The sequence below is a fragment of the Trachurus trachurus genome (assembly GCF_905171665.1).
Source record: "Trachurus trachurus genome assembly, chromosome: 22".
Lineage (NCBI taxonomy): Eukaryota > Metazoa > Chordata > Actinopteri > Carangiformes > Carangidae > Trachurus > Trachurus trachurus.
Genome location: NC_139907.1, coordinates 893,853 through 965,941, shown reverse-complemented (window position 1 = coordinate 965,941; position 72,089 = coordinate 893,853). Strand labels below are relative to the sequence as shown.

At 45.3% G+C, this 72,089-nt stretch overlaps 4 protein-coding genes across 4 annotated transcripts in view; 1 reads left to right on the top strand and 3 right to left on the bottom strand.

Moving 5' to 3' along the window:
* Positions 1 to 570, top strand: part of cfl2 (cofilin 2 (muscle)) — a 9,324-nt gene extending 8,754 nt beyond the window's left edge. Inside the window, exon 4 of the mRNA XM_083998384.1 lies at positions 1 to 570. This exon is cut by the window's left edge and continues 556 nt beyond it. The gene's annotated coding sequence lies outside the window, so the exon portion shown is untranslated.
* A 9,998-nt stretch (positions 571 to 10,568) lies between these two features.
* fbxo34 (F-box protein 34) lies at positions 10,569 to 21,188 on the bottom strand. Its single transcript, XM_083998811.1, has 3 exons — positions 21,004 to 21,188; positions 15,492 to 15,570; positions 10,569 to 12,998 (listed from the first exon to the last, which is right to left on the bottom strand). The coding sequence occupies exon 3, from the start codon at positions 12,992 to 12,994 to the stop codon at positions 11,120 to 11,122; it is 1,875 nt and encodes a 624-aa protein (XP_083854937.1). The 5' UTR covers positions 12,995 to 12,998; positions 15,492 to 15,570; positions 21,004 to 21,188; the 3' UTR covers positions 10,569 to 11,119.
* Positions 21,189 to 23,598: 2,410 nt separating this feature from the next.
* lgals3b (lectin, galactoside binding soluble 3b) lies at positions 23,599 to 32,967 on the bottom strand. Its single transcript, XM_083998842.1, has 7 exons — positions 32,907 to 32,967; positions 32,246 to 32,269; positions 29,780 to 29,891; positions 28,571 to 28,815; positions 25,619 to 25,707; positions 25,332 to 25,500; positions 23,599 to 24,011 (listed from the first exon to the last, which is right to left on the bottom strand). Exons 2-7 carry the CDS (start codon positions 32,249 to 32,251, stop codon positions 23,853 to 23,855), a joined length of 780 nt encoding a protein of 259 aa, XP_083854968.1. The 5' UTR covers positions 32,252 to 32,269; positions 32,907 to 32,967; the 3' UTR covers positions 23,599 to 23,852.
* A 25,920-nt stretch (positions 32,968 to 58,887) lies between these two features.
* Positions 58,888 to 68,982, bottom strand: dact1 (dishevelled-binding antagonist of beta-catenin 1; the record flags this gene model as incomplete). The annotated part of the gene is made up of 5 exons (XM_083998492.1): positions 58,888 to 59,529; positions 59,614 to 60,817; positions 62,876 to 62,986; positions 64,223 to 64,349; positions 68,746 to 68,982. 5 exons carry the CDS (start codon positions 68,980 to 68,982, stop codon positions 58,896 to 58,898), a joined length of 2,313 nt encoding a protein of 770 aa, XP_083854618.1. The 3' UTR covers positions 58,888 to 58,895.
* Positions 68,983 to 72,089: the final 3,107 nt, after the last annotated feature.

The following is a 72,089-nucleotide window of genomic DNA, read 5'->3' as shown; positions in this document are numbered from 1 at the left end:
TCCGCCCCCCACAGCGAAGCTCCGCCTCCCGCAGCACACGGGTTTTTTTTTACATATGACTTTATTTATTATTGTAAAAAAGTGTTGTTTCTTCTCCGGTATGTTCAACCCACCCAGGCAGACTCATTGTTCGACTATGCATTGAGAAGAGAAGAGAAGACGTTTATTTAGCCAGCAGCACTTTGTGTTGAAACACTACAGGTTCGAGTCCCTCCCTGCGTTCCGTTCCCGTCACGTCACGTCACGCGCGCTAACGTTCGTTTACCTCAGTTTCATTCCTGTCGGACTCACCGTCATTCTGTTTGGTCGTCGCCTTACTTTCAGTCTGAATGTAACCGTCACACCAGAGTTAGTTAGACTGCACTTTTATTTTGTAAAGAAACAGAAACACTACAGGAAGCAGATCTGAACCCAGCAGTGAGAGACGACCGCACCACAACAACAACAACTACAACTACAACAAAACAAAACAACGACGACAACAACGACAACACGACATCTGGAGCCTTAAAGTGGAACGTTGTTTCTGAGATCACAGGAAGCCACTTTGCAATAAAAGCCTGTGGCAGATCAACGCCTCCCGCCTCGTCTCTGCTTCCACCAATCACAGAGCACGGTTCAACCAACCAATCACAGAGCAGCTCCTGTTCTGCTTCCTGTCTGGACGGCTCCTCTGGTCTTACATGGGTTTTATTAGAGCTCTGTAAAAGAGAGTAATGACAGCATTGGTCCAATGGAAGCGCCTCCTGGTGGAGGAATATGGGTTTTGCAAAAGAATTGTTGGTGAATGAGCAAGTGTGGTGTTTTCAATAATTTAAAGCAGAAGTAAGCGATCCGGTGGTTTTGGGTAATGCTGCGTTCCAGGCAGGCTTTTGAAACCGTAAATTACAGCTTCAAGTCACAACTTACGACTTTGTAGCGTTCCAGGCAACCCACTCGTGTTTCTCCGACCTGGTATACCTGTGAAAGTCACTATAACGGCCACTCGTAACTTCTGACCCGTGAACTCGTACCAGATCAAACTGGTACCACTTCACAGGTCGGAAAAACACGAGTTACGGGTTGCCTTGAACGCACCATAACGTCTTGTCAGCAGATGGAGTTAGCAGCCCCCGCCCTCGTCATGGATCTATTGGTCCTCGCCCCTACGTCACCACATTCAGGCGCATCCCTTGGCTGCACACACAGAGAGGACTGCCCCTTTATGCCGTTCTCTCTCCTCATTGGATAAAGGTTGTAGGATACAAGGAAAGTTTTCTCCTGGGCTCAGAGCAGAGCAGAGTGACTGACAGACCCGTGTTTCAGACCAAACACTCTATAGAAGTGATTGCTGTCGGAAGATACAACTATTTAAGACTTAGATTAACACAAACATTCACCTTACTTCTGCTTTAAGGACATTTCTAGATCACCCACGTTAATAGCATCATTGAGGACCCTTTACAGATAAACATTAACACATAGGCGAGTAAAAAAAAAACTAAAAAAACTGTTGTCTACATTAATGTTTCAATCTACATTTTATAATAAATAAATTCTAAGTATAATCTGATATGACCAAGACACCTAAAAACAAAAACACGGCCGTTTTCATCAATTTACCAGCAAGTGGGCAACACACATACATTGGAGTGAATGGGTTTTCTGGGCGCTTTTGCAATACCCATATCCTGCCACTAGGAGCGCAAAACCCTTAAACCCTTAAACCCTTAAACCCTTAAACCCTTAAACCCTTAAACCCTTACCACGGAGTCAATGGAGGTGTCTTTACTCTCTTTTCCAGTGCTCTAGGTTTTATGCTGAAACCGTGGGCCTCATTTATCAACCTTGCATATACGCACAGATGTGTGTGTAATGAGTGCGTAAGAACATTTCCCACGCAAAGTATGGAATTTATCAACTTGTACTTGTGCTTAGGAACGTGTGTGTAGTGGCAAACGTAGATTTTAATTCCAAAACCACTCGATTTATTAGCAGTAGGCTGGTACAGCTGGCTCGACTCGTATGTTACCGTCTTGTGTTCCTTAACTACTCACAAACCAGCGGAGAGTCAGGTCGTAGTTTCGTTGTTTTATTTCTCGTTGCAGAATCCAGGTATTTCCATTAAAACACACCATTCCAAGCTTCTCTTGGTTTTCACAACGGTCCACAACATCTTAACGTAACGGTAACATCTGAAAGTGACGGTCAAAAAACCTTTTTTCCCTGTAGCTACCTATTACCACTCTGCTAATCCACGTCTTGTACTTTGCACAAGTTCTTCAAAACAAAACAATGCGCATGTGCAGCGCCTAACGCAGTACGCATGAGCAGCGCCTACTTCAGGTGCTGTGGTAAATTTGACATCTATGCAATAAAAGGCAATAACGTCATAACACAACCAAAACCAATATAAAACACGCTGTAATCTACAGTAAAACTCTCAACTTTCTTTAACATAATATTGACTCCTACAGTGTGTAAATTGAAGCACAACTCTGACCATGTTTAGCTTACACACAAAATCTAGTGGTGGAACAGTGAAACTACAAACAGAACCCAGTGGAGGAGTCACAGTTTTTTTTTTAAATTCTCAATTAGTAATTTAGCAGACATTTTGAATGATTGGTGTGACGAGCTATAAAAGTATGCAGGTAGATTTGAGTCGTTATTATTCAATCAAAAACAAAAGGTTGCTTCAATCAAAAAATATATTTTCAAAAAAAAAACTTTTTTTCTTTGAAGAGTTTTTTGATTGAAGTGAAGGTTTTTTTTATTGAAACTATATTTTTTGATTGAAGAATAAAGACACTAATCTACCTTCATATAAAAGACAGCTTTTTTATTTCTCAGTGATCTTTCCTCTGACCCAACAGAATTAACAGCAGTTGTTACTTTCTCCTACGCAGCATTTTTTCTTTTGTTGGTCACACCTGCAGCATTTAGTGTCCAAACTGTATTTTTTGGTTTGATTCAACTTCTCCTACAAGTACCTCAATCTCTGTATCAGAGAAATTCCTCTTCTCCGCCCTCTTGGCCATGATTTTGCTGTGGGGGAAAAAAATCCATTCATGCATTATTAAAGGGATTGTTGCTACCATATATGGTCAATTGGAGGCGTTTCTGAATGCAAACGACCCAAACCATGGTAGTTAGGAACAGGTGGAGGATTTAGGTCTAACAGAAGGAATCTGAAGGTTTTCAGTTTAGTGTCTCCTGTTTTGCGGTAGTTGTGTCTGTCCCCACATCGCCACGGCAGCGATGAATGGGAGCAGATTGAAGTTCTGCTGCTTAGGCTGTTTCCATCCCTCAAAGCCACAGACAGCGTCAGATGGAGACTCAAACATGCAGCCAGAAGTTTATTTACTTCAACAAGCCGACATGTTTGTAAAACTAGATCTAATTCAAAGTCTGGCGGAGTCGAGACCCAAGTTGACGCTCGGTGTGTTCAGGTGCAGTGGGAAGCTCCCGTTTGTGTCAGAAACACAGGAATATCAACTCTGGACTTGCTTCAAGTAAATAAACTTCTGGCTGCATGTTTGAGTCTCCATCTGACGCTGTCTGTGGCTTTGAGGGATGGAAACAGCCTAAGCAGCAGAACTTCAATCCGCTCCCATTCATCGCTGCCGTGGCGATGTGGGGACAGACACAACTACCGCAAAACAGGAGACATTAAACTGAAAACCTTCAGATTCCTAGCCTATAAATCTATCTGCCCCCTAGCAGCATTAATCTATTTGCTCCGTAGGTGGGTCTAGAAACGAGCCATAGGAACTTTTTGAGTCTGGAACACCGTTTGTGTTGACCAATCACAGCGCTCTATCTGTTTAGAGAGTCGTTGGGCGGCTTAACGCCATGACGACATACATTTTAATTGGCTTGACAGGCTAACGTCATCCTGCTCTTTGCTCTGATTGGTCGTAGTGCTACCCTATTGGTGCAGAGGCAGTTTGAAAGACAGCCTTCATCCCGCCCCCTGGATTGAGCCGAGGTCTACCGCTCGTTGACACACTAGACATGTTCATGATGTAGTCTGGTGCGTCAGGCTACAACACAGGAGCAACTAAACTGAAAATCTTCAGATTCCTTCTTTTAGACCTGAAACGTTAGGAACATACAGCCCTAAGGTGAATTTGCCCGGTCTGATAATAATCATTCTGCTTCGGCATTCGGGTCCATTTTTATCTCAACTAGCCGGAGCTTTAGTGAGTCCAGGTTGAGGAGAGGAAGCCTGTGGAAGCTGAACTTCATCCAGCTGCTCATTTTGTTCTGACAAGTCAGAAACACGCAGAAACCAACCGTAGCATTAGCGGTAGCAACAAGCTCAGAGATGACATCATCCAGGTCAGAGGTCAGTAGGTCAACCTACAGACCCCGGATGTTGATAACAGCTAACCCCGGACTCAGAGGGGAATAGCACTAGCCTATCAGAACTAAATCTTGGTGAAATGAAGGAGTTTCTCTGCAGATAATGTGTTATTTAGAGGCTGCATTCTGCTGCCCTGTAGACTCCATTATACGGATATACGCGCCTCTCGGCTGGAGCTCATTTCATCACAACCACTTGGAATGACACCAAAGTTATCTGGGGGAGGAAATGATCGGATTTTAGGATAGAAATAAGGTCCAGGTTGTAAAAAACGGTAAATTATCCTTTGAGTAAAGTTACTTGAAGCAAGTCCAGAGTTGATATTCCTGTGTTTATGACACAAACGGGAGCTTCCCACTGCACCTGAACACACCGAGCGTCAACTTGGGTCTCGACTCCGCCAGACTTTGAATTAGATCTAGTTTTACAAACATGTCGGCTTGTTGAAGTAAATAAACTTCTGGTGCATGTTTGAGTCTCCATCTGACGCTGTCTGTGGCACCAAAGTTATCTGGGGGAGGAAATGATCGCATTTTATGATAGAAATAAGGTCCAGGTTGTAAAAAAAAAACGGTAATTGTCCTTTAACGGTCTGCTGGACCTCAGGTTCAACTGGTTCTGGACTGTCAGACGGGTCCAGAACCAATCGGTCCGGTTCAGTTCAGTACTCAGTCTCAGTCCAGACCTCCTGAGTCCAGCAGCTCCAGGACTCGGTGGAAACTGAATTCCTGCCCATAAAAGGTGAGAAGCTGTGACAGCGTCCAGGGAGTCCAGAGTGAGTCGGACCGGGACCAGGACCAGGTCCAGGACCGGTACCAGGACCAGGACCAGGACCAGGTCTGAGTCCGGGTCAGGTTGAGCAGCTGCTGGTTCCACTGCGTTAACGTAGAACGAGTAGAAACAGACATGAAGCTGCTGATGGAACCTGATCTGATGCTATTTCTGGAGCAGCTCAGAAAGGACACAACTACACACAGACACACTGCAGACACACAACTACACAACAGACACAACTACAGGCTGCAGCTACACAACTACACAGCAGACACACAACTACAGGCTGCAGCTACACAACAGACACACAGTTGCACAACATACAATATGTTGACAAGTTAACCAACATTTACACAATACACTATACTCAAAAAGTTAGAGATGTTTGGCTTTTGGATTAAATGTCAGAATGCACCTTTAATGCACTATAACCTTTAACTTATGAACTTATTAATTGAACCTTCTCTAAACATTTGAATGAATGAATGTATACACAACAGGAACACAACTAGACTCAGAAACTTCAGCAGTTTACTGGGGCTTTTATTTTGAAGGGCCACAGACATTGAGTTGAACGACAGAAACTTCCTGTTTCATCAGAACATCTGGAGAAGTTTGACTGATTATTGGTTATTGATCCACTTCCTGTCTGAGAGCAACATGGAGGACGTGGAGGAGAAGAACAAACTGTCTGAGTCCAACTCATCTTCACACACACACTCTAAGTTGTTTTATTGTGAAATTCCCTCAAACAGGAAGTTCTGCTGAGCTGCAGCTGTGACTGAGATGAGGAGAGGACTTGATGAGGCTCTACGGGCCAAAACCAAAACGTTTTGAGGTTATCCCATGATTTTATTCTTGACTCTAAACAATAATTAACCAATGAAAACTGTTCATGGACGGACAACAAGCCGGTCGTTATGGTGTCAAGCATAGGAACATTAAATGCAAACAGTTTCTCTTTGTCTCTAAATACTCTGAATGTTCTATGAAATAACATCTCAGGAAGAATATATATGATGATGAAATCACACAAGTGAATAGTGGAGTTGATAAAAAGGAATGAAAATCCTATAACTGACATTTCTAAGCACATAGAAGCATCAAAAAGTAGTACGTTTGAGAACAATATAGTCCTGTTGTCCACTGATTAAATTAAATTAAAATTCAGTTTTCTTTTCTTTTTTTTCACCACTTAAACACTTAATTTATGTAAAAACTGAATTGAATCAAAACAACATTTTCCTCATGTGTATGATCGCCTTACACAGGAGAACGTCGCCACCTGCTGGAGAACTCCTGGTATTACACCTGTGGACAGGTTACTGTGCTGCATTCAAGGTCCAGTTCAGTTAAAGGGACAGTCCAACATTTAGTCATATCCTCCTCTCACCATAACCACTATAGTCACAGCAGCAGGTTCATCACCTTTAATTATCGGTGCATGTTGTTTTGAGATGGGCGGGGCAGAGACGTGAGCTGCTCAGTGAACGGTACCGGTCCCCTGTCCCTCATCAAACTCATCAAATACACAATCCAACAACTCCACAACGCTCTGGTGGACAAGTTGTGAGCTGCCAGAGGTGTGGACTTGGACTAGAGACTTGAGACTTGACTTGGACTCGAGTCCCGATTTTGATGACTTAAGACTTGCTTGATCAAATCAAAAAAAGACTTGGACTCGCTTGGGACTTGATGCCAAAGACTTGAGACTCTACTTGGACTTGAGAGCAAAGACTTGAGACTCTACTTGGACTTAACCCTCTTGACTTGAGTCAAGTCACAAGCAGCTAGCACAAATATTAAAATCTATTTAAAAAAGTGTCACATCAATGTTATACTGCAGCAGCCAGCCAGAGACATTCCTATAGAACCCAGTCCTGTTATCAGTCTTGGCTGTATAATTAATGCCAACACACTAATGCCTACCACACATAAAAATAATCTGGCTGATTTTGCCCCGATTTTCCCCCTTCCGACCAAAGACAAAAATCGCCCGATTATCTTGGCTCTTAAGAGTATTTTATGAGATTCTCCTGTGGTGTGTTGTGTTTTAAGATTTAAATTATCTGAACAATCGGCTCGTAAAACGGTCGGCGGCGACAATCGTAAATATTAAAGCAGATATCAGCTTCACGGCCGTTTCGGCTAATGCTGCGTTCAAGGCAGGCTTTTGAAACCGTAAGTTACAGCTTCAAGTCACAACTACGACTTGGTAGCGTTCCAGGTAACCCGTAGCTCGTGTTTTTACCATCCTGTTGTCTGTGAAAGTTCCCTATAACGGCCACTCGTAACTTCCGACCCGTGAACTCGTACCAGATCGAACTGGTATGACTTCACAGGAAGGAAAAACACAAAGTACGAGTTTCTTTGAACGCACCATGAGTTAGCAGCCCCCGCCCTTGTCAGGCATCAATTGGTCCTCGTGCTACATCACCACATTCACGCGCATCCCTTGGCTGCACACACAGCCCTTCATGCCGTTCTCTCTCCTCATTGGATAACACTTGTATCCCACAAGGAAAATTTTCTCCTCGGGTTACAGCAGAGCAGAGTGACGGAGAGACTCGTGTTTAGGCTGAAATACTTCATGTAAGTGATTGCTGACGGAAAATAGGACTATTTAGGACTTATATTAACTAAAACATTCCACTGATATCTGCTTTAAACATGTTCAGTATTTACGATTGTTGGTCCCAACAATCGTGACCGTTTGGATCAAAAATCGGCTTGTGTGTGTGGGGGAAGCCGACCATCTCGAGTCACCGGCTCTGCTTCTTTATGTAACCAATAAAGAAGCGAGCTGACTGCAGCACACGTAGCATAACAAACCAGTGTGGCTAACGGCTCCATGGCATGGATCTATATAATACATCCATGCACCATGGCTACCATCAACAGACTACGTCAGATCACGTTTGATCACAAGATTTCTGACGTGTTACTGTACGTCAATTTTAAATAGCTTTATTGGCATGAGAAGGCAGCGCTTATATTGACAAAGCATATCACAATAGAATATTAATAGAAATAAACAGATGAATAAGTGGCAGAACATTAACAATAAAATATAAACAACTTAACAATTGAGGCGTGGTCATGATCTTTACTTATCATTAATTATAATCGATTTGTTTGGGACTCGAAACAAAAATCTTAGGACTTGGTTGGGACTTGAAAAAAAATCTTAGGACTTGGTTGGGACTTGAAAAAAAATCTTAGGACTTGGTTGGGACTCGAAACAAAAATCTTAGGACTTGGACTTGACTTGGGACTTGAGAGCAAAGACTTGAGACTCTACTCGAGACTTGAGAGCAAAGACTTGAGACTCTACTTGGACTTGCAACATAGGGACTTTCTCCCACCTCTGTGAGCTGCACATTCACCACGCTATGAGATAATAACACAACGTTACCACACAGAGTTGTTTTAGAGGGAAATTCATGCAAAACCGCTGATGCACGTTGCCTTCAGGGACAGTTTTTCATCAACAGTCTCTGTATTTCCCTCTAAAACAACTCTGTGTGGTAACGTTGTGTTATTATCTCATAGCGTGGTGAATGTGCAGCTCACAACTTGTCCACCAGAGCGTTGTGGAGTTGTTGGATTGTGTATTTGATGAGTTTGATGAGGGAAACCAAGAAATCCCATAATGAGCCTCCGTAGCCTCCTCCTCCTCCTCTCTCCTCCCTCCACTAGAGAGTGAAAAGTGAAACGTCGCCTCGTCTCGTATCAAAAAAACATTTTTCCGCGCAAATTGTTTAAGAAGAGTGCACGGCGGAGAGAGAGCGCGGCAAGGATGAAGAAGGGAAGAAATGGAGATGGAGGAGAAGAAGAGGAGGAAGGAAAGAATGAAAAGAGGAAAGAAGGAAGCTCACATCTCTGCCCTGTCGATCTCAAAACAACATGCACCGATAATTAAAGGCGATGATGAACCTACTGCTGTGACTATGGGGTTATGGTGAGAGGAGGATCTGACAAAATGTTGAACTATCCCCTTAAAACCCAGAGGTTATATTAAAGTGATACGCCAACATTTTTGTTGTTTCCGTGTCTTGCCTCGAGTCCATGACCAGCAGATAGACACCATCCTTTCCACTGTGCGTGCAGTAACCATGGAGATAGAGCCGTATCGCCGTAATTAGCTTAGCTCAAACACTGAAGTGTATAGGTAGTGTTAGCCTTCCTCCACCTAAAGTCTCTAATTAGCTTAGCTCAAACACTGGAAGTGTATAGGTAGTGTTAGCCTTCCTCCACCTAAAGTCTCTAATTAGCTTAGCTCAAACACTGAAGTGTATAGGTAGTGTTAGCCTGCCTCCACCTAAAGTCTCTAATTAGCTTAGCTCAAACACTGAAGTGTATAGGTAGTGTTAGCCTTCCTCCACCTAAAGTCTCTAATTAGCTTAGCTCAAACACTGGAAGTGTATGGGTAGTGTTAGCCTGCCTCCACCTAAAGTCTCTAATTAGCTTAGCTCAAACACTGGAAGTGTATGGGTAGTGTTAGCCTGCCTCCACCTGACCTCATCAGAGAAACTCTTCAGCAACTCTAAACGGAAACCGGCGGCCGATCTTCGTCTCAGAGCTGACAAAACTCTCCGGTAAGGCATCTTGAGCGGTCAAATGCCGCTAACGGGACGAGATCGGTCAAAACGGAGGGTTCAAGCAAAGACGCTTTATTTTGGTTCAAGCTAGCTACATCGAGGGTAGGTTAGCTTCCTGTTTCAAAGTAAAAGCACAAATTCTATCGTCATGGTTTTCTGTATGTAAAGGGCAACGGGTGTTTTATTTTGTGAAAGTAACCGGAAGTGCGTTGGTCACAACGGCTAGCTTGAGTAGCGCCAAATTCGTCCCAACAAAATTGTAAACAGCTGGTATTTAGACAAATTAACGACACACTGCTGATCTAAACGGCTACTTTCTCACCTAAACATGTTTGAAATGTGGATAAAGTGATATATTTACAGAGTTTAGAGCTAAAATGAAATCAGCTTCTGGCTGCTGATTTCAGCTCGGGTAGGAGGCAGGCTAACACTACCCATACACTTCCAGTGTTTGAGCTAAGCTAATTAGCTACTTTAGGTGGAGGCAGGCTAACACTACCTATACACTTCCAGTGTTTGAGCTAAGCTAATTAGTGACTTTAGGTGGAGGCAGGCTAACACTACCCATACACTTCCAGTGTTTGAGCTAAGCTAATTAGTGACTTTAGGTGGAGGCAGGCTAACACTACCTGTACACTTCCAGCGTTTGAGCTAAGCTAATTACGGCGATACGGCTCTATCTCCATGGTTACTGCAGTGCACGCAGTCGAAAGGATGATGTCTATCTGCTGGTCATGGACCCCTTTAACAAAATAAACTGCGTACCAGAGGAGTAGTGTGTCTGTTGTGTGTTGGTGTGTAACACTAGAGGTGAATAACAACAGGTGAGTCGTGCGGTGGTTTGGACCATTGAGAAAAGCACTTTATTAAAGCAAAACATCTTTTAACAGCAGGAAGCAGAAGCAACACACACCGACACGGTCCCAGTTTCACCCTCACACTTCGCTCTTTTTTTCTAGAAGCTCTGAAGTCCAGGTTCATATTATTGCATCATCATCGTCGTCGTCTCGGAGACGTCAAGGCCACGCCCCCTCCTCTCACCCCCTCTCCCCCCTCCCCCCTTCCTGAAAACATCTGGAATAAAACATCAACCGGTTCACGTTCAGGACCGAGAAACAAAACAGAAAAAAACTCATAAACTCTGATTTTTATGTACAATTGTAAACACAAACAAGGTGCAGAGAAGCCCCGCCCCCTCAGAGCAGCAGCCAATCAGAGCAGCTGAACGCAACGACCTCGTCACCGTCTTCAGCTCACCAACTGACCACGATCTGTGATGTCACGAGCCAAGAGGAGGAGGAGGGGGAGGAGTCTTGTCCGAGGCTCCGCCCCCTCCGGCCTCTGGCCCCGCCCACATTTAAAGCTGCAGTCTGCGTCGTCGTCGTGGTCGCTCAGCTCAGTCGTCGTCATGGCTGCGCCTGTAGATCGGCACGTTGATGCTGTGGAACGCCGGCACCCAGCGGTTGTCGTGGAGACCGACGTTGCAGCCGGGCGTGTCCCTGCTGGCGCCGTGGCAACACATCCAGTAGCCGGGGCCGTAGGGCAGCGCCTGGCAGAACGGCTTGTGGTGCCAGCGGCACAGCGACACGTCGCCGCGGCCGTAGCGCCGCTTGCACTGCTTGCAGGGGTCGTCGCGGTAACGGGGGTCGGACACCCAGAGCGAGTCGGCGGGCCGCACGCCGTAGTCCTCGATGACGCAGCGGAAGTAGCGGCAGCTGCACTTGAGCGCGGCGAGGCTCCGCGTGGGCAGGAGGCGCAGCACGGCGAGGAGGAGGTGCAGCGGCAGCAGAGAGAGGAAGGGGCGGGGCTCCAAGAGCTGCTGCAGCCGCCGCCGCCGCCACAGGAAGTCAGCCGACGCCGACGCCGACGCCGACGGCGAAGCTGATGCAGACGGACGGCGCGACACCGACACTGAAACAACCGCTGCCAACGCCGCATCCGCCGCCGCCTCGGGACTCTTACCGCTCCTCCTCTTCTCTGATTGGCCGTCCAGCAGGTCGGGGGCGGGGCTAACGGGCAGCGAGGGGGCGGGGCTAACGGGCAGCGAGGGGGCGGGGCGCAGGTGGAGCGTCGTTCTGTGGCGAAGGGGGCGGAGCTCCGACAGGAACAACAGGCCGGGGACAGGCTCCGCCTCCTCGCGCTGAGGGGGCGTTGCCACGACAACGACCTCGACCTCATCGCCCGAGGACGAGGACGATTCTAAGCAGCTGATTGGCTCCCGGCCCGGACTCTCAAACGCCTCAGACGTCACTGACGATGTCACAGGTGATGAAGTCACTGGTGATGATGTCACCGGTGATGTCAGTGCGGCGCTGCAGTCGGTTGCCGTGGCGGCGGCGAGCAGCACGCGTCCGACCGACCGCCTCAGGCTGCTGCTCCGGGACAGAGGGTTCGGCGTTAACCCGTCGGGCCGCCGCCGTAGCCCCGCCCCCTCGCTGCCCGTTAGCCCCGCCCCCTCCAGCCGCGCCACCATGTCCGACACGCGGACGCCGTCGGGCTCGTGGAGAGCGAGCGACGGTTTACAGTCCAGCTGCTGCTCGCTCGCCCGCTGCTCCAGGAACGCCACCATCTCCACCACCGACACCGACTGCTCCGACTCCGACGACTCAGACTCCTCTGCCGCCACCGGCGCCGCGGCAACAACCGGCGCCGCCACGGCAACCGCCACCGGCCGGGGGGCGGAGTCAGAGCGCCGCAGCCGGCCGTCGTGTTGCTGCTGCTGGTTCTGGTTGTTTCCTCCAGAGCGGCGGCGGCGTTTAGCTCGGCTCGTCTCGTCCCAGCTGCCTTTGGCCTTGGCGGCGCGGCCGAGCGCCGACGCGGCGGTGGCGGCGTTGGTTGCCGGCGGCGACGCAGCTTCGTCCTCTGAAGCGAACATGGCGATCTTCTCGCGGACGTGTCCCGGTCTGATGACGGTCCAGACGTCCGGCGGCGCGTCCACGTCCTCGGCGGCGGTCTGGTAGAACCGCAGGTCGTTCTCGCAGCGCGACAGCGTTGGCGTTGCCGTTGGCGGCGGTTGTTGTTGTTGTGGGCGGAGCTTCAGGGCGACTCTGGACGTCTTCAGCCGCAGCGACGTCGTCACGGCGCTGTTCGTCGTCGTGCCGCCGCCGGCGCTGCAGCGAAGCGTGTTGGTGGAGATGACGCTGAAGGGGAGGCGGCTGCTGCTGACGTTGCCATGGTTACCGCCGCAGCTCTTCAACAGACCGCCGCTCCGCTGGGATGGCGTCGGGACACCGGCGGCGTCCAACCGTAACTCAGAGCGAACGAGCTTCATGATGCTGAGAGAGAGAGAGAGGGGGGGGGGGGGGGGGGGGGTTATCATCAATGATGTTCAGTTATGGGATGTTTTGTCCTAACCCCCCCTCCTCTCTATCTAGTGACCAGTTGTTGTAGTGGTGTCTGAATGTTTAGTGATTATTAATGTTCACTATCTAGTGACTGAATCTATCCCACAATTCACCGCCAAATGTAGTGAACATCTGATGGTCACTAACCGGAGCAAGATATCCCATCATGCATTGCAGTCACGGATCGTCGTTACCACAGCGACCCAGAGCGACCGGTGTAGCTACCAAATAAATGAAGTAGTGACCGGTGTAGCTACCAAATAAATGAAGTAGTGACCGGTGTAGCTACCAAATAAATGAAGTAGCAACCGGTGTAGCTACCAAATAAATGCAGTAGTGACCGGTGTAGCTACCAAATAAATCAAGTAGTGACCGGTGTAGCTACCAAATAAATGCAGTAGTGACCGGTGTAGCTACCAAATAAATGAAGTAGCAACCGGTGTAGCTACCAAATAAATTAAGTAGTGACCGGTATACAAATAAATGCAGTAGTGACCGGTGTAGCTACCAAATAAATGCAGTAGTGACCGGTGTACAAATAAATGCAAGTAGCGACCGGTGTAGCTACCAAATAAATTAAGTAGTGACCGGTATACAAATAAATGAAGTAGCAACCGGTGTAGCTACCAAATAAATTAAGTAGTGACCGGTATACAAATAAATGCAGTAGTGACCGGTGTAGCTACCAAATAAATGCAGTAGTGACCGGTGTACAAATAAATGCAAGTAGTGACCGGTGTAGCTACCAAATAAATGCAAGTAGTGACCGGTGTAGCTACCAAATAAATGCAGTAGTGACCGGTGTAGCTACCAAATAAATGCAGTAGCAACCGGTGTAGCTACCAAATAAATGCAAGTAGTGACCGGTGTAGCTACCAAATAAATGCAGTAGCAACCGGTGTAGCTACCAAATAAATTAAGTAGTGACCGGTATACAAATAAATGCAGTAGTGACCGGTGTAGCTACCAAATAAATGCAGTAGTGACCGGTATACAAATAAATGCAAGTAGTGACCGGTGTAGCTACCAAATAAATGAAGTAGTGACCGGTGTAGCTACCAAATAAATGCAAGTAGTGACCGGTGTAGCTACCAAATAAATGCAGTAGTGACCGGTGTAGCTACCAAATAAATGCAGTAGTGCCCGGTGTAGTTACCAAATAAATGCAGTAGTGACCGGTGTAGCTACCAAATAAATGAAGTAGTGACCGGTGTAGCTACCAAATAAATGAAGTAGTGACCATAGACTGTAAAAAGAATGGACGTAGCGTCCGTGACGTCACCCATTGGTTTTGGGGAGTCGTTTTTGTGACTCAAATATGGCGGCCTGGACAGCGCCATGTTGGATTGGCCGGCCGAGAACCCGCCCACTGGCCTCGAAGCAGCTGTCCACGGAGCTGCTCGGGCCTGTCACTCAACATTTCCGCGCCCTAATTGGCCAGAGTTTTAACCTAATAACAGTAAAACGGTAGAGTTTAAAAAAAATTCACCCCCCTCAGAGTGTGTGCGGGGGTAGAAACTATCGATTGAGAAAAAAAAACGTTCTGACACCAGGCTTTTAACATGTTTACTGAGGATGTAAAATCGGCGATTTTAACATGGGGGTCTATGGGGAATGCTCCCTTCTGACACCAGCCCCCAGAGGAAGCCGGGGGGATTGCAGTTTTTTGAACGCGGAAGTGAGCTTCACTTCTCAGATCCACAACTGCCCCCTTGGTAGTGACCGGTGTAGCTACCAAATAAATGCAGTAGTGACCGGTGTAGCTACCAAATAAATGCAGTAGTGCCCGGTGTAGTTACCAAATAAATGCAGTAGTGACCGGTGTAGCTACCAAATAAATGCAGTAGTGACCGATGTAGTTACCAAATAAATGCAATTTATGCATTTCCTAACAAGCGTTATAAACTGACCACAGACTCTGGATAGCGATGCTAATTTCTGTTAGCCCGTCTATGAGATTTTACATTATACGTTAGCATTAAGCTAGCGGACTTTATATTGCTTAGTTGTGACACTGGCTGTGTGTTTTGAATGTTGTTTCAAACTATGTGGGTTTGATTGAACATCTTTGATGCTTAAATATATATATTACCGCTTAATATATTGCTTTACTCCTCTTTTTATGTTGGTACCTACACCCATCGGCCGTTACGATCGCGGTAATACGTCATTAACTGTGCGGCGGAGTAGTGTCCGAAAGTGTTTTTCATTTGACCAGTGAGTCACTATATTGAATTCACTATGTAGTGAGTAGGGAGGAGGGAATGAGGGAGGGGTTTCAGACACAACCCAACTGTTAACTAGCAGGTGATTCACTCAGTACCCAGAAGCCCCAGCTGCTGCTGCCGTTGCCGTGGAGACATAGTGACCTGATCTAACGGGGACATGGAGCTCTGTGATTGGCTGTCTGTCAGTTCACCTCACCTCCAGGCTGCGTGCTGATTGGCTGGTGCTGCTCCTCTGGTCCCTCAGCTTCACATCGCTCACACCTTCAGTCGGACCCCTGCACACACACATACACAATCATCATCATCATCATCATCAGGGCTGCACGATTAGAATATTTTATTATCAGCTTTCAATTCAACAAGATAAACATGAAACAGAAAAGTCAAGGCAGACAACAGGAAGCAGTGACAGCAAAGAGCTCTTCATCTCCAACCGTCCATCAATGAGGCTGACACATCTCTGTACAAGTATGACAGTCTTTCCTGAGTGAATATGTCATTTTTTCTCAAGAGGAACACAGCTATTCATGTCTGAAACCCGTCTTCCTATAGAAAGTTAGGAGTCAGACTTCCATGTGATGCCGATGCACTTCCTCCTGGCAACACACAAGGCCAATGAGAGAAACTTCTTTTGAGCTTTTCTTAAAGGTATAATGTGTATGAATTCCCCTCATCTAGCGGTGTGGTTGCATATCTGAACGTATTCTTGATGTTGCATTCAGGTGAAATGGGGCAGACGTCAGACAGACAACAGACGCTGCATGTAACAGGATAAACAAGCCTCTATGTAAACAAGTGGTCTGACAACATGTTGTCATGGTGATGTGGTATTGTTTTAGTAAAATGACATCCGGTCGGTTTGCCGACGGCCGTCTGCCTGACTGCACCTGAATGCAACACCGGTGCCTCCGTCCTTCCTCACACTACACAGTGGTGACAGTTTTAACAGGCCGTTTCCGTGGTTACCTACGGTCACGATGCAACATGGCCGCCTCGGTTCGGTTTCCGTGGTTACCTACGGTCACGATGCAACATGGCCGCCTCGGTTCGGTTTCCGTGGTTACCTACGGTCACGATGCAACATGGCCGCCTCGGTTCGGTTTCCGTGGTTACCTACGGTCACGATGCAACATGGCCGCCTCGGTTCGGTGCGTCGCCCACTTATGTATTTGTAACGACTTGTAACAACTCATTCTAAGGAACCAGAAAGCTTTCATTTGTAGCAGCTGTGATTCACCTTCAGTCAAATACGGATTTATGAAAGACATGTTTGATTTTTGATCAGAAAAAGACAAATAAGTTACAGACTGGGACTTTAAAGATGAGTTATGTCGTCATGACGATACTGAACAGTGTCAATGCACATTCTGCTGATATGGTACAGGACTCTGTGTGTGTGTGTGTGTGTGTGTGTGTGTGTGTGTGTGTGTAAGTGACACCAAACAGCTGCTGTCACACTCTGCTCTGCTTACACTAAGTGTGTGTCTGTCTGAGCCAATCAGCAGCCAGGATTCTCCCCCTGTGTCTATATAAGGCAGCGGCTGATCAATATGTCTGGAATGTACACACACACACACACACACACACACACACACACACACACACACACACACACACACACACACACACACACACACACACACACACACACACACACACACACACACACACACACACACACACACACACACACACACACACACACACACACACACACACACACCTGATCGGTGGGCTTGGACCCGGCACCTGTCAATCACAGCTGCTGAGTCATGTGACCGTTCCCCGGCCTCTGATTGGTCGGAGCTCAGTCTCAGTTCCTCTGTGATTTAGAGAAATAAAACTCATCTGAAACTGTTTCATCCTGTTCACACACACACACAACCACACAACCACACACGCAACCACACCCTGAGTGTGTGTGTGTGTGTGTGTGTGTGTGTGTGTGTGTGTGTGTGTGGTTGTTCAGACCAACCAAACAGGTTTTTTATGCTTTGTCTCACACACCAAGGAAGCTGAAACTCTGTGGTTGAAATTTATCTTGAAAACTGTTTGACTCAACAACAAGTCTGAACAGGACACACACACATAAACACACACACACACACACACACACACACACACACACACACACACACACACACACACACACACACACACACACAGTCTCATCTGCTCCAACAGTGTCTCTATGGGCAAATGTTTAAGCCCAACTCCATAAGGAAAACAAAAGAAACACAGAGGATTAAAGGGATATTCTGTAACTTCTCCTGTTATCTCTTCAGGAAAATCGATTATTTGGTTCAAAAGTCTGTTTTTCATTAAGCAGTAATATCTCCTATCCCCTGTCTCCTACCTCCTTATCTCTTGTCTCCTATAGGTAAATACAGAGACAGTTGATGAAAAACTGTCCCTGAAGGCAACGCGCATCAGCGGTTTTGCACGAATTTCCCTCTAAAACAACTCTGTGTGGTAACGTTGTGTTATTATCTCATAGCGTGGTGAATGTGCAGCTCACAACTTGTCCACCAGAGCGTTGTGGAGTTGTTGGATTGTGTATTTGATGAGTTTGATGAGGGAAACCAAGAAATCCCATAATGAGCCTCCGTAGCGTAGCTCTGAGCAGCTCACGGCTCTGCTCCGCCGTTCTAAAAACAGCTTGCACCGACAATTAAAGGTAACAAACCTACTGCTATGACTATAGGGATTATGGTGATGGGCCAGTTTGACTAAATGTTGAACTATCCCTTTAAAAGGGATGCGCCAACATATTTTTTTCCCGTGTCTTGCCTCACTCCCGAGTCCATGACCAGCAGATAGACACCATACGGCTCGGCTCGGTTGTGTTTCCATTATAACTGAGTATCACTAGTACCGCCGTGACGTCATTTACACGGCGCCGAGCAACGCTCTAAACTCTGTTAGTATATAACTTTAGCAACATCTGAAACATTTTCAGGCGAGAAAGTAGTCGTTTAGATCCCCAACGTGTTGAAAATCTGACTAAATACCAGCTGTTTACAATTTTGTTTCAACGAAGTCGGCGTTACTAAAGCTAGCCGTAGTGAGCAACGCACTTCCTGTTATCTTCACAAAATAAAATACCCGTTGCCTTTTATCATAAGGAAAGCCATTACGATAGAATTGGTGCTTTTACTTTGTAAACAGGAAGTGAACCTACCCTCGCTGTAGCTAGCTTTAAACCGCCGTTTTGACTGCTCTCGTCCCGTTAACGGCATTTAACCGTTCAATATGCCTTACCGGAGAGTCTTGCCAGCTCTGAGATCGGCCTGGTTCATTGTAAAACATTTATTTATTGATGTAAATGTGGTGTTTTCTGTGCGTTCAGACCCCAAGGCAGTGCTGCTCTTCTGTCTAACCACAAACAAACTGCTGATACAGCCACAATTGTTAGATTTCATCAATGAGACCAAGTTTAACCAGCCGGTGGTAAACCTCTAAAAGCCATCGGGGAAGTTAATTAGCGGTCGTTTTCTCCCCGGGGTGACGGTGGTAGGCTGGCCGGCGGAGCACGTCAGGAGCCAGGCTGCTGCCTCTATGATGTCGCGGTCGCTGCTCGGACCTGGAGCTTCACTTCTCCCACAAACATCGGGGCAAACTTCTAAACCGCCGTCGTTTGGATAAACTAACCGCACATGGGGATCTAAACAGTTACTTTCTCGCATGAAAAAATATTAAAACTTAAAGGGATAGTTCAACATTTTTGAAAATTGGCCCATCGCCATGATCCCCCTAGTAATAGCAGTAGGTTCGTTACCTTTAATTGTTGGTCCAAGCTGCTTTTAGATCGGGGGAGAAGAATACCGAGCGGCGCAGCTACACTACGGAGGCTAATGGAATTTCTTGGTTTTGCTCATCAAACTCAGCAAATACACAACCAAAAAACTCAAAAACGCTGTGGTGGACAAGTTGTGACCTGCACATTCACCACGCTATGAGATAATAGCGGAAAGTTGCGAGATGGAGTTGTTTTAGAGGCAAAGTCGGACTTTACACTCTAGACGGCTGCTCGGCGGAGTGATTTCAAAAGCGCCTGTTTACTGCAGATACGTCCGTATACTACGGCACTGGCTGAGGTGCGCACACTGTGTCCCTCCGACCAGTGGTTCACTGAAGAAAGTAGTTCTGAGTATTTGCTTCACTTCTCTTAACTTTCCGCTATTATCTCATAGCGTGGTGAATGTGCAGGTCACAACTTGTCCACCACAGCGTTTTTGAGTTTTTTGGTTGTGTATTTGCTGAGTTTGATGAGCAAAACCAAGAAATTCCATTAGCCTCCGTAGTGTAGCTGCGCCGCTCTGTATTCTTCTCCCCCGATCTAAAAGCAGCTTGGACCAACAATTAAAGGTAACGAACCTACTGCTATTACTAGGGGGATCATGGCGATGGGCCAATTTTCAAAAATGTTGAACTATCCCTTTAATAAAGTCACGTAGGTAATAACAGGCTTCAGCAGGAACATTTCTGTTGTCGGTCGTCGCTTCCAGTGACGACACTCATCGGCCAATCAGTGGAAGGCAGTCGGCTGACGTCATGTTTTATTAACGCTTCGGCTGCTTGGAACCAGGGCTGAGGTGATACCAGAAGTACCTGGTTGCAGGTACTGCTGCTAGTGGAAACACGCCATTACACTACCTATACACTTCCAGTGTTTGAGCTAAGCTAATTACGGGCGATACGGCTCTATCTCCATGGTTACTCACACACAGTGGAAAGGATGGTGTCTATCTGCTGGTCATGGACTCAGGAGTGAGGCAAGACACGGAAAAATGTTGGTGTATCCCTTTAAGTCACTTCTAATGTTGGGAAGCTTTCTGTCTTCGAAAGCGATCGGTCAACAGACAGATCAATAGTCTGTCAGCGACGTGTTTCTGATCCAACACTCAATGACCTCATCAATATTGATCTGCTGCAGGTCAGAGGTCAGAGGTCAACTAAAGATCAACACCTCACTGTGTGTGTGTGTTCTGTTGCATGAACAAAACAACAACACACACTCTCTGTGGTGAGGTCATGTGACAGGAAGCTCCTCCCCCTTCAGCTCAGGTAACTCAGGTGTGTTCACACGACACACAGCGGACACACACACACACACACCTAAACACACACTTTACAACAACATGTCCATGTCTTTATGTGAAAACAAACCAACAAATTCATCAATCAACAGCTCTGATATCAATAATCATCGATTAATCATCAATTATCACCTCAGCACAATAAAAACACATCTCACGTGATCTTTTTTGCTTCTTTTCTTTCTCACTGATCAGCTCGAGCTCGACTTCTAGTGACGTCACCGTGGACTTTAGCAAACTGTGACGTGCACTTCACCTCTGTTGACTATCGGGATGATGAGTCGATCGATCGATCTGATCAGCAGCTGATCAGCTGGTGTCAGCAGCTGCAGGCCGCAGCCTCACTGCTCCTCAAAGTTTACTAGCACCAGAGCTAACTAGCATGCTACTAGCCGCGGCCGTTGGAAACAGTGATACACCTGGCTAACTAGCTAGCCTCTGCTGCTAACCAACGAACACGGAGCTGCAGCGTCGACATTTAAAACCAACTCAAAGTGTTTCTGGTTAAACTGCAGCAGCGGCCCGGAGGTTCGAGTCCGCAGGTTCGAGTCCGGTCCAGACGGTCGCAGCAGCGGCACCGACCGGACAGAGGCCGAGGGTCACACTAACCTGAGCGGGGATCTCTCCGCTTCTCTCCGCTTCTCTCCGCCGGGGCTCCCTGTCTGGTCCAGTCCGGTCCGGTCCGGTTCTGACCCGGGTATGGACGCTCTGTTTGGGGGTTAAAGAGTCTCGGTTCGGACCGGAGCTCCGCTGCTCCGCTGCTCCAGAACCTGTCGGTTCCTCTGGAGAGAAGCAGCCACTACTGACGTACAGCTGGAGCCGCTGCGTGATGACGTCACGGAGCCTGACGAAGATCGTCTATGGACGAGAAGGAACCTTCTCTCATAATAATACATTTAACACAATTAATCTTTTCATATTACTAGGTAAATTCCATATAGCCTACTGTACATAAAGTCAAAATCTCCAAGGCAACCCCTTCATTCCCATTATTTTCAATTGAATTAAAAATATATATTTTGAGTCTCTGTCACATGTTGAATCCACTATTGAATTTTATTCAAATTACATTCAGTGAACTTGTCTGCTAGATGCTAGATAGATATATATATTTATATGCTAGATAGATATATATATATTTTTTAATCTCCTTTTTTATAATGTATTTCTTTTATTAGACCTATTTATTTATTTATTTATTTATTTTATTTATTCACTTATTTATTTAGTCATTTCTATATTTCTTATATTATTTATCTACTATTTATCTAAATATTTTGATAATGTTTGTTATATCATTTCGATGTGTGCCTTTGTCATGTCTTGGAATGTCTGTCGCTTTTTTTTTTTGTTCCTTTTTCACTTGTTCATACTATTTGATGATGAATAAAGTTTTTTTTTAAATGGATGAGAAGGAACGTGCGGTTCCACTGGTTATAAAACGACTGTTTATTCTCCTCTTTGAACTAAAACTATTCGACCATTAAAGTTTTTTCACTAATTTTGTGTCATAATTTCTTTATATTTATTTATTCCAAGAGGAAACTTTATTCTCAGTATCTTGATTACACACTCTGAGAGTTCCTGTTCACAGCAGCAGTGACAGAGTGAGACGACAGAGTGAGACCTCGTGTCCTCGTGTCTAATTAACTATCTTTGAGCCGTCTTCACTTTCAACAACAACAACAATAACAAACAAACAAACAAACTGCAGCAGCTTGAATATGAAACCTTTATTTATGAGTCACCAGAGCTCGAACACAAGAAAAATAGTACAGGACAGATCCACTTAAAGGGCAGTTACACTCAAATCCAACCTGGGCTGTAGTTTCTAATATTTCAGCACTAACAGAATGAAGGTCTAGATTTACTATATACTGTCTCTGTCCTGCAGTAGTTCTGTCTGTCCCTGCATCGCCACAGCAACGTAGAATGGGAGCGGACGGATCTTAGGCTGTTTAGGCTGTTTACATCCCATAAAAACACCATTTCTATTCACAGAAAAACGCAGGGACAGACAGAACTACTGCAGAACAGGAGACATTAGAAAGAAAACCATCAGATTCATTCTGTTAGAGCTGAAATATCAGAAACTACAGTAGAGCCCCAGGTTGGATTTGACTGGAATTGTCCTTTATTACCATTGTTTTATTTAACTGTTACCCTACGTGCAGCACTTTGGTCGACTGCTGTCGTTTTAAATGTGCTATACAAATAAACGCTGACTTGACTTGACTTAATATCTACTGTGATTCCACAGAGGATCAGCTGAGGATCCACTGGGGATCAGCTGAGGATCCACAGAGGATCAGCTGGGGATCCACAGAGGATCAGCTGAGGATCCACAGAGGATCAGCTGAGGATCCACAGAGGATCAGCTGAGGATCCACAGAGGATCAGCTGAGGATCCACAGAGGATCAGCTGAGGATCCACTGGGGATCAGCTGAGGATCCACAGAGGATCAGCTGAGGATCCACAGAGGATCCACAGAGGATCAGCTGAGGATCCACAGAGGATTCACAGAGGATCAGCTGAGGATCAGCTGGGGATCCACAGAGGATCAGCTGAGGATCCACAGAGGATTCACAGAGGATCAGCTGAGGATCCACAGAGGATCAGCTGAGGATCCACAGAGGATCAGCTGGGGATCCACAGAGGATCAGCTGGGGATCCACAGAGGATCAGCTGAGGATCAACAGAGGATCAGCTGAGGATCCACAGAGGATCAGCTGAGGATCCACAGAGGATCAGCTGGGGATCCACAGAGGATCCACAGAGGATCAGCTGAGGATCAACAGAGGATCAGCTGAGGATCCACAGAGGATCAGCTGAGGATCCACAGAGGATCAGCTGAGGATCCACAGAGGATCAGCTGAGGATCCACAGAGGATCAGCTGAGGATCAACAGAGGATCAGCTGGGGATCCACAGAGGATCAGCTGAGGATCCACAGAGGATCAGCTGAGGATCTACAGGGGATCAGCTGAGGATCCACAGAGGATCCACAGAGGATCCACAGAGGATCAGCTGGGGATCCACAGAGGATCCACAGAGGATCAGCTGAGGATCCACAGAGGATCAGCTGAGGATCCACAGAGGATCAGCTGAGGATCTACAGGGGATCAGCTGAGGATCCACAGAGGATCCACAGAGGATCAGCTGGGGATCCACAGAGGATCCACAGAGGATCCACAGAGGATCAGCTGAGGATCCACAGAGGATCAGCTGAGGATCCACAGAGGATCCATTGTGACTGCTGAAGACTGTAAACCTACATGATCTGTACAGTCGATCCAGTGAGGATCATAAATCCAGTTTGATCTCTAGTAGATCCCTGGTGTCTCTCCAGATCTCCTCTGGTGGAGCAGTGTTGGTTTGCTCCGGTGGATCTCCAGTGGATCTCCGGTGGATCTCCAGTGGATCTCCAGTAGATCTGGTGGATCTCTCAGGACGTGGTCTCAGGACGTGGTCTCCATCAGCACCTTGGACAGACTGAGGTCGTAGTAGATGTTGAGTCTGGTGATGGACCTCAGGTCGGGGACCCGGTGTTTGAACTCCAGCAGGTGAGAGTTGTTGACGGCCACTTTGAACTCTCTGCTGGTGCACAGGATCTTCATCTGCAGCAGAAACACAAACTGTTACCGACCAAAACCACAAACTGTTACCGAACCACAACGAACCACAACCAAACCTGACGACGATGATGATATGATATGATATGATGACTATGATTGTTCCTATAGATCGAGTATTGTCTTGGATGGCTGAAGGTTATTCATAGGTTATCCAGCAGTTTATTGTTACCTATTCTAAACCTTATTCACAACAAGTATTCTACAGCTCTTTTTACTGTAATCAGATTGGTTATAAATCTGATGTTCACCACGACAGCACCAGAGCTTCAACTCAAGGTCTACTTCCATTACCACGACCAAGAACTAGTTCAATGAAAAGCTGTTGTGTATAGAGCCATTTCGTTATGGAACACTCTTCCTTTAAATATTAGGACTATTCCAAGTTTTAAAAAAAGCATTTAAGAAACATGTAAAATCATTTTTCAGACTTAAGAGTTAGTCTTTTATGTTACCATTTTGAGAACTTTCTTTTTCTTTCCTTCTTTCCTTTTTTTTCTTTTCTTTTTATTGTAACTGATCTGTGTATTGTTGTTTTATTTTGAACTTTTTGAAAATGACCCCAGGAAGACTAGCCTGGCGTTTGTGCGTCGGCTAATGGTAGACTTGTAGTTCTTGAGACCGATCTTGGTCTTTTTGGTCTTTTTTGTGGTCTTGGTCTTGTCTCGGTCTCGGGTCTCTCGCTCTCGCAATGTCTCGGACTTGAAGAACAGTCTTGAAGGGATTTGTAGCCTACAATATCCATCATTATTTATATGCCCCCTTCAAGTGGGACCAATCACATGTGTGGCAAGGTGAAGAGGGCCCGGGCGGGGATTGAACCCACACCTCCCGGGTAATAGTCATGCGCGCTTGCCAGTCACCCAAAGGGACATCCCCTTGGCCAAGTAGCCAGGGCACATGATCAATTGGAGGCATATTGACAGGACCACCACTGTCACACATGCATTTTGTGACACAGACGCGTTGGCGCTTGTCCTCTCGCCTTCTACAACTCATGCAGAATAGCAAAATATGGTGTAACTAGTTCGGTTTTTTTGGTCTTGATCTCTCGGTCTTGAGCTCAACTGCTCTTAGTCTTGGTATTGGTCTGTCTTGGTAGTGTCTTGGTCTCGGTTCAGGCGGTCTCGACTACAAGTCTAGCTAATGGGGATCCTCAATAAACAATAAACCTCTTGCAATAAACCCCTTGGAAAAGATATTCTGAATCTCAATGGGATTATTCCTGGTTAAATAAAGGTTAAATTAAAAAATAAATAAACAACAATGATGATGACAGGAAGTGAAGTGGCGTGGTCGTCTGACCTCGAAGGGCTGGCCCTGGACGAAGGGGAAGTGCTGCAGCTCGCGCTCCTCGCGGCCCCACTTCTTCCCCACGCAGCTGTTCCTCACCACCACCTTCCGGCCGCCCTCGTTGAAGCGAGGGTTGAAGTGGAAGGCGATGTCGCTGCCCGTGGCCAGGTCGATGGTGATCCTGACAGACAATCAATCAATCAATCAATCAATCAATCAATCAATCAATCAATCAATCAGTCAGTCAGTCAGTCAGTCAGTCAGTCAGTCAATCAATCAATAATAAAGTAATGACTGACTTGTCAGCGTTGGGTTTGACGGTTCCAGCGATGGTGATCAACATTTTGTCATAAACTCCACTGGGAAGGTTCTGGTTGTACGGCACCGCCTGTCAATCAAACAACATCTTCATCTGTCAATCAAACAACATGGTTCAATGTACCAGTCTCTTCACTTCTCTTCTCTTCATACTCAACGACAGATAAACTGGTTTCAATTTATATTTAAATGTATTCACCTTAATTACCCGACTTATCTAAAACAGTAGGCCTATTTTGTGCAACTTACATCCAACTATCAAACCAGGCGATCTACCTATCCTATTCCTACTTCTCAGTGCCTCACAATAGGAAATCAATAGGTAGAAAAACATTTATGTTCAAAGGACCAAATGACTGGGACCATTTACCTGTGGGTATTAGATCATCTCAATCTCTAAACCGTTTTAAAGAAGTCCTATCCTCCTATTTTAATACATCCTACTCATGCATTGGTACAAGAACCTTTTATACCTTTTAAACCTTTTATACCTTTTAACCATAGTAAAACCAAACATAGTTTAACATGATTTAACATAGTACAATGCAATACAAAAGCTTGAAAAATGAGTCATTATGCTAAGCACTCACTCACACATAGTAGCCTAAAAGCTTATTAATAGGTCACAATATGAGGTTTCCAGGACAAAGACTCATTAAGCAGTATACACCAAGGAAACATGTACAGTGCACATTAATTAAAGGTATTCTATCTATTTCAACATTAAGAGAAGAATTAGGCCTAACAGTAGGCTATCCCTGGTTTTAAATCAAAGCGGATAGAACAAGATATTTTGATATTAAGTGATAGTTTGACAAGATATTTTGATATTAAGTGATACTTTGTTGGATTTATAGATATAGGCTAGATATATATTTTACCAAGTTCTTAATTTAATACCTCCAGCCTGACCAGCAATAATTAGCGATAACTCTCAGCCTAAACCCGGTTGATAAAAGAAAAGAAGAAAGGAAGCCGCCTTTGCCAAAATCACAGCGACCGGCGACTACGTTTTGACGGCGATATGTTTTGATATGAGTGTTAGCTGCTGTTAGCTACTTAGCTTCAACTGTGTTTACATGGATTACACAGCAGACAAACAGACTTAATACGGTATCGATAACGTCTCAGTATGTCTTCATACTTGTTCTGACCTGGGTGGAACCAACGATTTATTTATTTTTGCAGCCACTAGGTGGTGCTAGTTCTTGTGTGGGCCTCATGCCATGCCTTTAGTTTATGTAGGCGGCCATCTTGAATTTTCTGTTTTCATGAGCACATTGTGGAGCTGAGCACGGGGACAGTCGACATTCACCTTTCTTGGGGTGTTAATCGAGGCATTGTCTGTGAGTAACTTGAAATAAGGCGCTCGTATTCATGGAAATGTTTATGTTTCATGCAGATGTTAATTAATGTTTAGTAAAATAGTCAGTTCATATGTAAATTGCTTCTTAGTTGTTCTTAGCTAGCTGTGTTAGCTAGCTCTGTTAGCTAAATGCGCTAATATTATGTATGTTGGTGAGATCTGTACAATAATTGTGTATTTTTGTTATTTTCAATTTCAGTTTTACCTATTCCTATGCTGTCACTGTAAATCAGTGGTGAAGAATAAAACCGATTGACATCAACGACAGTGTGTGAATGAGTTATCTGTCTGCCTAGGATAAGAAGGGGACTCTTTGACGAGGGCAGAACAATACTGGTCAGGTAACCCCACCCTCAGCCCCTGGAGGAACCGGTTCTTAGGTGCAGCCCAGCAAGGACTTGGTGCATGGTTGGAACCAAGAACCGGTTCTCAGGCGGTGGAAAAGCAAAGAACCGGTGCTAAGTCTCTAGCTCCGAACCAGCACTGGAACCAGCTCAGTGGAAAAGAGGTATGTGATGGTTTTGAGATCTTTACGAGAACAGAATAGACTTGTGTCATCTGCAAACAGTTTTGTATAGTGTATCTGAAACATTCATTTTTGTAGAGCCATAGTGTATTCTATATTATAGCTATGGACACATACTATGGCTCGTTTGAAAGGTGAAACCTTCTGCTTCCAATGGAGACAAACCGTTTATTTCTACATGGCTCCGTTCCTGAGCCATCCCAAGATAAACAGTGGCCAGTTTTCATCTAAATTCCTGCTTGTTTTCTAGAAATGGAGATGTAATGTAGCGTCTTTTATGAGATATGAGCTGTTTGTGCCTGTCGCTCTTCTGACACTTTACATTTCTGGGTCAAAGAGCTCGTCGTGTCAGATAAATACTGTTGTTCTATTCACAAAACCACCATGGGGGGGCGCTACAGAACAACATTAACACAACTACTGCTAGACCGAGAGGGACTGAGACCCCTTCCTGTTCGGCTCCGAAGCTGAACGTGTTCACTAACTAGTGGCACCAAGCTGTAACAATAGATTTAAAGATATGGGCTGTTTTATTCAGTATGATTGGCGCCTAGAAAGCTGCATGAGCCACTGATTGGACCCAATGCAGAAACCGGCAAAAGACAAACTATGGTAAGCCGGTGCATAATCTCATTTGCCCAGGTCATAGTATTTCAAAGGAGGTTAAATCGAAAGCAACTGGACAAATAACTAAGTCCAGTTGCTTTCGATTTAACCTCCTTTGAAACAAACTATGGTAAAATGTCCAGATCGTGAGTTTTTGGTCGTCATCTATTTCAGTTCTGTTCATCACAGAGTTCCCAAATTCACACATAAGGTCCGTTAGAGGGTCTATTTTCTTCATTAACAAAACAATAATCAAAAAACGTAAAATTACGTATTTGGCATTCAATGAGTTAATGTATGTTCAAAATAACAGGGGCCCCAGAATTGAGCCTTGTGGTACACCACAGAGAGAGTACAGGCAGAAAAAGATAATTTGTTCCATTACACTCTGACTCTGACTCTGACTCTGTTAGTGTTAGTGTGTCTGTAACTGACCAGACTCTGCTGGGGGGCCGTGGGGTGGACCGGTCCCGGTCCAGGTGTGGGGGAGGGCCATGCGGGCTGGTTTCCCCCCGGCGGTCCGGAGGGGGAGGGCCATGCGGGCTGGTTTCCCCCCGGCGGTCCGGAGGGGGAGGGCCAACCGGGCTGCGGGGGCTGGGCGGGGTTTCCTCCAGGCCACACCCCCCCTCCGCCCCCAGCCGACGGCCCCCCCGGCCAGGTGGGGTTGGCAGCCGGCTGACCTGAGGGGACACAACAGTCACGAGCTGAAGCTACAACTGGCAAGAGAAGTAGGTTTAAAGGGATAGTAGCATTTTTTTAAAGTGGGGTTGTATGATCTACAAATAGCCCCTAAGTACTTTAATTGCAGTAGAAGACTCTCTGCACTCCTCCCGTTAGCAACGCCAGCCCATAATAGCCCTGCCCAGAGATTTACAACATACAGTGTTGTGAACAGACCCAAAGAAACGGCCTATTTTCACGGCCTAAAAGAGGTTTTACCTGGAAAAAAATACACAGTTCCATTGTTCGCTATAATATAATTTTTTCCAGCCCTTCAAAGTGCAGGAAAAACACAGTTTTTATTTGGACCTAACCAACTCACGTATCCCTCCGCCCAGGGTTAGCGCCCGCCGATCAGCAGTTGGTTAGCTCCAAATAATAATAATTGCTAACGGGAGGAGTGCAGAGAGTCTTGCAATTAAAGTACTTAGGGGCTATTTGTAGATCATACAACCCCACTTTAAAAAGAAATGCTACTATCCCTTTAACTCAATACCTGAAGAGGGAAGATGTAATCTAAATGTAATCGAGGATGAACTGCATTTTGTGTTTCATTGCCTGTTATATGACGAAGCCAGAACAGGCAGTTTTTGTTTCAGAAAATGCAAAATGTGAAGCCTGAGTTGTTTTGGGCTGATGATGATGAGGTAAAGTTGAAATGATTCTTCAGAAAATACGTTTTTTCTATAGCTACTTTCGTAAAAAGTGTCTGGTCAATAAGAAAAAGTGAATTATTTATGTGAATTCCATGTGGTTGTTGTTTTGTCTGTGCTCTGATGATTTAGTTTGTTGTCTATATGAAATATGAAATGTGTCTTGTAAGCCCTTACAGGCGCCTTAACTGGTGCATAACACTTAAATAAATATAACTTCATTCATTCCATGCGACCAGCTGAGTGCTGTGTTGAAGGGTGGTGGACTCACCTGGCCACGCGGGGTTATTGGCTGGTTGTCCAGGTTGTCCGGGCCAGGGGCCGCCGCCACCGCCTCCTGATTGGTTACCACCAGCGGGCCAATCACCGAGCGCGTCAGAGAGCTGCAGAAACAGGAAGAGAGCGATGAATCAGTTTCCTCACTGTGCGTTCAGTTCACACCAAAACCTTCCAAAGCCTCAAAAACACTTGAGGGTGCATCGCTTCAGATAAGACAGCTTCCAAAACGGCAAATATTTTTTGTCACTTTGGTCGCTCGTCACGTGACTGACGTCGAAGTTCGATCACGCTGGTCATTGGGAGCCAAAGGACAAAAAACCCTAAAGTTAACCAAGGTTCAACTTCTCGTCTGGTGACGCTTTGAACGCTTTGGAAGCGCTGTGACGCCAGTTGACTCCACAAGTCAATTCATTTTCAATGAGAGCCGGCGACACTGAGCGACCAAAGCGTCACCAGATGAGAAGTTGAGTCTTGGTTAAAGGGACAACGAGGAGTTTCTATTTGGTTATAAAAAGTCTGATATTAATGTGGATGAATCTACGTTACCACTTGTTAATGGTCCATTTTAGATAAATCTATGGTTTTGTCTCTATGGTTATTTTGTTATTATTAGTGGTGGTGGAAATGCTGGGCGAGCCGACCAGCGTTTCTTTACTTTCGGTTTCGTGGCGAGTCATGAGAATAACGCCGCCGAATCTCCGTTTATGGTGGGAACTACGACGGTATGTGATCGTCTTCCAACCTCTGACTTTAATTCTTGATGAATGAAAACATGAGTCTGTCTTGCACCGGTCAAAGAATTTCACGGTGCGGAGGCTCATAAATGTAGTGTGGAAACACTTCGCTTTAACAAAACTCCTGGTTGTCCCTTTAACTTCAGGGTAATTAGCTATGACACGGTTTGGCGGCAACCAGTCAGAATAGAGCCGTCCTTCTGCTCCCCAATGACCAGCGCGATCGAACTTTGACGTCAGTCACGTGACGAGCGACCAAAGCGGCTGAAAATATTTGCTGCTTTCGAAGCTGTCTTTCTTAGAGTATCTTATTTTCAGCATTTTTCAAGATATGCATGAAAACACAAACACAGAACTCCAAACCCCTCCCCAACCCAACCCACCCACCAACAAACTGAGAGAGGAAAAAATAAAAAAAGGGAAAAAGTTGAGAGTCAAGGTAGACAAGAGCTTGTAAATCTACAACCCGTCCATCAGAGAGGCTGACAATGTGTCCATATATACGCCAAATAAGGCTGCCACATCTCTGTACAAGGATGACAGTCTTTCCTGAGTCTATATGTCATTTTCCAAGTGGAACACAGCTATTCATGTCTGAAACCCGTCTTCCTATAGAAAGTTGGGAGTCAGACTTCCATGTGATGCCGATGCACTTCCTCCTGGCAACGCACAAGACCAATGAGAGAAACTTCTTTTGAGCTTCTCTTAATTGTGCATCGATATTTGTATCTCTATCTCCTAATAAACAGGTTTGAGGATCTAATGGAAGATGAACTCCTAGAAGTTTTCTCTCTGGAAGCTGTCTTGCCTGAAGCGCTGCACCCTTGAGTGTTTTTTGACGCTTTGGAAGCTTTTAGTGTGAACGCACAGATAGATAATTACCATAAAGTTAACCATGGTTCAACTTCTCATCTGAAAATCTCATTGAAAATGAATTGACTTTCGGTGTCTTGACGCTTTGGAAGATTTTGGTGTGAACGCAGTTACAGACTTAGCAGACCCTGAACGCAACACTGTGTGTGTGTCAGGATGAGTGTGTGTGTGTGTGTGTGTGTGTCAGGATGAGTGTGTGTGTGTGAGGGTGTGTGTGTGTGTGTGTGTGTGTGTGTGTGTGTGTGTGTGTGTGTGTGTGTGTGTGTGTGTGTGTGTGTGTGTGTGTGTGTGTGTGTGTGTGTCAGGATGAGTGTGTGTGTCAGTGTGAGGGTGTGTGTGTGTGTGTGTGAGGGTGTGTTCAGGGTGGACTGAGTCATCAGGAATGTTCAGTATGAACATGTTGGTTTTTCACATGAATGCAGCTCTATTGGTCTATTGACACTCGGCCCCCCCCCCCCCCCCCCCCCCCCCCTCCTAACCCCACCCTCCTCCTCCTTCACACCGTCTCCTTTCACCTGCACTGCTGTGTTGCCATAGCGACCCCGCCCCGCCCCCCCCCCCCCCCCCCTCCTGTCATTGTCAACACAGACTTCAGGTTTTGGGCGTCGGCTGCAACAGGAAGTCAACGAGGTCGCTGTTTGTTTCCTCGTGATGCGTTTGATGTTTTCAGGAGATTAGAGACTGCGTCACAGTCTCCATTGCCCCCCGCCCCCCCACCACACACACACACACACACACACACACACACACACACACACACACACACACACACACACACACACACACCGCCCCCCCCCCCCCCCCCCCCCCCCAGCTGCTGCGGTGTGGTGTTATAACAGAGTCAGACTTACGTTCATCCTGTTGCTGCTGTCGACCTGAAACACAGAGAGACACTACGTTACACCTGGGTGTGTGTGTGTGTGTGTGTGTGTGTGTGTGTGTGTGTGTGTGTGTGTGTGTGTGTGTGTGTGTGTGTGTGTGTGTGTGTGTGTGTCTGTCTGTGGGGTGTGGTTGGGGTGGGGGAGGGTGGGGGAACAGGAGCGTCACTGTTCAGCTGGAAGAACTTCTCCTCCGAGCAACTTTTACTTTGACAAGTTACTTCCTGTTAACGGACCGTGACCAAAGCAACAGATCATCAGTAGCTAATTAATAACTAATAACTAATAATCAACAACCTGTAATTATGATTATCAGCTGCAGATAACACACACACACACACACACACACACACACACACACACACACACACACACACACATATAAACACATTACATAAACTCATATACACACATATCACACATATAGGCTACACACTCATAAACACACAGATTCACTAACTCACTTCACTTTGTCCTCTCTGTCTGAATCTTAACCCAACAACAACACACACACACACACACACACACACACACACACACACACACACACACACACACACACACACACACACACACACACAGACACACACACAGAGACACACACACACACACACAGACACACACCGGGACGTACCTGAGTCCACCTGGCTGCAGACAGACACACACAGACACTGTGAGCGCAGCAGCAGCAGTTATAGAGCAGCAGCCACACCCTGCTCACATGACACACACACACACACACACACACACACACAGTGGGTGTGTATTTGGGAGCGTTGCCATGGCGACATGTGAACTCTATTTTTAAGTCAAACTGTTTCTTTTCTTTCACAAACTCTTCAGATCAAAGAGGATCAGCGATGGATTATTGATCTGTTTGTTATTGCCAGTTGCCACGGAAACCAAACAGCAGATACGTATATACATACTGTATGTATGTACGTATGTATATAGGTATGTAGGCCTATATACATATACATATACATATACATATACATAGGCTACATACATACATATATACACATACATACAGTAGGTTATATGTATATATACATATCTGCTGTTTATTATATTATTTAAAAGTTAAAGCAGAAGTAAGCGATCCGGTCGTTTTGGCTAATGCTGCGTTCCAGGCAGGCTTTTGAAACCGTAAATTACAGCTTCAAGTCACAACTTACGACTTTGTAGCGTTCCAGGCAACCCACTCGTGTTTCTCCTGTTTTACCTGTGAAAGTCACTATAACGGCCACTCGTAACTTCTGACCCGTGAACTCGTACCAGATCGAACTGGTACCACTTCACAGGTCGGAAAAACACGAGTTACGAGTTACCTTGAACGCACCATAACGTCTTGTCAGCCGATGGAGTTAGCAGCCCCCGCCCTCGTCATGGATCTATTGGCCCTCGTCCCTACGTCACCACATTCAGGCGCATCCCTTGGCTGCACACACAGAGAGGACTGCCCCTTTATGCCGTTCTCTCTCCTCATTGGATAAAGGTTGTCGGATAGAAGGAAAGTTTTCTCCTGGGCTCAGAGCAGAGCAGAGTGACTGACAGACCCGTGTTTCAGACCAAACACTCTATAGAAGTGATTGCTGTCGGAAGATACAACTATTTAAGACTTAGATTAACACAAACATTCACCTTACTTCTGCTTTAACTTTTAAATAATATAATAAATCACTCGGTATTGAAGTGACCACACTGCAGTGGAACTCCTTCTCCTGTCTTCATACATAGGCTATGTATATGTATAATACATAGGCTATACATATACATATATATAGTTTGTGAAATAAAAGAAACTGTTATATACTATATACAGTATACATAAACATACATACATGTGCATGTACTATGTATGTTTATATGTATACAAACATACATACATACATATGTATATGTAAGTAGCCTATGTGTTTATCTCCACCACCAGTCCAAAGTCTGGACTCATCCTCTCATCCAGTGGTTTTTCTTTATTTTGATCACTTTCTGTTGTAGATTCAAACTGAGACGTCAGAACGATGAAGGAACTCTCATGGAGTTATTATGTAATAAACACCAAAGCAGAATATGTTTAATATATCAGGTTTCTCTCAGTCTCCTCCTTTTGCTCGTTTTCTCTCAGACTTTAGATCCTTGTTGCTGTTTGACCTTCACTCTGCTCCGACTCATCCTCAACCGTCTCAGCTGCTTTATCAAATCACATCTAATCAAATCAAATCAAAAAAACTTTATTTGTCCACGCAAGGAAAATGTGTCTTGGGCAAGTAGAACAGGAAGAAACAGCTGCCTTGTTCATACATACTGTACATACACAACAGCATATAACAGTATCAATGACATAAACTACATACCCAACAAAGTGCAGTGAGTGCAACAAATAGGTTCAAATACAGAGTTCTGATAGATTAGAAGAGTTCAAATTAAACTAAAAACTAAAAAGCAGGGAACATAAGGCCTACCCTCCACTAGAGGTGTTGGTTTGTTTCTTTAGTAATGAGATGGAGGTGGGGATAAAGGAGAGTTTGAAACGGTCGGTCCTAGACCTGCTGACTCTGTAGCGCCTCCCGATGGCAGCAGCTGGTACTCCTGGAAGAGGACGTGGTTTAGCTCAGAGGACAGAGACACTTTGGTTTTTATTAACACTTTATGTGAGTTCCTTCATAGTTCTGACGTCTCAGTTTGAATCTACAATGTAGAAAGTTATGAAGATAAAGAAAAACCACTGGATGAGAAGATGAGTCACAACGTTTGACTTTTGATAGATAGATAGATAGATAGATAGATAGATAGATAGATAGATAGATAGATAGATAGATAGATAGATAGATAGATAGATAGATAGATAGATAGATAGATAGATAGATAGATAGATAGATAGATAGATAGATATGGTAGCATAGCTCTGAGCAGCTCACGGCTCTGCTCCACCTTTCTAAAAATAGCTTGCGACGACAATTAAAGGTAACGAACTTACTGCTATGACTATAGGGATTATGGCAATGGGCCAATTTGACTAAATGTTGAACCATCCCTTTAAAGGACAGTTTGTAAATGAGATGTGAGCTTTTTTATGTTTTGTGTTGCTGTTGTTACTGTATGAATGATGATGATTTGTGTTGAACTTTGAAAAATAAATGTTTGTCAGATGTTTTGACCCCAGGAAGAAACACACACACACACACACACACACACACACACACACACACGTCTCCATATAAGGACAGACAGAAGCTCCAGGTGTGTGTGTGTGTGTGTGTGTGTGTGTGTGTGTGTGTGTGTGTGTGTGTGTGTGTGTGTGTGTGTGTGTGTGTGAGGCAGCAGGGGGCAGCAGAGGACCACACACACACACACACACACACACACACACACACACACACACACACACAGAGCAGGACCTCGGGTCACCACGGTAACCTCAGGTTGAACTCTGGTTGTCAGGGCGACGGTGGTCAGCTGTCAGTCACAGCTCAGGTAGACGAGCAGCGAGCTGAGACCTGCAGGCAGAGATAACACTGTCGCCACGGCAACGGAGGAGAGAGACACATCACCTGATGTTATCATGACGACGACCTGCAGGAATCTCTGCTGCTGTGTGTGTGTGTGTGTGTGTGTGTGTGTGTGTGTGTGTGTGTGTGTGTGTGTGTGTGTGTGTGTGTGTGTGTGTGTGTGTGTGTGTGTGTCCCTCTCTGCATCTGAGCCTGAAGTGACAATTACATCTGAGTGTTTAATAACACACACACAGACACACACAGACACACACTCAGAGTCTCTGACCAGTTTAATTAAAGCTGCTGTTTCCTCCTGAGGTGAGACACACACACACACACACACACACACACACACACACACACACACTGACTCAGTGTTGTGATACTTGATGTGGTGACACTGTCGTGACCTCTGAGATTAAAGCCTCAAGGTGGTGGTGGTGGAGGGGGGGGGGGGGGGGCTGCAGCCATCTTGGTTCCCTAGAGACGAGGTCACTGTGAATATTATCAAGATTCAAAGTTGAACTGAAACATTCACTCACAGTTATTACAGTGGGAATGAATAAAAGAAGAACGGCATAAAAGGGCTCTCACCATCCCAGCTAATAATCAGTACACTGGACTTTAGCTCTCTGTGGATTGGACCATATAGATATAGATATTTAGAGTTAATTATTTATGCTTTGACAAAAACATGAACAAACAAATTTCCTGAGAAAAACACGTGCAGTTTCGACGATATTATGCCTCTTCTGTCTTTCACACTTTGTAAATTCATCCCGCGGGCCGGATTGGACCCTCTGGCGGGCCGGTTTTGGCCCACGGGCCGCATGTTTGACACCCCTGGTCTAGAGCTAGACTGCAGCTCTGTATACTACCTACTGCTGCTGTAACATGTTATGTCAAAATGTCATAAGAAAAAAAGTATGTATTCACCAATGTTGATTTCTGTTGTGTTGTTTTAAAATGAATATGAACTTGAAGAGTTCATTTGTAAAAGCAGATAACACTGACTTTGAGATGTAACAAAACAGACATATCTCAAAAAAATAAAGTTTTATTGAAAACTACACTATGCAAAGAATAATTACAAAGCCTCAGCTCATTTTTTTCAAAATGGCACTTATCTGCTTATCTTTTGCTTATCTGCAAATTAACTCTTCACTTGTTTTCTTTGCATTATACGGTAGGCTAAGGTAAAACACCAGATTTTTTTTCTGTTGTCATTCTCTGCAAATAAATGCTCTAAATGACAATATTTTTATTTATAATTTGGGATAAATGTTGTCAGTAGGTTATAGAATGAAACCACAGTGTTCATTTTACTCAAACACACAGCTATGAATAGCAAAACCAGAGGAACTCATCATTTTGGAGCGGTGTCTTCATGTTTTACAGAGCTGTATATAGTTATATATATATATATGTTGTTCTCAGTGCAGACAGGCAGGTTGGACCAAACCATTGTGAGTCTCAGCTGAACAACAGAGGTGGGTGGGGGGGGGGGGGGTCAGCAGGGAGCCCCCCCCCCCCCCCCCCCCCCCCACCTCTGGGATCTATGGATCTATTTCTGTCTCTGACCAATCAGAGGAGAGGAGCTATGAACTCTCTGACCCCCCCCCCCCCCCGACTCCAGAGGCCGAGAGAGAAGAAGAAGAAGATGATGATGATGATGAGGTCATTAAAGTGATCTCACCACACACACACACACACACACACACACACACACACACACACACACACACACACACACACACACACAGCTGGTTAATTGTGTCGTTAATCAGACAACGAGGACACGACCTGAACCTGACTCAGTGTGTGTGTCTGTGTGTGTGTGTGTGTGTGTGTGTGTGTGTGTGTGTGTGTGTGTGTGTGTGTGTGTGTGTGTGTGTGTGTGTGTGTGTGTGTGACCAGGTCTGTGAGGTCACAGGTCACAGATAAGAGGCGACCTCTGACCTCCTCCTGTCGACCCCCTTCACCCTCCTGTCGTCCTCCGGGGTCAAGGAAGAAAGAAAGGAAGGAGGAAGGGAAAGATGGGAGGAAAGAAGGAAGGGAAAAGGAAGGAAAAAAGATTGGGGGGGGGGACAGATTCGTTCAAGGAAGGAAGAAGAAGGAAGAAAGAAGGGAAAGAAGGAAGGGAAAAGGGAAGGAAAGAAAGATGGAGGGATAGGGAACAGATCAGGTCAATTGGCTCAAAAGAGGAAGGAAGAAGAAGTAAGGACAAAGGGAAGGAAGGAAGGAAGGAAGGAAGGAAGGAAGGAAGGAAGGAAGGAAGGAAGGAAGGAAGGAAGGAAGGAAGGATTGATTGTGGAAAGAAGGAAGGATGGAGGAAGGGAACAGTCCTGACCCAGAAGGACACCAGGAGGGTTAAGGTCGACCTTCTCTGTTACACACACATAGAAACACACACTAATGATGAGGATCCAACAGAGATAATCTGTGGTTTGCTGTGGTTGCTATGGCGACAGTGATGTATGTCTTAAGGCGATTCCATCAATAATGACCTGATAGTGAAGATTAATGATGTCATCAACGCCACAGTGAACGGATGAATCTGAAGAGGCAGAATTTAAAGGTTCAGTTACACTCATGTGACTTTCTTTTTCTTTTTTTCTTTTTTTTTTTTAACTTTATTGCCTTTATGCACATTAACAGGCAATTAACATCACAAAGGAAAACAGATCAAAACATCTTGAGATTGGGTCTCATCTGTCACACAAATAGCACTGTAAAGGGTATTGCACATATTTTTTCTGGTTCTATATGAAAAAGGGATATTTTAGATAATAATAGTGTATACGAGTCTTAAGCGATCTAATCGGTAACTGGGCTCCACCTTCTCATAAAAACAGGTACTTTTAGCTGTAATTGGGCAGTCATATATTCCATCATGTAGACATGTTTTACTTTCTGTAACCACTGAGTGATCATGGGGGGGGGGGGGGGGGGGGGGGTCAGTCTTCATCATGTGAATTTATTTACACAACAATGAATTGGTTGGAATTTAAATGTTTCTGCCTCATTTGTTTCATTAAAAAAAAACTGGCCTATTTAAAGAAACAGTTAATGACCCGAACAGTTCAAACTGTTGTAAACATTTAAAACATTTAAAATCTTTTTTTTATTCACATGTTTTGACTTTTTTTTTTTATATATAGAAACATTTAATTTGCAATTTATAAGTTCCTGCATCATCGTAGTGACCATCACTATTGTTTAAGAACTTTAAAGTCCGTCAGTTCTTTAACTTGATGGAATCAGAGTCTCTTTGTCACAGCTGATGATGATGATGATGATGATGATGATGATGATGATGATGAATGTTTCCCTGGAGGATCAATAACTGCACAGGTATTAATAGATACTAAAGTATCTAGTGTATAATTAGTAATGGGTCTGAGGACAGAGGATGTTGTTATGATGGGATGTAAAGCCCTTTGAGACAAACTGGTGGTAACAACGGACTATAGGCTACTAATAACACTGCTTTGTCTAATGTGAGTTTATTTTTGACTAGATCTGATTTTACACATTCATAATGCTGTGAAATGAATAAATGCAGAATAAACATGATAATGGTGATACAGTGAATATTTCTCTGACAATAATCGTAACAAAATCTATAGGGTGAATATTTGAACATTTTTTGAAATTCAGTGTAGCAGACCACTTTTTGGTTGTATGTATTGCTGTTAATCATTTTGTCCACAAGAGGGCAGCCTTGTACTGCTAAAATGGTTAAATAAGTTAAAATCTTTAAAAACTAATAGTTAAGTTACTTTAAATGCATTGTGACATGATTTCGTTACATAAATATATTTCGTGATTGGAGTGCATTATAGTAAAATGTCATTCATCTGGTTTTTATATGCATATTGTCCGTTTTGAAGGTTATATTTGTAATGAGCTTTTATTTTGAAGAGATCGCTAACCTACTATGTCACTTCCTGGCTATGTTGTGTCTTCCGGTGAAAACAAGGTGATACGGAACAAGTTAACGGCAAAGTAATAAGTTAAGGTAAACAAAGGAGAAAGAGGCAATGAAAGAGTTGCGGTAAATGAACAATAAAGGACTGGAAATAGCAACCCCCCGAGGAGGCACAAGGTTAGCAATTTGTAGTGTTTACGGTACTTGTGTTGATGATTTGTATCAGAAAGCTAAAGCTATGCTAACTGTTTTGCACATAATGAAAACATAAATGTAACTGGTGTATCTTTGTGTCTTATCAGTTCTCACGTTGGTATTCAACGAGTTGGTTACGGAATGGTTTATGGAAATAAATGTTGAAAACCACCAGTCGAGTCCTAAATCTTTCGGAGGGTATGCTACAGTGAGAACTTCACCCAGCGAGGCACCAGGGATAACTTCGCTCATCAAGGCTCCGGTGACTTCGCCCAGCAAGGGACCAGTGACAACTTTACCACATGCATCGCCACTCCGTCTGTGAACTCCACGGTCAAGCAGCACAGCACGGAGCTACGCCACAGCATCGTACTGTATGGTAAAGTGATGGCTCAAGGGACGGTAAAGACTACAAATACAGTAAAAATGGATGTCTTAAAGGAACAGATAAATAAACTACAAGCAGAGATTGAAGAAAATAGAGGATTGCTAAATCAAAAGGATGAAGAATGCTTGTCATGGCAGGAATTAAAGGAGCTAACTGAAACCAAAAATAAAGAACTAGTTGAGCTTCAACATGAAATGAATGACACTGAGGAAATAAAAATACCACGTCATTCAGAACGCAAAGGTGTACCCACAGAGAGGTTTCTTACCTATCAAAGGGAGGAACAAAGTAAAAAGGAAAGGAGACTGCTTAGCCTTTATGAACAATGGAAAATTCAAATCAGATCAACGAAAGAAAACCTAAAGCAAAACACAACAGATATGGAACTGGCTAAAATGGCAGACACTGTTGAAAACGGAAAAGATGACATCATGAAAATTTACCACGAAATAAGACAGGGTACCACCCCATCCGCTGATTTAAGACGCAAAATAGATGCTTGTGAGGCAGTCACTAAAGACATTATGAAAATAATAAATGAACGCTTATCCGGAATAGACGATGTCTTTGATGCAGAGCGTGAAAAACGCAAACTCCGTGAGCTCCATGCTCATAACTACGCCCACTCCATTTATGGGACTGCTTCTCAGTCAGCTAATAGTCACTTCTCTGAAGCATCAGTCATGGCTGCAAAAAGGGCTGAAGCAGTCGCAGAGCTCGCTGCAAAAGAGGCTCAATGCAAATTAATGGAGGAAGAAAGAAAGCAGAAGGAAAAAATAAGGATGATGGAATCTGAATTAGAGCGTTTGCAAGCAGAAAGGGACAGAGAAGTAGCACGTGTGAGGCTGGAAAGCTACGACAGAGAAATCAGACAGGAAACTGACAATCAGTCTGCCTACACAGCAACAAGACAGTAGATACAACAGGCAGAGCCCTGCCATCCCCTCTGTGTATCACCAAAACCCTTCCATAGTCCCACCAAATTCCTCCACTGACATCTCCTCTTTAGCCCAAGCGATACAAGACAGCATAACCATCAACAGACTCCCCATGCCAATGCCCACAGTGTTTGGAGGAGACCCCATCCACTACATTGAATGGAGAGCTTCATTCATGTCACTGATAGATAGAAAAAGCATCTCATCAGCCGACAAACTTTATTATCTAAAGAAATATGTCAGTGGCCCTGCTCACAAATGTATTGAAGGCACCTTTTTCCGAGACGATGACGAAGCATACAGAGATGCATGGAATAAGCTCAACCAACGCTACGGGCAGCCATTTGTCATTCAAAGGGCTTTCAGAGACAAGCTGTCAAAATGGCCGAAAGTGCAAACCAAAGACGCTGAAGGGTTAAGGGCCTTCTCTGATTTCCTAAATGCCTGTCTCCAAGCCATGCCTCACGTGAGAGGTTTAGAAATCTTGAATGATTGTGAAGAGAATCAAAAGCTGACACAGAAAGTCCCAGATTGGCTAGCAGCACGCTGGAATCGTCAAGTCTCAATAGCTCTCATGGAAGGAAGAGACTTCCCCACTTTTGAAGACTTCGCCAGATTTGTGTCAGTGGAAGCGGAGATAGCATGTAACCCAATCACTTCCCTGCATGCTCTACACTCATCCAGCTCATCCTACGTCAAAAGAAACACAAATGAAACAAAGGGAAACAAAGTAAGTGTCTTCAGCACTCAAACAAATGCAAACACTGAAAACACAAGGCCAAACTATGTAAAAGAAAAGCCTCCCTGCATGTGGTGCAAAGATGACAAGCATCAACTGTCCAAGTGCTCAAAATTCAAAGAAAAATCCCTCAAGGAAAGACGAACATTCATAAAAGACAATAAACTGTGCTATGGATGTGTCAAACCAGGTCACAGCGCCAAGGAATGTCGTCACCGTCACACCTGTGATCTGTGCAAGGGAAGGCATCCCACCTGTCTACATGATGAACATTACAAAGGACATGAGGAGAAAGACAGACCTGTAAGCATGGAAAGAAGGAAAATTACAGCAAATGTGAACACAGCTTCAAACTGTTCAAATGAAATTGTGACAGCTAGCCCACTCTGTGTCACTAAAGAGGGTCAGTCATACAGCACCTCCATGATCGTCCCTGTGTGGATCTCCTCCGCCACCCAGCCGTCCAAAGAACATCTCGTCTATGCACTGTTGGACACCCAGAGCGACAGCACTTTCATAGAGAGAGAAGTAAGTGATGAGTTACAACCAAACACTTTCCCTGTACAACTGAAACTCACTACTATGCTAGGAGAGAGCATGATAATGAAAAGTGAAAGAGTAGAAGGACTTCGTGTCAGAGGCTACAATTCAGGCATTTACATTGATCTCCCTCCTTCATACACAAAAGACTGTATCCCCATGAACCGTGATAACATACCTACCCATCAAACAGCAAAACAATGGCCTCACCTAGCAGCAATCACAGATCAGATACCCCCTCTCCTCAGCTGTGATGTCGGACTCCTCATTGGGTATAACTGTCCAAGAGCTATAAAACCCAGACAACTGATTGATGGAGCAGACAATGAGCCCTACGCCGTCCTCACAGACTTGGGGTGGAGCATTGTGGGCTGCTCTACACCTGGCTTTAATGAAAGACAGTCCAGCCTGTGTCACAGAGTCACGGTAAAGGAACTTCCTCCAGTAACGCCGATGGATGTAATCAGCGTCCTGGAGTCAGACTTTAAGGACACGAAAGGAGATGACAAAACTGTCTCACAAGAGGACCTCATGTTCCTGAGCACACTCAAGGATGGTATAAAGAAAAATGCCCAGGGACATTACGAGATGCCTCTTCCATTCAGAAAACGGCCCTCCTTACCTGACAACAAAAGACTCGCTGAAATCAGGCTCAGTCATCTTCAACGCAAGTTCAGCAGGGATGAAAAATACAAAAGAGACTACACAACATACATGAAGGAAATCATAGAAAGAGGTGATGTGGAGGAAGTGCCCACAGATGGAACTGAAGGTGAGCGGTGGTATATTCCACATCATGGCATATATCACCCTCAGAAGCCTGACAAATTGCGTGTTGTGTTCGACTGCTCTGCAAAATACTGTGGCACAAGCTTAAATGAACACCTGCTCCCAGGACCAGACATGATCAATAACCTGACAGGTATTCTTATAAGGTTCAGACGGCATCCCATTGCTCTTCTATGTGACATAGAGAAAATGTTTCACCAATTTCATGTCCAAGAGGAAGACCGCAACTACCTCCGGTTCCTCTGGTGGAAGGATGGAGATACAACAACACAACCTCAGGAGTACCGCATGAAAGTACACCTCTTCGGTGCGGTGTCATCCCCTGGGTGTGCGAACTATGGACTTAAGTATTTAGCCAAAGAACACAGCCACACACACCCAGTAGGAGCACAATTTGTTGCAAAAGACTTTTATGTAGACGACGGAGTGACAAGTACAGACAATGTGAAAAGAGCCATTCAGTTGGCACAGGAGGCAAGGGAGATATGCAGCAAAGGTGGTCTCCGTCTCCACAAATTTGTGTCAAATAACCATGCTATATTGCAGAGCCTGCCCCCATCAGAGTGTGCAACAGAGACAAACACAAAGGACTTAACATTCAATGACACACTGGAACGAGCTTTAGGAATTCAATGGAGCATAAAAGAGGACAGCTTCAGATTCAACAACACCTTAAAGGACCAACCAGCCACACGGAGAGGCATATTATCTACTGTCGCTTCCATATATGATCCTCTCGGCTTCCTCGCACCATATGTCCTCCACGGAAAGAGAATCCTCCAAGAGATGTGCAACCAGGGCACTGGTTGGGATGAACCCCTGCCAGAGAGGTTAAAGCCACGGTGGGAGAGTTGGCAACGTGATTTCACCAACCTACAGAAAATAAACATCAATCGCTGTTACTTACCTGCTGACTTTGGAGAAGTTGTAGAGACTGAATTACACCACTTCTCAGATGCGAGCACAAGCGGATACGGGCAATGCTCTTATCTGAGAGTCAAAAACAAGAAAGGAGAGATTCACTGCTCACTGGTGATAGGAAAGGCCCGTGTTTCTCCAACAAAAGTGACCACAATACCACGGCTCGAATTAACTGCAGCAGTGGTTTCAGTCTCCATCAGTAACATGCTCCGAGAAGAATTGAGAATTGTTGATGGAAAAGAATACTTTTGGACTGATTCAAAAGTGGTGTTAGGCTACATAAATAACGATGCACGGCGATTTCACACTTTTGTAGCCAACCGGGTCCAGAAGATCCGCCACTGTACAGACCCACAGCAATGGCGCTACGTCCCTACGGATGAGAATCCAGCAGATGGAGCATCCCGAGGTAAAACTGTAACTGAACTACTTGCATCTGACTGGTTCACCGGCCCTATGTTCCTCTGGGAGAAGGAGTTACCCACGGAAAATGATGCAGTGCCAGACCTGTCCATAGGGGATCCAGAAGTCAAAAAGGCACAAGCCCTGCAAACAAAAACTACAGAAATAATGAGTCTTGTCGACCGCCTGTCCAAGTTCTCATCATGGTCCCGAGCTACCAGAGCTGTAGCCCGCCTGCTTCGACGAGTCAAAAAGATCACATCACATGCTCTTTCAACAGTGAGTGAAAGAGAAAGTGCTGAGCGTGTCATAATCCTGGATCTGCAAAGACAAGCATATGAAGAGGAAATCAAATCATTGAGCAAAGGTAATCAACTACAGCGTGGCAACAAATTACACCACCTTGATGCTTTCCTCGACACAGACGGTCTCCTCAAGGTGGGAGGACGACTCCGCCACTCGTCACTCACTGACTCCTTCAAGCATCCAATTGTCATTCCTAAAGAGCACCATGTGACAAAGTTAATAATAGCTCACAACCATGAAAAGACAAAACATCAAGGAAAAGGATTCACAATAAATGAAATCAGAGCCAGTGGATATTGGATTCCTGGAATGAGCAGAGCAGTAACATCTTACATCCATCAGTGTGTGATCTGTCGTAAACTCAGGAGAGCTGCAGAGGGTCAAAGAATGAGTGACTTACCTGTAGAACGCGTCGAGCCCTCCCCTCCTTTCACACACTGTGGTATGGATTGCTTTGGCCCTTTCATGACGACACAGGGAAGAAAACAGCATAAACGATACGGCCTGCTCTTTACTTGTTTTTGCTCACGAGCCATTCACATCGAGATGTTAGAGGATATGTCCACGGACACCTTCATCAACGCCCTGCGATGTTTCATTGCTCTCCGTGGTGCAGTCCGTCAAATTCAATGTGATCAGGGCACCAATTTTGTTGGTGCCAAGAATGAATTCAAGACAGCTTTACAAGAACTTGACACACAGAGACTGAACACATTCCTGTCACAGAAACAGTGTGATTTCATCATGAATGCACCTCACTCCAGTCACGCAGGGGGCGTGTGGGAGCGCCAGATAAAGACTGTCAGAAGTGTTCTGAGCTCTACCCTGTCTCTTTCTCAAGGCAGACTCAACGATGCTTCATTAAGGACTGTACTGTACGAAGCCATGGCCATAGTCAACAGCCGACCTCTCACTGTTGATAACTTGAACTGCCCTGACAGCCTTGAACCTCTCACCCCCAATCATCTCCTCAACATGAAGTCCAGTACAGCACTTCCTCCACCAGGCACATTCCCTAGAGAGGACCTGTACGGAGCAAAGAGATGGCGTCGTGTACAGTTTTTATTGGAACAGTTTTGGAGTAGATGGAAACGAGAATATCTCCACAATATCACCACAAGGCAGCGGTGGCACACGCCAAAAAGAAATCTAATGGTGGGTGATATAGTGATGGACAAAGATGAACTGTTACCCAGAGGTGAATGGAGACTCGCAAGAGTCATAGAGACCGTCAGTGGCAAGGATGGACTTGTAAGAAGAGTGAAAATCTCAGTAGGAGATAAGAATCTGAGCAAGAAGGGTGAGCGTCTTGCCAAACCTTCAATATTGGAACGCCCAGTGCAGAAGTTAGTTCTGCTTTTTGAAGCTTCTTAAGATGTGGCTACACAAAGACAATGACACTCTTATTGAGAAAATTATTCTTAGTTCACACTCACAGTATTCAATGTGGAACGCAAATAATTTTGGTGGGAGTGTAGCAGACCACTTTTTGGTTGTATGTATTGCTGTTAATCATTTTGTCCACAAGAGGGCAGCCTTGTACTGCTAAAATGGTTAAATAAGTTAAAATCTTTAAAAACTAATAGTTAAGTTACTTTAAATGCATTGTGACATGATTTCGTTACATAAATATATTTCGTGATTGGAGTGCATTATAGTAAAATGTCATTCATCTGGTTTTTATATGCATATTGTCCGTTTTGAAGGTTATATTTGTAATGAGCTTTTATTTTGAAGAGATCGCTAACCTACTATGTCACTTCCTGGCTATGTTGTGTCTTCCGGTGAAAACAAGGTGATACGGAACAAGTTAACGGCAAAGTAATAAGTTAAGGTAAACAAAGGAGAAAGAGGCAATAAAAGAGTTGCGGTAAATGAACAATAAAGGACTGGAAATAGCAACCCCCCGAGGAGGCACAAGGTTAGCAATTTGTAGTGTTTACGGTACTTGTGTTGATGATTTGTATCAGAAAGCTAAAGCTATGCTAACTGTTTTGCACATAATGAAAACATAAATGTAACTGGTGTATCTTTGTGTCTTATCAGTTCTCACGTTGGTATTCAACGAGTTGGTTACGGAATGGTTTATGGAAATAAATGTTGAAAACCACCAGTCGAGTCCTAAATCTTTCGGAGGGTATGCTACATTCAGACTTCTGGTCTATATTGTGATATGAAGCAAACACTTTCAATCTACATCCTGTACCATTCTGAAACCCTCAGGTTGTGATCTAATGAAATCCAAAGAGAAAATTCTGATATCACACTCCTAAAAGAAATACCAAACATATTTCGACTCTGATTGCAAACCCTAACATTATCAAAAAAGACAAGATTTAGAAACAAGAAAGAAAAAAAATTCAAAGCCATTTAACCCTTTAACAGTATTATGACCACCTCCAGTTATTAAATATAATTTCCTTTAGTTGTAAAATATCCAAAACAATGCATTATAACAATAAAACCATGTAAACAACCATTGTTATATTGTTCAACCTATTCAACTACACAGTTTTACCTGAGAAAGCACTGTCCCACTTTAAGAAAACCACCTGTCCCACATTAGGAAGACATGTTTCCTAAAGTGGGACAGTAATTTGGATTAAAATTCTAAATATTGAGCATGTTTACACCATATTAAGATGTATTTCAATGCATCAACATATTATAAACACATTTTGACAACAAATTGCAATAATATTGTTTTTTTTAATAAATGATGGCCTTAACATTAAATTTGTCCTCACACGTGGGTTCATCAATAACTCTGAGCTCTCACACACTGAACCTCCACAAGCTGAAACATAAACACTCTTCAGCATCGTCATGGAAACGGAGGAGGAAACTGACCTCCTAAGTGTGTGTGTGTGTGTGTGTGTGTGTGTGTGTGTGTGTGTGTGTGATGCTTCGCCCGGCGCCGGCGGCCATGTTGGAGCCTCGGAGTAAAAATAACACAAAAACCAGACTGAAGAAGAACAAACGACTCCCTGAGGACGACACACACACACACACACACACACACACACACACACACACACAGACACACAGACACACACACAGACACACAGACACACACACACACACACACACACACACACACACACACACACACAGACACACACACACACACACACACAGGAGCAGAGATGTGTGTGTGTGGGCGGCAACGTGGGCGATAGTGTGTGTGCCTTTAGGCTGCAGTCAGTCTCATTCTGTTACGTTTCCATGGCGACGGTATTGATGATGTAAAGGTGTCATGGTCACTGGGACCTGAGGATTCACACACACACACACACACACACACACACACACACACACACACACACACACACACACACACACACACACACACACACACACACACACACACACACACACACACACACACACACACACACACACGTCTCCACATGTGGACGAGGGACTACTTGATGAGGTGGAAGGACACGGTGGACACTTCGCCGTCATGTGACCAGACAAAACTATAATTCTTAACTGGAAAATCCTTTGGCACCGTTTCATTAAAAACATAGTGAAATGTTAAAGGGATAGTTCAGACTTTTTGAAGACAAAAAAAGGCTGAACTATCCCTTTAAACCAATGGTTCTCAAAGTCTCAGGGCTTCTAGAGAGGGTTCAAGGTGGTTCCCAACTTTCTCTTGAAATTTTACCACTTTTTTCCAGAAATGTCTCTACAATATTTCCACAAATTCACGCCATTGGCCCTAATTTGAACGTACATTGACTAAAAAAGTAAATGTTTGTGTATTTCTGGTGTTTGCTTAAATGTTAAAGCAGAAGTAAGCGATCCGGTCGTTTTGGCTAATGCTGCGTTCCAGGCAGGCTTTTGAAACCGTAAATTACAGCTTCAAGTCACAACTTACGACTTTGTAGCGTTCCAGGCAACCCACTCGTGTTTCTCCGACCTGTTTTACCTGTGAAAGTCACTATAACGGCCACTCGTAACTTCTGACCCGTGAACTCGTACCAGATCGAACTGGTACCACTTCACAGGTCGGAAAAACACGAGTTACGAGTTGCCTTGAACGCACCATAACGTCTTGTCAGCCGATGGAGTTAGCAGCCCCCACCCTCGTCATGGATCTATTGGTCCTCGTCCCTACGTCACCACATTCAGGCGCATCCCTTGGCTGCACACACAGAGAGGACTGCCCCTTTATGCCGTTCTCTCTCCTCATTGGATAAAGGTTGTAGGATACAAGGAAAGTTTTCTCCTGGGCTCAGAGCAGAGCAGAGTGACTGACAGACCCGTGTTTCAGACCAAACACTCTATAGAAGTGATTGCTGTCGGAAGATACAACTATTTAAGACTTAGATTAACACAAACATTCACCTTACTTCTGCTTTAAATGTTAAATGTTGTCCACTGAGGCTCCGTGGTCTAATTTGTGTTTTATTCAATTCAACTCAATTCAATTCAAAACACTTTATTTGATTTGATGTTGTTGATGTTCTGTTTGTCCTCTTTCACTGATGCTGCTCCTCGTGCCTTTTAAATTTCCTCTCGGGGACAAATAAAGTACAACTTAGGTCCTTGATGTAAAAGAGATTGAGAACCAACGGTTAAAAACACAGTTAGACAAATAGAACAAACTGTTGAGAGCAGCTCAATGTTAATGTGTTACCTGGTTGAGTTGAGGAGGCGAGCAGCATTTAGGATAAAGAACTTTAAAGGTGCAGTGTGTAAAATGTTGGTAAAACCGTGACATCCAGCGTTCAGATTCTCCCGCCTCCCGTGGTCAAAAGTATGGTGGCCTCCGAGGACAAAACAACCAGGACTGAGACGACATTTTACCATATGTCTGCTGTTTCCTCCTCCTTATTCTTTGTTGGTTTATATATGAACGTGAAACTCTTTATAATAATAATAATAATAGTTTAGATTTATAGCCTATAGCGCCTTTCAAGACACCCAAGGACACTTAACTCTTGAAACCTGCTCTCTGATTGGCTGGATTTTCCCTTCAGGCTGCCGTACAAACATGGCGGCGCAAGATGGCGATGCTCTCTAAAGCAAAGACCCTTGTTATATGTAGATATAAAAGAAGAATTATAAGGCTACGACAACCAAACAGGTTTTATTTTATAGTGACTATACACTGATACTAGTTTACCTGGCACTATACGTGAACTCCAACTCTCACCTTGTTCACTAAACTTCTCAAGACATGGCTGTTGGAAAATCAGATATGTGATCATAATCCTGTCTAAAAGTGTTGATTCTATGTGACACCACTCTGTATTTTTATTTCTTTTTTTGTATATTGTATATACATATACTTATGTATCTCAATTCCTTACAATAGTGTGTACATAATACATTTATCTATACAAATTTAGTGCAATATCAGACACACATCTGCATGTGCATCGTGCCGTGGGTATAGAGCAGTTTAAGTCAATCCTGCTCTTTATTGGGGCATCGTGCAATCAGAATAATTTAATCTTGCACTCGTCACTTTAACAAATAGCACTTTAATTAGTACTGTAGTGCCCTATTTTATAACTGTTCTGTAATCTCTTGGTCCCCTTTATACTTTTTTGGCTAATCAATATATGTTGTTCATGTCATATATGTTTGTGTAAGATGTCAAGGTGTTATCATGTTGCATTGTTCTATTGTCCTAGTCCTGCCTCTTGTGTTTTTATCTTCATTGTTTTTATGTCTAACATCAACCTGCCAATGGGACTGGGGATGGAAATTAGCCACACTCAATATGTACTGTTCCCATTTTTAAAAATAAAATAAAATCTGAAATACAAATATATTCATGGGGACTAGATTCAGATTTTAAAACAGAAGTAAGCGATCTGGTGGTTCTGTCTAACTTCCTGTCAGCAGATGGAGTTAGCAGTCCCGTGTTTCAGACCAAACACTCTATAGAAGTGATTGCTGTCGGAAGATACAACTATTTAAGACTTATATTAACACAAACATTCACTTTACTTCTGCTTTAACAATAAACCTGGTTCATTATTACAGACTGGACCTTTAAACATTAAACATTCGTCCTCCTCTGGACACACAAAGGAAACCTGGACCTGGACCTGGAGCAGTCTGAGTTCAGCGTTAAATAGAATAAAATGTAATAAAGCTCATGGTCCAACACACTCATCCACAGATGCAGCTGAGTGTGAAGGGCGACAGAGGTTTTATTTATCTGAAGGAGGCTGCAGTGTGTGTGTCTGTGTGTGTGTGTATGTGTGTGTGTGTGTATGTTTGTGTCTGTACGTGTATGTGTATGTGTGTGTGTGTGTGCGTGTATGTGTGTTTGTGTGTTTTAAGGGCAAGCTCAAGGAGTTTCAGTTTCCTGTAACACAGCAGTGATTTATTCCTCCGTTGCCTGTGAGCCGACGACCTCATCCAGTCTCTGTGTGTGTGTTTCTGTGTGTCTGTGTGTAGTTGTGTGTCTGTGTGTAGTTGTGTGTGTTGGTCCCTGCAGAGTCAGTCTGTCGTCCTCCTTCAGCCAAACCTGCAGCTCGAGTGGAAAAAGTGAAAAAATAAAAAGGAAGAAGACGAAGAAAAAAAAAAAAAACATATTTCAGGGCCGAGCTGCTGCGTTCAGGCTCCCTGGGAAAACACAGCACCTCTGTGTGTGTCTGTGTGTGTGTGTGTGTGTGTGTGTGTGTGTGTGTGTGTGTGTGTGTGTGTGTAGGTTAATATAGTTCTTATCAACCGAGCTGTCAGCAGTCCAGTTTCATTATGTTAATGGAGACAATGACTAATGACCTCTGAGACGCACACACACACACACACACACACACACACACACACACACACACACACACACACACACACACACACACACACACACACACACACACACACTCAGACTCACAATGCACAGGACAGTGAGTAATGGCGAGTGCTGACTGCATGGGAATAAACCCCCAGAGAGCGCACACACACACTCTAACACACAATTCACTCTATATTCTTTATGGCACACACACTGACAACGCCCACATTCAGCCTTGGACGCCATCGGACCCGTTTTATTTTGAAAAGCCAGATTTGCACTGCAAAAACTCTACATCTTTCCTAGAATATTTGTCTTATTTCTTGTCAAAATGTGTCATTTCTAGTCAAAACTAATCTCTTTCTGCTTAAAATAAGACTCATCACCTAAAAATGAACTTCTTTTTAGATCATTTTCACTTGTTTCAAACAAATTTTCACTTGAAATAAGTAGAAAAATCTGCCAGTGAAAGCAAGTTTTTTGTGTTTATAATAAGGAAGAAAAACTTGCTCCACTATCAGATTTATTTCAAGTGAAAATCTGCTTGAAAGAAGTAAAAAGTGTCTAAAAACAAGCTGCTTTTAATGTGATGAGTCTTATTTTAAGTAAAATGCGTAGTTTTGAATAGAAATAAGACAAATATTCTTGGTAAGATTTTGAGTTTTTGCAGTGTGGGTTTTATTTTGAAAAGCCAGGCTTGGGTTTTATTTTGAAGAGTGAGAAAAAAATGCAGCCTAATGTGTGTGATGATGTGGTGCGTTAGGTGAGGCATGAGGAGTCTGTCCATGTCACGGTGTGTTTGTGTGTGTGTCTGTTTGTGTGTGTGTGTGTGTGTGTGTGTGTGTGTGTGTGTGTGTGTGTGTGTGTGTGTGTGTGTGTGTGTGTGTGTGTGTGTGTGTGTGTGTGTGTGTGTGTGTGTGAGACAGAGAGACCATCTGCACGACCATATGTGTTGCGTTATGGAGTTTCCACCAAACTGACCATCAGAGATTCAGTCTGACTTTAGGAGGTCATCACACACACACACACACACACACACACACACACACACACACACACACACACACACACACACACACACACACACACACACAGTGAAGCCTCAGATGAGACGACAGCGTCAACATCAGATGAATCAGATCAGAGCAGCAGATTAAATTCTTTAACTTTCACCACTGTGTGTTTGTGTGTCTGTGTGTGTGTGTCTGTGTGTGTGATGAGCTGAACTCTCTCTGAACCGTCACAACATCAACATGATGATTTGCAGTCGCACTAATTAAAACCAACAGTCGACCACAGAAAGACTCTTCCTGTCCGTCCCTCTGTTTCCATGACGACAGAGCAGAGAGCTCGGACCAGGAGGTTGGTAGTTGAACTCCTCAGTCCGACTCCAGTTGAACCAACAATCTGCACCAGAACCATTGTCAATGTTTAAACAGAGATTAAAATGCATTTAAACGGCAGAATACGTTAAAACTTTCTTTTTAAAATGGTTTTTGTGTCGTTTGTGACGTTTTTATGTCTCAGCTACGTGAAACATTTGAATGCAGAGTTCTTCCGGGTCCAACCTTGTTGTTGGTTATTCTGGTGTGATGCGTCTCCAACGCTTTGAATTCAGAAATTGGAGTTTTCAACTGGGAAAATTCAGAGTTGTGAGTTTTCTCAAACGCAGCATAACTGTGCGTTCACACCAAAAGCTTCCAAAGCGTCAAAACGCCGGAAGTCAATTTATTTTCAATGAGAGGCCGGCGACACTGAGCCACCAAAGCTTCAACTGGCGTCACCAGACGAGAAGTTGAACCAGGTTTAACTTTAGGGTAATTATCTATGACGCGGTTCAGCGGCAGCCTGTCAGAATAGAGATGTCCGTCGGCTCCCACTTTTTTTCTTTTTTTTGTCCTTTGGCTCCCCAATGACCAGCGCGATCGAACTTTGACATCAGTCACGTGACGAGCGGCCAAAGCGGCTAAAAATATGCTGTTTTGGGAGCTGTCTGGTCTGAAGCCCACCCTTGAGCGCTTTTGATGCTTTGGAAGCTTTTGGTGTGAACGCACAGTGACACTTCACCCACCGCTCAGCTAGCTAAACAGAGCTAGCAGCGTCAGTTTGTAACAGTGTTGCCAACTTTTCATTTCTTTATTTATTGAACTTGGCGACTTTCTCGCTAAATCTGGCGACTTTCCAAACCCTCTTGGCAACTTTTTTTGTCAAAAGCGACTAGCAACAAATCTAGCAACTTTTTCCAGTGATATTTACGTTTCTGGTTTGGAGACTCGGACCTGAAAGCACGTTATTACAGCTGTTTTCAACGAGCAGCGGCGCTGCCGCGAGCACTCGCCAGTAGTCAGCCTACACAGTAGTGCCACGGAGCTGTCTCCGCTGCATTCAGAGACGGCATCCCCCGCCGCCGCTGAGGTAATGACGTCATTTAGCGACTTCTAGCGACTTTTACGACAGCCAATGGGCTTTATGCACAGCTCCACTACTTCCTGAAATAAGCCAGCTCGTTTATTTCCTGTCTTACATTATTGGACCAATTGATTAATCCAGGTGTGTCTGACCTCACAACAATGGTCAGACACACCTGGATTAATCATTTATCAGGAGTCGTGTCCACCAAACGTGCTTTTAGTGCTCTGAGCGTCTACTTTCGTGCTCACAGCGCTCAGCGCCCTCGCTGGAAAAAACACTCTCAGCTGTGACTTTTTTTGTCGCGGCACTCAGAGGCTTCCAGTTTTAACCTGTTCAGCGCGGTGCTCGTCAATGTTACTTTTCCCAGACTGACCAATCACAACCAAGAAGGGGCGGGGCATATGTTACTGACAACAACGCAACCGGAGACGTGGCTCGGTTTGTATCATGACCCACTGGTTGAGAAGGTAGAACGACCTCAGGGTCCGTGTGGAGAGCTGCTGCTAACGCTGTTGTAAACATTAGCCGCGTAGGCTAATATATACAACAGCGTTAGCTGCAGCTTCGTTCTATCCTCGTTGTCGTGTTTACATTAAACATGTCAGAGGACTCGTTTGTAACCTAGCAACAGGGGCATTCTGACGAGAGAGAGAGCACGCGGTGGAGAGCTCTGTCTGGTGGACACGGCCTCTACTCTTCTTAACTAGCATAGCATCAAACCTCCTGACTCAGTGTGGTTGAGTTGACGGTGCTAGCTAGTATCAATCAGTCAATCAATCATTTATTGTCATTGTCATAAATAACAACGAAATTCCGTTGGAGCTACAACCTTACATCGTGTAAAAGGTGCGTGGTGTAGAATAGGTACCATAGGCACAAAATGTAAACAGAGAGCATGGTCAGAGGTAATGTATGTTGTAGCATTAGCCGCTAACGTTTCAGTAATGTATGTTGTAGCATTAGCCGCTAACGTTTCAGTAATGTATGTTGTAGCATTAGCCGCTAACGTTTCAGTAATGTATGTTGTAGCATTAGCCGCTAACGTTTCAGTAATGTATGTTGTAGCATTAGCTGCTAACGTTTTAATAATGTATGTTGTAGCATTAGCCGCTGACGTTTCAGTCTGTGTTGAGCCATTTCACTGAAGCTCCTGTCACTAATGCTAACGGCTAACGAGCCGCGACAAACATGAGACAAGAAGACAAGAAGGTTTTTTATCAAACTGTGGCTTTAATCAACGTGATGAGCGACGTCGCTGCTTCACAGGAACTTTATTTCACACTGTAGCTTTTTGATAATAAGGAATCGGCAGCATGTGGTGTTATATAAGTTATAAAAGCTGGTAAAAACAGGATAAAAACAAACCAGAGTCAGTCGGTCAGTGTGGCTGTTACATGGATATAGACATGTGATATAAACTGTCAGTCAGTTAGTACCATGTGTGGCGTTTCAATGCGTACCAAGCAAATATATTAGGTTTTAAATAGCTTTCTTAAAAAAAACACAAAACAAGAAAAACAACTCAACTCAGGGTCATCTACTAGAAAGAGAAGCTGTACAGACGTGGGCGTGGCTTCAGCAAAGAGCAAAGGTCTGTGATAATAAATACAAACTGTTGAGAGGGAACGGGAACCTGAACCTGAACCTGAACCTGAACCAGGAACATCTGGAGGAACATCTGGACAACTTTCTACAGAACCATCAGCAGGTCTGAGGAACCATCTGAAGAACTTTACAAACTTCTCTATGACTGAATCCTCCTCCAGAGAGCACGGGTCCTATCCAGACTCTTAAAGGCCTCGGTTCGAGTCAAACAAAGTGCTTTTCACATCCAACAGCATCTCAGACCTCCTCCTACTTCAAACTGGTTCCTGGTTCAGTGAAGCCGATCCAGTGATCCAGAGCTGTGTCTCAGTTCAAGTCCTTCCATACTCACACCAAAAGTGAGTCTAAACCCAGTAGCTGTGTCCCAATTCAACGGCTGCAGCCTTCGGAGGCGGCATTTGAAGGCCAATTACGTCACAGCGTCGCGACCAGGCCTGTCACAATTCAATTTAATTCGAAGGCTCCTCCAAATGCAGCCGACGAATGCAGCCTTCCTTCCTTTGCCTGTTCTAGGAGGACGCACCGCACCTATCATGGCCTCCCATATCCCAAGATTCTTTGCACGCCATTGTTGTTATTAGCAACCTAGCATGCTATCGAACGTTAGCGGCTCTGCGCCGTACCCCCGCTCTGCGGCCGGCTTGGAGCTGGGCTCCGCTGGCCGCACAGGTGAGGAGCCGAGGAACGGAGGAGCAGTTGCAAGCGCCACTTTCAAATGTTTATTGTTAGGATGTTGTTTACATTCGGACGCAATCAGGAAAGACCGTCTCATTTACCGACGGTTGACGCAGCCTCCGAAGCCGTTTCCTCCGTAGACCGCGTAGACCGGGTCCTCCGAAGCTGCAGCCGCTGAATTGAGACACAGCTAGTGTAAACTGTCAGAACCTGGATGGTTTCACTCATAACGGTCAGGAAGCTGAGTGTGGAGCGATTCCCAGACTTCCCACCCTCAGCGATCACCGTCTTGGCTACGTAGCAGAATATAATATATTATGTAAATCTACATACGGTAGGCCAATGGTTTTTGTTCATAATTAGAAACAGAACAAACCAGTAGATAGATGTGTTGAAGGCGACATAGCGTCCAAAAAGTAGAAGACATTGGCAACCATTGTGATGGTTAGTTCCAGAAAGTTCACAACGACAGGATTTGAGTAAGAACTTCTTGTAGAGGGTAAACTACAAGACAGTGACTCATGGAAGGATCTGAACTGAGACACTCAGATCTCTGAGTTCTGGTTTTAACAGATGCAGGTAGGACACCAGACCAAGGAGAAGCATCCTAACTCAGACCAGAGCAGGAAAACTAAAGGTCTGAAGAGCCAGGTGCTAACGGCGCCTCGTGGAAACACCTATTTCAGTTAATTTTGCTTTAATCCGGTGTAATCCGGTGTAATCCACTCCCTGCTACAAACACAGAGACAGGGGCTTTCTGATCCCAGACCTGTGTGGACCACGTGTTTGAGACGTACCGAAGCCTTGAACGCACCGCTCAGGTCCTGGTTTAAACATCAGCTCAGGCACTTGTTGGGCCAGACACAGAGGGGGGAGGGGCGTGGGGGGGGGGGGGGGGGGGGGGGGGGGGGGGAGGCCAATCTGATTGGCTAAATCTGAGTTCAAGACCAAACCTGAGCCGGATCCCAGACGAAGGAGAAACTGTCTGAGTGTTTGACATCATATCGGAGCGTTGACCACGCGTTTCTCTCTGTCAAGTTGAACCACATCTTCAGAGTTCCTCTAAAGGAGCTGTCTGCAAGCTGAGCTAATGCTACGAAGCTAACGTTAGCAATGGCTGCTGTTTACTGCCAGAGTTCAGCATCAAACTTTGTTCATCTTCTCGTCAACATCTGTCGTCTCCAGAGGTGGAAACAAACACATTCTCACTCCTCTTTCTCTACTGGTGTTGACACAAAGACACAAAGATGGCTGAAGCTCTCAACAGGCTGGGCTAAATAAACAACTGATAAAGCAATAGCAAAACTTACAAACTGCTCCTTTATTGACGAGTAAAACCCCACATGATGGTAGATGATAAAGTCGTTAATCAAGTGGCTGAAGACAAGAACAAGAACTAGCACCTCAGGAGTCCTCCTTGTTGTCTTGTTGGCAGTAACCAGAAGAAACAAACCTCCAACGTTCACAACATCAGCACCGAGCTGGAAGAAGAAGTTCTGTGAGGTCACACTGAGAGAAAACCACGAGGACTCGGGGATCGGGATCGGCCTGAAACCAGCGTCACACGGACTTTTACAAAGACGACGGACGACTGGTTGGTTCAGTCTCTCAGGCTCTGGAGGTCTGGGGTTGGTTATGAAAGTCTCTGTAGAAAAGTCTTAGTCCACATGCAGCAGCTGTCTGTTCTACATGAGGTCAGACTCAGAGGTTTGGTTCAGGTGAGCTGCAGCTGCGTGGGAAAAAACCCGGTTTCCACTGAATCCGTCTCCGCTCTGACTCCAATGCGGTTTAGCTCCGTTTGACGGATCAAACCTTCGCCCACTGGATGCGTCGCGTCTCCGATCCTACAAACTATGGTGATAACAGTCTACTGTAAACAACAGATGACTTTGTCTTTCTGAGGTTGATTTTCTGTCAGGTTAGTTACTCTGTGTTTTCTTTTTACTTTAAGTTTGTGTCCTTATAGATCAGGTGTGTTGTATCACTTAATATGGCGTTTTTTCACCTCCATGATGGTTGTTTTAGAGTTAAATAGAGAGACTGCTTGATGAAAAACTGTCCCTGAAGGCAACGTGCATCAGTGGTTTTGCATGTATTTCCCTCTAAAACAACTCTGTGTGGTAACGTTGTGTTATTATCTCATAGCGTGGTGAATGTGCAGGTCACAACTTGTCCACCAGAGCGTTGTGGAGTTGTTGGATTGTGTATTTGATGAGTTTGATGAGGGAAACCAAGAAATCCCATAATGAGCCTCCGTAGCGTAGCTCTGAGCAGCTCACGGCTCTGCTCCGCCGTTCTAAAAATAGCTTGCACCGACAATTAAAGGTAACGAACCTACTGCTATGACTATAGGGATTATGGCAATGGGCCAATTTGACTAAATGTTGAACTATCCCTTTAACTGTTTTAATTGTCTGGATGAGTGCGAATCGCTGCGGCGTTCCCAACGGAGTCGGAGTGGAGACGTATCCAATGGAAACTGCGGGCTGAAGAGGTGGCGGTCCGGGTGGGCGGGGCTTAGCGAGTCCTCACACCGTGGTCATGAGTTTGAGCGACCCCGACCTGAACCTCAGGATCTTCTTCTTCAGGTTGTGCGAGGCTTTGATCTTCACCACGGCCTTCGACGCCGCAGCCCGAGTCACTTCCTGTCCCACTGCCGTCTTCTTCTGGCTCCGCCCCCTTCCACCCGTCCCACCGCCGCCGCCGCCGCCGCTCTCCTGGGTGTCGCTGCTGCTGCTGCTGCTGCTCTCCTCCTCTACGTACTCGTCCCCGCTGGACTCGCTGTCCCCGAAGCGGTTGGCGGTGAAGTTGGAGCGCTCGTCTTCGCTCGTGTCCACGATGGTCGAGTGGAACAGCGACGCGCACTCGGCCGAGTACTCCGAGTCACTTCCTGTTCTGGCGGCGGCTGTAGCGGCGGCGGCGGTGGCGGTGTAGCTGTACGGGCTGATCAGCTGCTCAGTGGCAGCGGCGGCGGCGGGAAGCTCCTTTCTCTGACGCTGGCGGCAGCGCCCGAACGCCTCATCAGTCGCCAGCGGCAACGACGACGAGGACGACGCCTCCACGATGGCACGCAGCCGCTGCAGCCGCTGCCGGTAGTCGCCGCCGCTGCGCTTGTGTTTGGGTTTGGCGACGACCACGACCGGGTCGCGGCCGTGGAGATGATGATGATGATGATGATGGCTGCTGCTGTGGTGATGGTGGTGGTGGTTTCCATGGTGATGGTGTTTGGGGACGCCGCCACCCGACCGCTTGCTGCTGCTCGGCGTCGTTGCCGTGGCGTGCTTGTCCATGACCGACGCCGGGAGGTGTTTGTTGCCTCTGAAGGAGGACGCGGTTGCCGGCGGCGACCGTCGCCGGGAGGCTTTGACGTGGGCGGAGCCTCCGGCGGCGTCCAGTGGGCGGGGCTTCTTCTTAGATCGGTCCGCTCCTCGCTCCGCTGCGGTCTCTCGCCGCTCACACGCCCTACCGCTCTTCACCTTCACGCCGTTCATCTTCTTGTGGAGTTTCACCTTCTGGGCGGCGGCGTCGCTCTTCACTCGTTTAGTCGTTAATGACGCCACCGCCGCCGCTGCATCTCCGCCGGCTTCGTCCTGAGCTGGCGGCGCGGTGCGATCCCTGAGCGGCGGCGGTTCCTGGTCGCCAGGGAAACACGGCGGTTTGGCGGCGGAGTTTGCTTTGGCTCCGCCCACCTCACGGAAGTCTTTCGGCAGGGTGGCGGCTGCTGAGGGGAGGAGCCTCTTCTTGTTCAGACCCAGAACGACTGGGACCAAGTCGCCGTTCACCGCCACCGCTTCGCCACCAACATGGCCGCCAACATGGCCGCCACCAACATGGCCGCCATCGTGCTCTTCGCCTCTGCTCGCCACGGACACTGGCGGCGGCGGTTTGAGTTCCGACGCCCTCAGACTCCTCATCACACAGAGGCCGGCACTGACGCTGGTTCTGGGGCGGCTGCTTCTGATTGGCTGCACGCGGCGCTGCAGCAGACCGATGATGTAACTGTCCAGACGGCGCTGACACGAGGAGGAAGAGGAGGAGGAGGAGGTGACGAGCCAGGAGGAGGAGGAGGCAGCGACCGGCCAGGAGGAGCTCTGAGGGACCAGAGGAGGAGCAGAAGCAGAATTCGGTTCGTTGCCGCCGGCGACCTTCAGAGCCGCCGCCTCGTCGTCGCGGCCGTGATTGGCCGTCTGCAGCAGGAAGAAGGCGGGGCTCTGGACCGCCACGGCGTGCAGCGGGCTCGGGTAGCGGTACACGTCACCGCCGTTACGAGACACCAGGTCACAGTGGTACTTGGACTGCAGCGGCGCGGCGGCGGTCTCCACGGCAACGACGGAGGAGTCGAGGGCGAGCGGCGGCAGCGGGTGGTGTTGAGGGGCGGAGAAGGAGCGACGGACTGGACCGGAAGACTGGTCGTCACGGAGACCGTCACACTCCAGACAGCTGGAGTCATCTGAGGAGAAGCAGAGAGAGAAACGTCATCAACACAAACATCTACTTTTATTCTGAAGGAGATTTAACAGAAACATCTACCTTTATTCTGAAGGAGATTTAACAGAAACATCTACTTTTATTCTGAAGGAGCTTTAACACAAACATCTACTTTTATTCTGAAGGAGCTTTAACAGAAACATCTACTTTTATTCTGAAGGAGCTTTAACACAAACATCTACCTTTATTCTGAAGGAGATTTAACACAAACATCTACTTTTATTCTGAAGGAGCTTTAACAGAAACATCTACTTTTATTCTGAAGGAGCTTTAACAGAAACATCTACTTTTATTCTGAAGGAGCTTTAACACAAACATCTACCTTTATTCTGAAGGAGCTTTAACACAAACATCTACCTTTATTCTGAAGGAGCTTTAACAGAAACATCTACTTTTATTCTGAAGGAGCTTTAACACAAACATCTACCTTTATTCTGAAGGAGATTTAACAGAAACATCTACTTTTATTCTGAAGGAGCTTTAACAGAAACAACTACCTTTATTCTGAAGGAGCTTTAACAGAAACATCTACTTTTATTCTGAAGGAGCATCAACAGAAACATCTACTTTTATTATTAAACTCTGTTTAGAGTCTGAGTTTATTTCTCCTTGAGTCACCAGCTGACAGGAAGTGGAGCTCTGATGCAACGCTCCGCCGGCTGCAGTAATGACCCTGTTTGGTCGAGATGTGGACGCAGAGTCTGAGTCTGAGTCTGGGCAACGGGAAGTGGAAAATACTTCAGAGCTGGAGAGGTTAACCCTTCACACTCTGACACACACACTGAACACACACACACACACACACACGCGTTTCTTTGTCTTTTATTATTTCACAACCTCAACAGAAGCTGAAAAACAGATTTTACTCTCAAGCTGAACTGAACTACTGTGACTCTGTTGTTACACGTTAGTTGTTCTGTGTGTAGATGGTTGTGCACAACACACACACACACACACACAGACACACACACACAGACACACACACACACACACACACACACACACACACACACAGACACACACTGAGCTGAGACAAACAGCTGCAGCTGGAACAAACTGTTCTTCACCTCCGTCTGCTCCTTCACTTGTCTTCACTTGTTTAGTCGTTAATGAAAAACAGAGACAACACGGTGGGAGTGTCAACACAACACAAAGACTCTTATTCTGAAAGGCCGTGTGTGTGTGTGTGTGTGTGTGTGTGTGTGTGTGTGTGTGTGTGTGTGTGTGTGTGTGTGTGTTCACACTCACACATGAGGTGGATGTGGAGGTGTCATTGTGTGTGTGTTTACACAGCAGAGTGACCAAAAGGAGCAGAGCAACATGGAGGAGGAGGAGGAGGAGGAGGAGGAGGAGGAGGAGGTAGAAGCGAAGAAGAGGAGAAAGAGGAGGAGGAGGAAGAAGTAGAGGAGGAAGAGGAGGAAGAGGAGGAGGAAGTAGAAGCGAAGAAGAGGAGAAAGAGGAGGAGGAGGAAGAAGTAGAGGAGGAAGAGGAGGCGAAGAAGCGAAGAAGAGGAGGAAGAGGAGGAAGAGGAGGAGGAAGTAGAAGCGAAGAAGAGGAGAAAGAGGAGGAGGAGGAAGAAGTAGAGGAGGAAGAGGAGGCGAAGAAGCGAAGAAGAGGAGGAGGAGGAAGAAGTAGAGGAGGAAGAGGAGGCGAAGAAGCGAAGAAGAGGAGAAAGATAAGAAAGAGGAGGAAGAGGAGGAGGAGGAGGAGGATGAGGTGGAAGAAGTAGAGGAGGAAGAGGAGGAGGAGGAGAAGGAGGAGGAGGAGGAAGTAGAAGCGAAGAAGAGGAGAAAGAGGAGGAGGAAGAGGAGGAGGAAGAGGAGGAGGAGAAAGAGGGGGAGAAGGAGGAGGAGAAAGTAGAAGCGAAAAAGAGGAGAAAGAGGAGGAGGAAGAGAAGGAGGGAGGGTTTATACCTGTGGGGGGGGGGGGGGGGGGAGAAGAGGGGGGGTAGTACCTGTGGGGGGGGAGGAGGAGGAAGAAGAGGAGGAGGAGGAGGAGGAGGAGGGGGGGGGGGTAGTACCTGTGGGGGGGGGCCGTCCCTCGTCCACCGTGGAACAGAAACACTCACTGAAGACGGAGTTGGACGAGTTGGAGAGAGAACCGGACGCTCCGTCACTCAACTCATAGAAACCTGAGACAGACAGGAAGTGATGTCATCACCCGTCAAACAGCTGTCAACATGTACCTTTATTCTGAAGGAGCGTTAATATAAACATCTACCTTTATTCTGAAGGAGCGTTAATATAAACATCTACCTTTATTCTGAAGGAGCTTTAACACAAACATCTACCTTTATTCTGAAGGAGCGTTAATATAAACATCTACCTTTATTCTGAAGGAGCTTTAACACAAACATCTACCTTTATTCTGAAGGAGCGTTAATATAAACATCTACCTTTATTCTGAAGGAGCTTTAACACAAACATCTACCTTTATTGTGAAGAGGCTTTAATATAAACATCTACCTTTATTGTGAAGGAGCTTTAATATAAACATCTACCTTTATTGTGAAGGGGCTTTAATATAAACATCTACCTTTATTCTGAAGGAGCGTTAATATAAACATCTACCTTTATTCTGAAGGAGCTTTAACACAAACATCTACCTTTATTGTGAAGGAGCTTTAATATAAACATCTACCTTTATTGTGAAGGGGCTTTAATATAAACATCTACCTTTATTGTGAAGGGGCTTTAATATAAACATCTACCTTTATTCTGAAGGAGCTTTAACACAAACATCTACCTTTATTGTGAAGGAGCTTTAACACAAACATCTACCTTTATTGTGAAGGAGCTTTAACACAAACATCTACCTTTATTGTGAAGGAGCTTTAACAGAAACATCTACCTTTATTCTGAAGGAGCTTTAACACAAACATCTACTTTTATTGTGAAGGAGCTTTAACACAAACATCTACCTTTATTGTGAAGGAGCTTTAACACAAACATCTACTTTTATTGTGAAGGAGCTTTAACAGAAACATCTACTTTTATTCTGAAGGAGCTTTAACACAAACATCTACCTTTATTCTGAAGGAGCTTTAACAGAAACATCTACTTTTATTGTGAAGGAGCTTTAACACAAACATATACTTTTATTCTGAAGGAGCTTTAACACAAACATCTACCTTTATTCTGAAGGAGCTTTAACACAAACATCGACCTTTATTGTGAAGGAGCATTAACAGAAACCTCTACCTTTATTGTGAAGGAGCTTTAACACAAACATATACTTTTATTCTGAAGGAGCTTTAACACAAACATCTACCTTTATTCTGAAGGAGCTTTAACACAAACATCTACCTTTATTGTGAAGGAGCATTAACAGAAACCTCTACCTTTATTGTGAAGGAGCGGGGGCGTACCTGAGCTGGGCCGGCTGTCCGTCAGCTGGTCATGTGACTCCTCCGTGTCCAGTCTGAGGTCGCTGATCTGTCTGTCCAGCTCCTGCAGCTGAGACATGAGTCCAGCGTCTCTCCTCCTCAGACACGTCTGCAACACAGAGAGGAGGTTAAAGGGTTAAAATAAAAACGATCAGCTGCTGATAATAATCAATAATCAATCATCCTGAGATCTGGAGTTCATTAACTGTTTGACTCATTCATTGCTGATGTGGATTTTAAAACAAATACATGTTGAAATGATTCATATGTTTGACCAGAGACTCACACACACACACAAACACACACACACACACACACACACACACACACACACACACACACACACACACACACACACACACACACACACACACACACACACACACACACACACACAGTCTGAGCCGCCCCTCCCCCCCCTGAGATGGAAAACATGCGGGTTATGCAGAGCTGCTCAGGTCATGTGCTGCATTCCTGTGTACTGAGCTGCTGCTGCTGCTCGGTACACACAGCCTCATCACCAATACACCAATACAACAATACATGATCACCATTCCTATGAACCAGTCTGCCATCCAGTCCTCCATTAAGCTGGTCTGTCCTCTCTTCCTATGAACCAGTCTGCCATCCAGTCCTCCATTAAGCTGGTCTGTCCTCTCTTCCTATGAACCAGTCTGCCATCCAGTCCTCCCATTAAGCTGGTCTGCTCTCTCTTCCTATGAACCAGTCTGCCATCCAGTCCTCCCATTAAGCTGGTCTGCCCTCTCTTCCTATGAACCAGTCTGCCATCCAGTCCTCCCATTAAGCTGGTCTGCTCTCTCTTCCTATGAACCAGTCTGCCATCCAGTCCTCCCATTAAGCTGGTCTGTCCTCTCTTCCTATGAACCAGTCTGCCATCCAGTCCTCCCATTAAGCTGGTCTGCTCTCTCTTCCTATGAACCAGTCTGCCATCCAGTCCTCCATTAAGCTGGTCTGTCCTCTCTTCCTATGAACCAGTCTGCCATCCAGTCCTCCCGTTAAGCTGGTCTACCCTCTCTTCCTATGAACCAGTCTGCCATCCAGTCCTCCCATTAAGCTGGTCTGCTCTCCCTGCCTCCCTTGCCTACCAGAAGCTTCCTCCTTCAGCTGTTGTTAACATTTCCATGTTTCTCACATTCTCTGTTATAAACTGTTTTCTTGTCTGTAACAACATCTCTGTCCCGTCTGTCCGTCCTGGGTGAGGGATCCCTCCTCTGTTGCTCACCCTGAGCTTTCTCCTGGTTTTCCCTGTTAAAAAGGTTTTCTATGGAGTTTTTCTTCAGTGTATGTGAGGGACTAAGGACAGAGGATGTTGTTGTGATGCCATGTAAAGCCCTTTGAGACAAACTGTTTGTAAAAACGGGCTATACAAATAAAATTGCCTTGCCTTGCCTTGCCAATACACGATCACCAATAAATGATGACTAATACAGTCATTGATCCATCAGTTCAACAAACTGATCACCTATAATCAACAGTACCCTGCTGTCCTTCGTGTTTATAGATACTCAATAACTCAAACGGACACCTGACCTGAGCTACAACATGGTTGTGTGCATGAACAAAGCAGTTTTGTGTTGTTAAAGGTATTCAGAAAAGGAAAATAATGTAATAACTCATCTATCAGACCAAACTTCCGCTACAAACAAGCTTAAAACATATACCTTTTTAATTTTTTACGGAACAATTTCTCATGTCGGGGCTTCAATACAAGAGGGACATTACAGACGAGCAGCATGGAGGTATTTGGATGTTTTTTGGTGTGTCTTTTTGGACGAAGAAAAGTGAGCTCCGTTCTCAACCGTCATATGGACATGCAGTACTGCATGGAGCCCCGCTGTAACTCAGAAATTAGAATTTTGGGTGAACTATCCCTTGGAACTGTGGAACTGAGTTATTTTGCATCTACATCGAAATAATTTTAAACAAAGAAGAGCAACGTGTGGGAGGAGCTACGGCGGTGGCGGCGTCGTCCCTCATGTTATCAATAATCTCAACATCTGTGTGGTCAGACGGTCAGAGGTCAAAGGTCAAAGTCTGACTCTGCTAGCTCTGTGTGTGTTTGTGTGTGTGTGTGTGTGTGTGTGTGTGTGTGTGTGTGTGTGTGTGTGTGTGTGCAGCTGCTCTCTGGAATGAGCTGCGTGTTCAGACACACCCGCCTCATCCAGCTGTTCCTCCTGTCAATCACCCTAAGCCCCGCCCACTACTGACCATACAGGAAGTGACCATGCTCACGGCTCATTGGTCGCCTGTTGATGATGTCACAGCTTGTTTCACCGTAGAAGACAGTCAGGACACACACACACACACAGATATATACACGTAGATGCCGCATTCGGGCTTGTCAGGAACATCATCACGGCGGCCATCTTGGGGGGGAGTTCCTATGGTAAAAACGCAGATGACGTCATGCATGTCATGAACGGCAGTACGAGGTAAAACAAAACATAACACGTGTATATATCTATGCACACACATACACACACACACACACACACACACACACACACACACACACACACACACACACACACACACACACACACACACACACACACACACACACACACACACGGTCGTCTTCATCTGTGACATCATCATCATCACAGAGTGACAGCGCCTGACATTTCAAAATAAAAGTCTCACTCTGCCAGCTCCAAGGTTAAAAGTTCAACAGGAAGTGGACCAGGACTAGAATTAAAACCAAAACCAGGACCAGGACCAGAACCAGGACCAGGACCAGGACCAGGACCAGGACCGTGTGTCCTCAGCTGCTCGGCCTCGGAGCTGAAAGAGGATCTGCAGAGTCTCAGCAGCTCCAAGGAATCTCCATTTGTTACTCAGAGGGGAGGGAGTGTGTGTGTGTGTGTGTGTGTGTGTGTGTGTGTGTGTGTGTGTGTGTGTGTGTGTGTGTGTGTGTGTGTGTGTGTGTGTTGCAGCTGCAGCAGAGACCAGAGACCCGGTGGAGGATCTGGTTTCACATCGACTCCCATGATGCAACGCTCCAAACACCACATCAACATGAGGAACCTGAACGCACCACGGACCCAGACCCACAACACAACACAACACAACACAACACAACACAACACAACACAACACAACACAACACAACACAACAGCTGACAACCACCTCACACACACACACACACACACACACACACACACACACACACACACACACACACACACACACACACACACACACACACACACACACACACACACACACACACACACACAGACACCTGAACGCAGCACGGAGACCTGGACACGGGTCTTCATCAGTCTGGTCCTGTTGCCACGGATACGGCAGAGGAAGGACTGTGTGTGTTCAGGTTGATGAACTCATCACACACACACACACACACACATGGATGACAACAGTGTGTTTAGTGATGATGAAGTTGCTGTTTTTAAGGTGGAAGTCCTCAGTCCACCTTAAAAACAGCATCATCACTGTCTGTTGTGTCTTAACCCTCCTGGGTCAAGGAAGGAAGGATGAAAGGAAGGAGGGAAGGAAGTTAGGAAGGAAAGAAGGACAAAGGGAAAGAAAGAAGGAAGGAAGGAAGGAAGGACAAAAGGAACGATGGGAGGAAAGAAGGAAGGGGAAAGGAAGGAAGGAAAGATAGATGGAGGGAGGGAACAGAACAGATTGGGTCAAAAAAGGAAGAAGAAGTAAAGATGAAGGGAAGGGAGGGAGGGAGGTAAAAGGATTGTTGAAAGAAGGAAGGGAAAAGGGAAGGAAAGAAAGATGGAGGAAGGGAACAGATTGGGTCAATTTGACCCATGAGGACACCAGGAGGGTTAAAAGAATAGTTCACCCAAAATTGAAATGTCCCTCGTGATCTCCTCCCCCTCATGTGGACTAAGGGCTGGGAGAAGTTTCAGAGTCCTCCGTGGCTTCTCTGAGTTACAGGGGGTCTCGGCGTAGCAGTGCATGTCCATATGACGGTTGTCAATGGATACCAACTGTCTTCGTAACAAAAAGACACACCAAAAAACATCCAAATACCTCCATGCTGCTCGTATGTAATGTCCCTCTTGTATTGAAGCCCCGAAATGCGAAATTGTCCCGGAAAAAAATAAATAAGTCTATATTTCAAGCTTGTTTTGTAGCGGAAGCTTCTCGAAGCTCCTAGCTTTGGATGTTTTTTGGTGTGTCTTTTTGTTACGAAGACAGTTGGTATCCATTGACAACCGTCATATGGACATGCACTGCTACGCCGAGACCCCCTGTAACTCAGAGAAGCCACATAGGACTCAGAAACTTCTCCCAGCCCTTAGTCACCATGAAATTTCAATTTTGGGTGAACTATCCCTTTAATTTGACCCAGAAGGATCAACAGACTCATCTCCAGACCAGACTTCTCCTCCTCCTCCAGACCGACCCCAGCTTCACCTCTGACCTCTGACATCACTCCTCCACACACCTGAGATCAGAGGTCAGAGGTCAAAGGTCAAAGGTCAGACAGGTCAGGACTTACCAGCTGTTTCCGTAGCAGCAGGATGTTCTCCTCCAGCAGCTTCTCCTCTTCCTCTTCCTCTACCTCCTCCTCTTCTTCCTCCTCCTCCTCTTCCTCTGGGTCCTCTGGCTGCTGCAGCTCCAGCGCCGCGCGGACCAGCTCCTCCTGGCGCCGCCGCAGCAGCTGCAGCTCCCGCAGGCCGCAGCCCAGAGCCTCCAGCCGCTCCCGCAGCGAGGACGAGTCCCCGGCCAGAGGCATGACGCTCCGGTCTGAGCTCACCTGGGCTCTGCTGCAGCCTCAGGCCCCGGAGCACCGGCCCATGGTGCCTTCACTGACCCGGGTCAACCCAGTTAACCCTCCTGCTGTCCTCCTGGGTCAAGGAAGGAAGGAAGGAAGGAAGGATGAAGGGAAAGGTGGAAGGGAGGAAGGGAGGAAAGATGGGAGGGAAGGGAAAAAGGAAGGAAAGATAGAAGGAGGGAGGGAACAGATTGGGTCAAAAAGGAAGGAAGAAGGAAGGAAGGGAAAAGGGATTGTGGAAAGAAGGAAGGGAAAAATTAAGGAAAGAAAGATGGAGGTATAGGGAACAGATCAGGTCAATTGGATCAAAAGAGGAAGGAAGAAGAAGGAAGGATGAAGGGAAGGAAGGAAGGAAGGAAGGATTGTGGAAAGATGGAAGGGAGAAAGGAAGGAAGGAAGGAAGGAGGGAAGGAGGGAAGGAAGGAAGGATGGAGGAAGAAAGGAAACAGATTGGGTCAGTTTGACCCAGGAGGAAACAGACTCTGGTGCTCAGACCGTCCTGCAGCTCCGCAGATCAACCGGTGGTCTGGACCCTCAGGCCGTTGATCCGGTCTCTGGTCCTGGTCCCGGTCGAGTCCGGCGGGTTCGGGTCCAGTCCGGCGGGTTGTGGTTCTCCTCAGGCCGACAGAGAGACGCGGAGAGCGGCTTAGCTCCGGTCTGAGCTCCGGTCTGAGCTCCGTCCGGACTGAGACTGAAGCTCCGCGGCGCAGAGCAGCTCTAGCCCCGCCCATGGCCCCGCCCCCCTCCACGCTGTCTGACGGAGCAGCGCGTCACGTCAGCGACAATGACGTCAAGCGCTTCCGGTCCACACCTTCAAAATAAAACACAGAGTGTATATTTCAAGATTCCTTGACATCGAAATTGAACTTGAAAATGTAACCCATTTGTTTTATGGTTGTTCATATACATTTTGGAAAGAACTTGAGAATTATATATTATGTAAAACAAAACACAAACTCAACATTGAGGGGGAAGAACGTTATCACTTATTTTGATTTCAAAGAAAAGAAACTATGTAGGCTACTATAGTAAACCTTTACATTTTATTGGGGAAGTTTCATATTCATAAATGTAAATTTCAGAATTCTTCACCATCATTTAAGTTGTTTTTGATTGAAGTTGATGATTATTTTAAGTCTCTTAATTTAATTACAAACAAGAAATGTATAACAATAATGAACATACATTCAGAAATAATCTTGTCACAATAACCATAATTATAATTTGCATGGGATACGAGGTCTGTCACTAAAATTTATTTTCCCTTATTGTTAACTTGACTGTTTTTTTCTTTGTTTTTTTTCTTTTACTTAACCTTTGTTATACTGCCATAACTGCAACTTTATTGTTACTGTTGTAACGAATGTGAGCTAGAAAGACTGAAATGTTATTGTTGCTACAACTTTAAATAAAGCTTTGAAAATAAATAAATAAAATAAAAAATAAAACACAGAGCAAAACAGAGAAGACACTCTACAGTCAAACATTCTGGGTTGACATCCACAATTGGATCAAAAAATAGTAGGCTATTATTTCCAGCTGCTATCTCTCGTGATGATGTCACTTTCGGTATGATCTTATAAAACAAATATGATGAACTCTGTTGCAATTTAATTCATTTTTTCATCCACAATAATAGAGTTATGAAGTCATCCCCCAAATTTATTGTCTTCATGTATGAATTTAAATTGTACATGAAATCCCTAAAACTTGTAACAGAAATAAAGGCACAGAAACTATATGATAATTTAAAGAATTTTCCCACTGAAATGAATAACTAAAATTGATTGAATCCCCCTTATGAAATCATGTTTACTCTATTTTATATTTATTTTATTTTTGACTATTTATTTTGAGATGTTTATTTTACTTTTATTTCAACTGCTCTGAACGTATTCTATTGAAGCACTAATGTGTGTGTTCCTATTGTGAGTAACTTGCACTAATGTTGAATGATGTTCACCTGGTATTCCCTTCACTTATGTAGCTACTACTATGCACTATGAAAAATGCCAGTATTGTTTATTTTTGTACTTTTTCAATAAAGAATTTGAAAAAAAAAGAAAGAAACACACACACACACAGTCACATCAGCCTTTAATCAACTCTGTCCATCGTACGGGAAGCCGACAGGGTCAAACTGTCTCCTTTCTTCACAGTGTCTGATGAACTCAAAACACAAACACCAGAATCGTTCTGGTTTAAAACTGACCTGAAATCAGAGAGAAGGTCCAGAACACCAGGACGCAGCATATTAAACTGAACAATTAAAGACACTGGACATGAATCATTTCATAATCAACTCAACTTTATTTATAAAGCACTTTAAAAACAGCCACAGGAACAAAGTGATGGGATCATGTTGTTGCTGAGCTCAGATCAGTGCTTCACCTCTGTGGCCTGTTCTCTGCTCTGATTGGCTGCTCACACTCCACATGTGTTAACACAGAGAAGTCCAGTGTTGATTCACCTGGTTCTGATCGACAACATGTGACCAGTTTGACTCCACATGAGCTTTATTTTGAAGGGGACAATCTCACATCTTCCTGTCTGGTTGTGTCGGTTTGTGGGAGTTTGATGCTCCGCCCCCTCAGAGCCCCCAACACACACACACACACACACACACACACACACACACACACACACACACACACACACACACACACACACACACACACACACACACACACACACACACACACACACACACACACCTAGGATGACATACACATACATGAAGACAGATGTCTGATCATCAGTGTGTTTACATTTGTAGCCTGATGCAGAGACTCTGTGTGTGTGTGTGTGTGTGTGTGTGTGTGTGTGTGTGTGTGTGTGTGTGTGTGTGTGTGTGTGTGTGTGTGTGTGTGTGTGTGTGTGTGTGTGTGTGTGTGTGTGTGTGTGTGTTTAATCTCCATTGTTCTCTCTGACCCTCTCGGTCCTGAATGAGTCTTTGTTCCAGTCTGAGCTCTTTAAAGAGTCAGGAGGAGTTAATGAGGTCGACGACGCTCCGAGGCTCATTAGCATATTAATGAGGAGCTCATTAATATGCTGCTGCTGCTTCAGTT

What these genes read in the sequence shown, in the direction of transcription:
- fbxo34 (XM_083998811.1), bottom strand. Translation starts at nt 12,994, where the DNA reads ATGAAGCTCGTTCGCTCTGAGTTACGGTTGGACGCCGCCGGTGTCCCG.
- lgals3b (XM_083998842.1), bottom strand. An exon ending in CAATAACCCCGCGTGGCCAG is followed by an intron (nt 28,816 to 29,779) that starts GTGAGTCCACCA and finishes GTGTCCCCTCAG; the next exon opens with GTCAGCCGGCTGCCAACCCC. An exon ending in GTCAAACCCAACGCTGACAA is followed by an intron (nt 25,501 to 25,618) that starts GTCAGTCATTAC and finishes ATTGTCTGTCAG; the next exon opens with GATCACCATCGACCTGGCCA.